Source organism: Panthera tigris, chromosome A3, assembly GCF_018350195.1.
Source record: "Panthera tigris isolate Pti1 chromosome A3, P.tigris_Pti1_mat1.1, whole genome shotgun sequence".
NCBI classification, from domain to species: Eukaryota; Metazoa; Chordata; class Mammalia; order Carnivora; family Felidae; genus Panthera; species Panthera tigris.
This window is the reverse complement of record NC_056662.1, coordinates 138,890,528-138,962,616: the sequence shown is the minus strand read 5'-3', so window position 1 is coordinate 138,962,616 and position 72,089 is coordinate 138,890,528. Positions and strand designations below refer to the sequence as shown.

At 48.4% G+C, this 72,089-nt stretch overlaps 1 long non-coding RNA gene across 2 annotated transcripts; it reads left to right on the top strand.

Annotated features, from left to right (window-relative positions):
* Nucleotides 1-20,939: 20,939 nt before the first annotated feature.
* On the top strand, nt 20,940-32,836 carry LOC122237103. Of its 2 annotated transcripts, none has more exons than XR_006215318.1 (3): nt 20,940-21,038; nt 26,572-26,698; nt 32,749-32,836. It is a non-coding gene; the product is annotated as an uncharacterized LOC122237103 (long non-coding RNA). The 2 variants fall into 2 exon arrangements; XR_006215319.1 differs by lacking the exon at nt 32,749-32,836 and adding an exon at nt 27,793-28,463.
* The last annotated feature ends 39,253 nt before the right edge of the window (nt 32,837-72,089 follow it).

Here is a 72,089-nt window from a genome sequence, read left to right as displayed (position 1 = left end):
TATTCAAGTATTTTCTTTTTTTAATTTTTTTTTATTTTTTAATATATGAAATTTATTATCAAATTGGTTTCCATACAACACCCAGTGCTCATCCCAAAAGATGCCCTCTTCAATACCCATCCCCTACCCTCCCCCCCCCCACCCCCCATCAACCCTCAGTTTGTTCTCAGTTTTTAAGATATTCAAGTATTTTCATTGGGTTGTGTTTGATCTGTAATAATTCCATATATATTATGGATACAAGTACTGTGTCGGTTAGTATCGTGAATATTTTATCTCCAACTATAGTTTGTGTTTCCCTGATGACTCACAATGTTAAGAGCTTTTTAATGTGCTCAGTGGTCATTTGTATGTCTTTTAAAAAAACACCTTATTACTGAAGTATAGTTAATATACAATGTGGTATTAGTTACAGGCGCACCACACGGGGATTGGCTAAGTCTATAGGTTACTCGGTGAGCACCAGGATAAGCGAAGTCCCCGACTGTCACCGAACAGTGTTACAGCGTTATTGGCTGTGTTTTCTATGCTGTGCTTTTCATCCTCAGGACTTACCCACCCTTCAGTTGGAAGTTTGTAGCTCTCAGTCCCCTTCACCTGTTCCTCTCTCCCCTCAGCGCCTCCCTTCTGGCAGCCACCAGCATGTTCTCTGCATTTCGATGTTTGTTTCTGGTTCTGGGGGCTTGTTTGTTTGGTTGACATGTTTGTTCAAGTCTTTTGCTCCTTTTTATTTAAATTGTCTCTTTATTGCTGAATTGCAGACTATTTTTGTCATCTGGAGGCGGTTTTTGTCACATGTACGAATATTTTCCCACTTTTTGTCTTCCCTATTGATTTTCTTAGAGTGTGTTTTGATTTGCTTAAGGTCTTTTAAACATTTCTGAGACTCACGTGAGAAGCTACAACTTTCCCTCAAAACATTGTTTTTATCAGCATCCCACACGTTTTCATATGTTGTGTATTTCTTTTTAAGTTAGATTTTCTAATTTCCTGTGTTTTCTCCTCGATACATGAGTCAGTTGGAGGCGCAGTGTTTAATTTTTATGTTTTAGGTAACTTGTTGTTAATAATATTTAATTTAATTTCTTTCATTGTGTAAAGAACATGCTGTCTATGAATTTAATCACGCCGTCTACTGAGACTTGTTTAATAGTACAGCTTACAGTGAACCTCAGTGAATGTTTCAGGCACAATTGAAAAGAATGTGTTTTCTGCATTTGTTGACTATAATATCTGATAAATATTAATTATGTCAAATTGATGGTATTGTTCAAGTTTTCTGTATCCTTAGAGATTCTTTTGTCTAATTATTCTCCCAATTACTGAAATGTGAGAGATAAAACCTCCAATTCAAGTAGATTGATATATTTATCTTTTTAATTCAATCAAGTTTTGTTTCATGTATTTTGTGATTTTGTATGAGACTCAGACATGCTTATGATTATTTTCTTAACAAATTGACTCATTAGGAAATGTCCTTCTCAGCTCTGGTGATACTTGTTTTTCTTGCAGTCTATGTACCTGCTAGTAATATACCTACTACACATCTCGATAATCAGTACCGGTAAAACATGGATCTTTCCATCCTTTTGTTTGAACGTATCTGTGTCTTTATTCAAAGTGTGCAGGTAGGGTTTGTCTCTCTGTCCATTTCACGGTCTGAGCTTCATAATTATCCTGTTTGGTTTGTGTACATATGATTTCATGATTGATGTGGCTGGGTTTGCTATCCGGCCATTTATTTTCTATGTCCTTCATCTGTCCTTTTTTTCTGTTTCTCCTTCCTTGTCTTCATTTGGTTATTCAATGGTGCTTTTTTTTTTTTTTGGCATTTTTTTGTATTTATTCTGTCTCTTATTTTTTTAATATTCCTTCTCTGTGTTATTTATTTTTCTTTTTAGAGGATCCACTAATAATTATAATATGCATACCTAAGTTATCACGTTGCATAAATATTATAACACTTTACATATAATTTTTTTAATGTTTATTCATTTTTGAGAGACAGAGAGAGACAGTGTGAGCAGGGGAGGGGCAGAGAGAGAGAGGGAGACACGGAATCCAAAGCAGGCTCCAGGTTCTGAGCTGTCAGCACAGACCCCGACTCGGGGCTCGAACTCACGAACTGTGAGATCATGACCTGGGCCGAAGGTGGCCCCTTAACTAACTGAGCCACGAAGGCACCCCATAACACTTTACATATAAAAACCTTACCTTACCCACACTCCTCTTTCTGTGCTATTGTTTTTATAGATTTTATTTCTTCATATATCATAATTCCCAGAAGATACTGTTACAATTTTTATTTTAAACATTCAGTTGCTTTTTATAAATACTAGAAAGTATGAAACAGCCATTTCTCCCCACATACTTATTTTTGGCACTCTTCAATCTTTTCTGTAGATTGATTCATTGATTCATTGATTTGAGACAGAGAGAGAGAGAGAGCTAGGGAGATAGTTGGAGGGAGAGACAGAGAATCCGAAGCTCACTGTCCACACTGTCAGTGCAGGGCCCTGGGGGGGCTGGATTCCATGAACCATGAGATCATGACCCGAGCAGAGGTCAAGAGTCAGAGGCTCAGCCAACCAAGCCCCCAGGCTCCCTGCCCGTCGATCTGATTTTTATCCCCTCCTTTAGCCTGAAGACCTGCGGGCAGGCATGGGGACGTGGCTGCTGTGGTTTGGGCCTGACCGTAGCACACGCACTCCCTGTCACCTGAAAAGGGCTTGGCGGCTGCCTTTGCTGCAGGGCTGAGGTCTGACGTCTCTACACTCAGTGGCTGCGCTGGAGGGTGGAGGGTGGGAGGGCGGCCCGGCTCCCTCGAGCGGCGGTCTCAGGCTTTGGAACGTGTACTTGGTGCTACAGATGCGGAAGGTCGGACCGCACGTGCATCGGAGGCACAGTCCCCGCAATGAGCGCCGTCCCTGTGTGGGGTGGAAGGTCCTGGGCCCGCAAGGGGGACACCAGCCCCACAGGTCTGAACCCGGGGAGGGGGTCTCAGGCACACAGGGGCCTGGGCCTGACAGATAAACACCCTCCAACGGGCAGCGGTGCGCCTCTAACGAGGGGCCCAGCCGTCCTGCGCTCCATGGGCCGTGTGCGTGAGAGTCGTGGGGAGGACGTCCGCTCCTGGTGGCGCCCAGGTCTTCCTCCCAAACCTTCTCACTCCTTGAGCCCAACGTGCCGCACAGGACTCAGGGTCTGGACTCCCAGGCCTCAGAGGCAATGTTGAATTTTTATCCTTCTCCTTAAGATCTCGCTTCCCAGCTGGCCAGTCCCCTCTGTAAGGACAGGCTCACTCCCACTGGGATTTCCGGGGAAGGGCCCGGACAGGACGGGCTGGCCGCGACAGACGGCCACGCTCTCCCTCCCTCCCTCCCGTCCTGCCCACGGCCTTCCAGCCCTGGGCCTGCCGTGCCTGAGCCCCTCTGAGGTTATGTGTGCAACAGGTGACAGTGTGACTCAAACCCTGACGATCACAGTGGCAGCCACACCAAACCGAGAGCTCCATTTGCCACATCTATCCGCTTCCCCCCGCGAGCCCTGGCTCATGAAGCCAACCTGGCAGAGCAACTTCTCAATCCTCGTCTCTCTTATTAAAAAAAAGAAAACGCTTCCACCGTGACTCCCTTTTACTGGAACACACAAGAGGTGATTAATTCAGATTAGATATTAACAAAATATTATACATTTTTTACCTTTCCTACCTCCTTTGTTTTCTTCAGCCACTATCCTCCAAAGCCCTCGGAGGTCAGAAGAAGGAAAGAAAGGAGTGAATTGTTATTTCACACGTGAAATTCTGCTGAGGCCTCACTTTGAATTTCAAAGGAACACAACCCCCACCCCCTCTGAGCTATCCCCACACACGTAATTCTACTGTTGGCCAAATTGAATTTGGAGATAGGAGCTGAGCTGGGACCAGACAACCTCAGTCTACAAACTAATTCTCAGTCGGTAAGATTTTCATGGGGTTAGACACCTGTGTTCTCCACAGGCAAGCTTTGCTTTTTGTTCTGTACCAAAAACACGGGATCGGGGATTCCCTGAGACACAACGCCTAAGCCATTAGGAGTCTAATTTCAAACTAGATTCTGTGATGTTTTCCCTGTCACAGTCGGCCGGGCTAGAGGGCTGCTTGGTGCTCGCAAATCGTCACCCAAGAGCAGGTCTTGGAGCCAGTGAGCGTGAAGGCATTTCTAAACGTCGCCTCCGGCTCCCACGCTGCCACCTTGGAGGGAACCGAGGGCCCGCCCGGTGCTCAGGTCCAGCCCAGAAGGCTGAATGGCGCCAGTGTCCCGCTAGAGGCAGGGAACCACCGCACCGGGTGGCAGGTGCCGGGCTAAACCAGCAGCCAGTCCCGCAGAGCTGTGCGCGAGGCCTCGGGAGGGGCCACGGCTGAGTGGGAGCGGGAGGCACGCAAGAGCTGGAAGATGGGCAGAGGGCGGCCGTGGTGCGGGGCTGACACGGTGGGGACAGCCGCAGCTGGCACAGACACCAAGTGTGTGCACCACATCCTGGCTGACAGCACCCGGTGAGGGCACCTGCGCACGTAAGGATGCGTTCGGGGCGGAAAGAGCCACTGGGTCACGTGTTCAGGGAAGAAGAGAAATGGGAACTACCTACTCTCTCTGTTGCTGTCACACATTTGTGTGTGTATAAACTGTTCCACGTCAGGGTTTACGCCTGAGGATTTATTCTCCAAGCGCGGAAGGGTTTGAGTCGCCCCGTGTTTGCTGCATTTTGGTAAAGCAAGAAGAGGAAGATCTGCCTCAGCCGCAGCCGCCTGGGTGATTCTTGTTGTTACGCAACAGCAGGAATGTGTTTACATTCCCTGATGATTCGTTGACCGGTTGTCTGAGAGCACCAAGCAGTGCTTACACCGCGGGCATCCCTTGTCCGTATGTCCCTGTTTTCCAGGTGAAGAAGTGGCTGTAAATGTTGTGTAACTGCCCGTATTCTTAGGAAGTGGAAGGTGGGCTTAAAAATGGAAACTGTCAAACCCCAAACCCATGACTGTGACCATGATTATTACTAAAACTCTTGGGGCGCCTGGGTGGCTCAGTCGGTTGAGCGTCCGACTTTGGCTCAGGTCACGATCTCTCAGACTGTGAGCTCGAGCCCCACATCAGGCTCTGTGCCAACAGCTCGGAGCCTGGAGCCTGCTTCGGATTCTGTGTCTCCCTCTCTCTCTGCCTTCCTCTGCTCACACTCTGTCTCTCTCTCAAAAATAAATGAACGTTAAAAAAAAAAAAAGAAGACATAATCCACCTACCATGACCTTCTGTGTCCAAATCTGCCACAGTCCACCCTCTCGGGGACCTGTGACATGCAAACAGACCCACAGGATTAGGAGGGAGATGCTACTGTCCATTAGTAGGTCTGCCTGTGCTGGTCCAGCAGAAACACCAGTCAGAGCATCTCTGTGATCTAACTCCCACCCAAGAGCCAGGAACACGCCTTCCAGTGCCATGAAAACTGCATTCAGAATGTGTGAGAAAACTTACTCAGACCCTCCTGATTCTCATTGGCACTTTTCCCTTTCTGTCCTTGAGAAGCAGAGACATGATGTCAAATTAAAAAGATCGATGAAAGATCAAAGCCAAGTCCTCAGATGAAATCCACACTAATTATTATAAGTGACACAAAGATCGTTGTTTTGACGTACTCGGTCAATGGGAAATGATTTCAGATGCGTGTAATTGAGTTGTTATTGCCTTATCTGTGGTGTTTCCAGATGATTGAGACAACTGAGCACAAGAAGAAACAAGAAGGAGCCTGGTTCCTCTGGTCGCGTTGACGAGGCCACATTGATGACGGGTCATGGGTGTAACGTGGGTCTGCTGGGTCCCCCACGGCACCTTCAAGAACAGGACAGATTGTCTTTTTAAGTTTATTTATTTATTTTGAGGGAGAGAGCGTGCACGCAATTGGGGAAGAGGCAGAGAAAGAGGGAGGGAGAGAGAACCCAAGCAGGCTCTGCACCACCAGCCAGCACCAGCTCAGAGCCCGACGCGGGGCTCAAACCCACAACCCAAGAGATCGTGACCCGAGCTGAAGTTGGTCGTTTCCGACCCCCAGGGCAGCTCTGCCCTGGGGCAGCTCTGCCTTGCAAAGATGGCCTCTTCAGACCGCTCATCACAGAATGAAATCAGTGGTGCCTTGTGAAGGGTAAACTCTCCCAGGGTCACTCGCGAAGGGAAGGCCTGCTGAGCGCCAAGGAGTCCAAGATGAAGGTGAAATCACTGCTGTTCTCACAGAATTTACACAGTTGTCGGGACTCACGTCTTGACAAGTGTCACACAACGTAGGACATGGTGGGTGCCCGCGTAAGTGCACGGAGGGCCATGGGAAATTGGGGGGGACTCTCCCTGGGGCCCGGCCAGGACAGAGGGGAGGCAGTGTCTGTGCTGAGTGCTGGGGCCGGGCCGCTGAACAGGGCCCCTCCCGCTCTGTGGGGTCAGCAATGTGCTTCTTCGGCCTTCGTTTCGTTTCCAAGCTGTGGCTAAAGTTAGTCCCCAGCTGGCAGAGACCATCCGAGCCCTACGACTGCGGATGTGTGAGAAAAGTTTCGTGCAATACAGAGTATGTAAAAAGCGCCCAGCAGATGCTAACTTAAAGAAATAGACACCCGAGGGCAGGTGATGTAAAGGGCCACTTAGTGGAAGGTCTTATCTGTGAATCGAGAGTTGGGAAATTTCTCAGTGGGCAGTAGCGAATCGGTGAGAAAAATCGTGACGAAAGATGTCAGGTCATAAAGCCCTTTTTGAGGACTGATGTGGAGCTGTGGTCAGGCGCCCGCAGCGTCTGTTTGCGACGGTCCGGTGGGAAGAGACGGTCTCGGCTGGGCTGGTGGCCGCGGGGACAAAGGAGGACAAGGTCCCGGTGAGCTGAGGGCTGCTGTCTGTGAGTGAGGGAAGGTGGCAGAGACGAGAAAGAGCTGTAGACGGAGGCTGTCACGCTCATGCTGGAAACGGCTTTTCCTTCGAGCCCCGGGGACCCCAGGAGACCCAGGTGAAGACGGGACTGCTTCTTTGGCCTCAGGTCCTCACTCCGAGTCTGGGCCAGCCGCAGCCCCTGTCAGCCGCTGGGGATCGCAGCCTGCTCCCAAGGAGTGGGGCCCAAGTGGGGCGTCCCGGCAAGTGTCCAGTGACAAATGTCCCCCCTCCGAAGGCATCGGCTGCCCACAGCGCATGTACCTCCGCTCAGCACAGCCACCTGGACTGGGTTTTCCTCCAAAACGATGGGCTGTCACCTCCTTACTGGCATCTGCTCAGAGACCTGCACAGTGTCCTCCTGCATAAGGGACACTTGCCTTCTGGAAATCTCTATCACTTGTAGGAGCAGTTACCAGATTCGAAAGCCGAGAAATACTTGGGACCCAAATGTTTACAACAGACAACCGGGTGCATGTGGGGAGGACCCTCCCCTGCTCGGACCCTGTGCCCCCCGCGCCCCCGCCCCCCAGCTGCACAGTCACGAGGAGCAGTCGGCAGGCGCGTTCCTCCTCGCCATGAGCGTTGGTGGAGACGGTGGTCGGCCCAGCCAGCGGCCGTCGGGGCTCCCGTGAGGACACCCCCACAGCCGCCCCGCCACTCGGGTCGCAGCGTCTGTCCGTCCGCCGGCTCTGTCCTCCACCGCAGCCCACGGTGGGGTCTCCGCTCCGCCGCCTACTCGCAGGATGGCAAATGTGAGCTGGTCTGTTGCTGTTCCTCCCAAACCACCTGCCAGGGCAAAGTCCACACCGCAGGAAGCCCCGTTGGCCGCACCGCCCCAGATCCAGGCGTTTCCCGACCCTCCGTCCCGAGGGCCCCTCACCGGAGTGCTCTCCCCACCTCTCCTGACGCAGACACCCCACCTCCTGCCGGATGTGGCTCAGCTGCCCCTTCTCAAAGAGGCCTCCTCCCCTGACTTAAATTACCCTCCTCCAGGCCCTTCTACAACCTCTGTCTGTAATTTCCCCCCAGCACCTTCCCGCACCCGATACACCAGGTGCTTTCATCGTGTCCCAGTATCTAACATCCCCGAGGGGAGAGATTTACAGCTTTGTGATCCCTCATCCTTAAAACAGGGCCCCGCACGTGGCAGGCTACAGATATCTGCTGCGTGGGTAGGTGACTCCGTGAACCGTTCCGTCTGACGTCAGCACCAGCCCGTTGCAGCTTTTGAGTACTTTTTGGTATCTGGTAAAACATCGCCTACGTTATTTCTTCCTTCCCCTGGAGAACCTCACTATCTTCCACGGGATTGGATCCTCCCGACAAGAGAAAGCATGACTTGTTCTCCCAAAGCAACGTAGATACTGGTGTGAAAGTAGTTAAACACGGAGGCCGTTGGGTCCTGCGCCTGGCAGCCTCTGGGAGCAAACCGAGCCCTGAAATGCCCTCCCTACAGGCTCAGAGCGAAGCCCAAGGCTGCAAGCTGCGGCCATCAGTAATGTCCTTCCTTTGCTTCAGCTCCGTGAAGGCTGTGCCAGCACTGTTCCACACCTCCATGCTGCTGTCCCCGGGGCTTTTGCTTAAATAAACTGTTAAGATTTTAATGTGCCTCAGTTTATCTTTTAATACTGGGTTTATGGAAGCTTTGGTGATTTATTGGTAAAATAAGTAAGGTATAGAAAACGTGTAAGATAACAATAGGGCAGAGAGATTTCAAAATTTAGGAGTGTGACCTAGGGGAAGAAGATTCTAGAATTCTAGCACTGTAGCGGATGAGTTGCTTTTTTAACTCACACAAGGGTGCTGGGGAGAATGGAGACGAGCGTGGTGGGGAGGCACAGAAGCAGGTGAGGAAGGGGACGGTTTGGATGGGCCCCTGCCGGAGCGGGTGTCCACCCCCGGCTGGCGCATCACCCACACCCCGCCCAGTGGCCCTGCTCAGGATTTGCAGGGAAGTGTGGAGACTGTGCCATTTTAAGAAGAAATCTGAAACGTTTTGCCAGCTTGGAGTTTAAGTCATTTCTTCCCATCGATTGTTGGGACTTCACAAGACGCAGAGCAATTCAACGGACTAACGACCTTGACCTGATCTTGGTCACAGGATGAGCCCCGAGACCTTCCCAAGGGAACGGGGGCACTCAGATCTGCCTCCAGGTCTCTCGGACTTGGGAGGAGTGTTTGTGGTCAACACGACCGCCCCAGACTCAAAGTCACGTAGCTGTGTCTGCCACGTTTCCACGGGGCCGGGATAAGAACGGTGGAATGTGTGCAGTCACAGGGAAAATGCAGCTTCTGGCTCACAGCCAACGAGAAGAGAGAGTGCAACCGGGTCTTGGTCAGCAATGGCCGTGTCGTCCTGGGTCAGCAGCAGACACGTCTCGTCTGGTCTTAGCTGGCCGTAATAGAAGCGAATTACTCCTGTGGCGTTTTTCTCCATTTCAGGGACCACGTTTCAAGGGGGAAATGTCCTCTGGAATCTGCACCGGAAGGAAGAGGGCGATGAGCATTCTCAGAACCTTCCTTACCCTCAGGAGACCCTGGAAGGAGCAGGGCTGCTTGGCCGCCAAGTGAAAGCTGGAAGGGGGGCAGAGGCGGGGGCGCGTTGCAGCTAGAAATTGTGTGCAAATCACAACGGGCATCGGCAGAACGGGATCAAACTGAAGAGCTCAGAGCTGCTCATCGGCGGCAGGACCACGGCGGGCGAGGCCAGGCGGTATCCACTCCACCCCTGCAAGTCCCCGGGAGTCACACGGAAGTTGTTCAATTCCGTACCCACTGTGTGCGTGCTGACCGCCTAAGCAAAAGTGTGGCCTGTAAAAAAGACACTTTCGAAAAATCATTAATGCCAACAGAGAAAATATGAAAAAAGATTCCCTTCTAATCATTTCCACGAGGAACCACACACACAGACATGGATGCCTCCATTCGCGTGGGTTTTACACAAGCTACCAGTGCACAGCGCATGGGAACACGCTTCCCTAAAGAGAGGCGCTCCCTGCCGCGGACTGCAGGGGTGTGGAGGAGACCGCACGGGGCTGGAAGGTGGTTCTGTGGAATGTTCATGTCTGGTAACGCAGATAATTGTAAATGTAAACGCCTATTTCAATGGCCTTACGACAGCAGCGGGTGCCTGTCTCACTTCTGCTGGCTGCACAGCAGGATCGCAGCTGAGAGACAGGTCTTCCTTCGCTCGCGTATTGGGTCAAACACCCAGGCTGCGGGCTCTCCCCGAGCCCCTCTGCCTCCCGGAGCCGAGCGCGCTGTCCTGGCGCTCTCGGCACGGATCTGCCATATGCTGAGCAATTACGTGATTCACAGGCTTTGGCTACGTCTGGGTGACCCACACGAAGCGGAGGCCAAATGTATTTTCATTCCTTTAGAAATGGAAAACAGGGCTGGCTCAAGACCACGTTCTCTGAGGCTGCAGACAACTGGATACATTTTGAGACCTAGATGCTGTGAATAAATCTATGAACAAAATCAGCATAATTGAAAGCAGATACGGTCCGAGCACCATGGCATTGTCTTACAGGCACCTCAACTTCTCCCCCTTAAGACGGATGCTTCTGCCAAACCGTGTGATGACCAAAGCGTGTCCCAAGTCTTGCCCATTTTAGCAGCTGGTCCTCGCATCAGGCACCTTCCCGGCTCCACTGGACTTTCTTCTGACTCCAGAATCACCTTGCTTACTGCCACCTCCACACAGATGCAGATTCCTTCTCTGCAGACTGCCCAACACCTTGGACTTGGCTGGCTTGGGACAGCGTTGCCACGGACACCCAGCTTTTTGGGGGAACATCCCAGGACTCTGCCCTCCGAGGCTGGCGGCCAGCTTGCACCTCTCATCCAGGGCGCGGAGCCGGTCTGGGGCAGAGCTGGCCTCCTGCAAGCATGCCGTGGCCACGCCGTCCTAGCACTTTTCCTCCAACAGCAGGAATGCAGAAAATAATTGCCGTGTTTTCTCTGTAACCAAAACAAATAATCTGTTGTTTTCAAAGTAGAGAAGAGCCTGTTCTGCTTAACAGCACTGTGGCACTTTATTTCATTTGGGATTGGTAAAAGAGGTCTGTGCTGGGGCGCCCGGGGGGCTCAGTCGGTTGAATGTCCAACTCTTGACTTTGCTTCAGGCCATGATCTCAGGGTCGTGAGATCGAGCCCGATTTGGGCCCCTCACTGAGCGTGGATCCTGCTTGGGATTCTCTGTCTCCCTCTGCCCCTCTGCCCAGCTCATGCTTGCTCTCTCCATCCCCCCCCCCCCACTCCCGCCCCAACAAAAAGCTCTGTGCTGGAGAGAAAGGGTCCTGGGATCAGCAAGCAGGGATTCGAGTCCCATTCTGCCACCGCTGCCTATGTAACAATGGGCCAGGGAGGATTAGTGCCTGGCCTCTTCCCTGTAAAATGGTAGCAGGAGTGTGAGACCCATAGTCGTTTGAGCTCCTTACGAACAGTACGTGTTCGCATATTTGTAAAGCTTAACATTGCTGTCTTTCAAAAGGTTTTATACAAAACGGTATCATGGAGAAACAAGGCCATTATTTCACACCCAGTCACTAAGAAAATGGATACTTCCAATTTCTGTTCACTATTATCAACTCTGCTCCGGAACTCTGAGCTCCCCGCAACCTGCCTGGCCTCTCCAGTCAGTGGCTGAATGTGAACTCAGCAGGCAAAAGCCATTCCGGACACAACAGACTTCTCCTCGTGCCCAAGAACCACGGTGCGGACCCCTCTGTTCTCTTTATCCTTTGCAAAATTCTGACTAAACCAGAGGGCTCTAACCCATGGCTGGCTGTGAGTCTATATTGAGTTTTATGCCAAACACTGTCTCCTGTGGGCTTTGGTGACACCACACACTCATCAATGTTCTGTGCGGAGGGGAAATGTGGGGGGTGGGAGGAGTGTGCCCAGGGAGGGAGCAGGAGTCTCTGCAGGTCTAGTGTGAGATTAAGCCAGAAACAGTGTGGCCGCATTGGCCATTTCAGGTCAAGCCGAGCCTCAGGACACTCTGGACTCCAGACCTGATCCCCAGGATCGGGCCAAGAACCATCTAATTGACCGGACTGTTTAATGAAGGAGGTCTTCAAGTTACAGCAGTTTGAAGCCTGTTTGTGATTTATTTTGCAAAACACACATCTCTTTCTCTCTGCAGCTCTGGGCCAATAGTCAACAGCTCTAATGTTTTAGGGACTGGACAACATACTTGAGAAAGCATCTCCCCAGCTTCTGAGACACGGGGACAGCCTGACATGCAGGTGGGGCCCAAGTGGACACCCTCTTTCCTTCCAGTTACTCAGCACCGCTGGTTTTGACAGAAAATCTTCTCTTGTTTGTTTTTGGTTGTGGTTTTGTATTATTTATATGTCTGCTTACTAAGGAGTCTCTTGTAAAATAAAAACTCGTTTTGGAAGTGCAAAAGAGTGTCTAAGAGTGTCTTGAGGATGGTCCAGAAAGTCAACAAGGCTGGGCTTTCCAGAGCTGGCAGGTCATTTCCTGGGAGCAAAATGGGCGTCATGTGCTGTGTGCAGATTCACAAGTTAGGGCCACAGGAGCGGCCCTGGGAGTCCAGGGTCTGTTCCGTGTGACAGGTAAGAACATCCACAGGTAGTGATAGTCGGTGTGGTCAGGGCTGCCAAGGGGAGGGCTCAGACGTCTCAGTGAGACCTTGAAGGATGGCTAGAGCTCGGCAGGTGCAGGGGGATCTAGGCACTTCAGGACTGGGCTTGCAGGTGGCTGGGAGCACTGTGAGGGAGTCTAGAGGGTGGCTGAAGCCTGGTGGGTACTGAGGGGAACTGGGGTCCAGTGTCAGCGTTTCTGTCCTGTGAGGGGACTGAAACGGCCATGTGTTCCTTTTAAGAAGATCACTCTGAGAGCAGAGAGAACAGCTGCTTTTTGCTTGTTTGTTTTATTTTCACATTTTGGTGGGGGGGCTGGCCTAGCCACACGATAGACAGGAGGCTGAGTAGGGGGTCTCAGCAGAAATACAGGCAGAAGCAATGAGCCTCACCATGTCAGTGCCAGGGGCACGGGTGGGGGACGACTTCGTCTGTCTCAATAAAAGCTGTCCAAGCATATGACTGGTGACAATAGGGGACGTCATGGGCTTCGCGAATTCACACCTCACTAAGGTGCAGAGCTTTCCAGAAACATGTGCAGTGCCACCTATGACGTCGGCATCTACCATGTGCAAATGTCCAGGAAGCTCTGGCGGGAAGGACATGGGCCTCCGCTGGAATGTGTTTTCCATCAGGGTGAAGACGATGTGGGCTTAGTCTTCCCCCCTTGCTGAGCCCCCAAGCTGCCAGCCCTCCCCAACTCAAAGGCAGGGTGGGTTGCATGTGACTGGGGTTTGTGAGGACCCCCAGCCCGGCTGGGCACTGGCCCATGCATCCTCCCCATGCCAGCTGGCAGCTCCTGTGTTTCTGCCTTCATTTCTTTGATTTGGCTAATGGCCTACTTTGGGGGGAAAAATGATATGTTAAGAGCCTGAAAGTGATCATTTACTTTTACCTTAAAAAAATTTGAGACACAGTGAAGTTGCTAGTATTTCAAGGTGAATGTTTGATAGGTAGAAATCTGCGGCCCTCTTCTAAGTTCTACATTCCCAAATTAGGGATGTCTATCTCACACATGGAGTTACATTTTCTGTTTCCCAAGTTTTCTCCAGTCAGTAAATTTAAGGTTAAATAATGTGACTTAGAGGTGTGAATATGCTTGCAATTTACTACCAACAGCTCATTAATCACAGTCTACAAAAAGCTCCCAGAGACGTCCAGACTTAACATATCTGGCTAGTCACAGGGAGTGTCCTTCTTACTTTTTTTTTCTTTTAAATTCAAAATCAAAATTTCTTGGAATGAGTGGAGCTTAATTGATTAAGTGATCCAACCAAGAAAAGAGGGCACCTGAGTGCTGAGAGTCCCCCAAGGAGGAAAGTCAGAGTGAGTGAGGAGCTTCCCTGAGGGAGCCAAGAACAGAAGCAACTCGTCATAGTGACCTAAGGACAGAGAGGGACCTGGTGCAAGACTGCTCACCAGCACTGGCACTGAGCCACCTCTGCTCGTCACTCAGCCATGTCCCTGCCACTGTGAGCTCCACAAAACAGCTCATGGGGCCATCTCAACCCTGAGATCCTGGAGCACACCACTGTTGCTATCCCAGTAAATGAAGTGCTGGGAAGAGGCACACAGGGACCACATTAATCAGGACTTGTAGGCCTTCGCTAAGAAGTTTGGACTTTATCCTGCAGACAATGAGAAGCCAGTAGAGAAAGGGAGCCCACAGGCAAATGAGATGTAACAAAACCCTGGATGCAGAATACATGGGTGTGCCAGGAGCCCGAGGAGGGGCTCTTCGAGGGGGCTGTCACAAACTTCCCGACTAGGTGCTGGCATCTGGACTGAAGCAGTGGGGTGGACATGAGAAAGAAGGCCAATCTGAAGCCTATTTCTTAATATGCAACTATTGTTGAATTGCAATTTACATGAACTAAAATGCAGAGAACCTGATTGTACCGCCTTATGAGTGTTGACAGTTGTATTCACCTGTGCAGCAACTATCCAAAACAAGAGAAGGAACTTTTATACCTGCTTGCCCCTTTGCAAGATCACAATAATTCTGGCCTCCTAAGTGAGTTGGGAAATATTCCTCCCTTCTCCATACTGTGAAAATGTTTGTGCAAGGTTGGATGATTGCTATAATTCACCAGTAAGGCTCTATGTCCTTGATTTTTTCTCTTGGGGAAGATTTTATTATATATTAAATTAGTATACATATGCTTTCATATTATCCATATCCCATCATATCAGGTTTGGTAAGCTATATTCTTCAAAAAATTTGTCCATTTCATTGAATTTGACAATGTATTTCCATAATGCAATTCATAGCATTCCCACATCTTCCTTTGAATGCACGTAGGGTCTGTAGTGGTGCCCTGTCTTTCATTTCTGATATGGGTAATACGTATTTTCTCCCTTTTTTGAAATTAGTGTTAATGGAGAATTATTAATTTTATGAGACTTTTCAAAAAAATTAACTTGACATTGTTGATTTTCTATATTTTCAATTCCACTGATTTCTTGCTCTTATTGTTACTATATATTTTTTCTAGTTATTGTTCTATTCTATTCTATTTATACTAGTTATTATGCTAGTTTTAAATTGCTCTTCATTTAGTCTCTTAAAGTAGAAGCTTAGCTGATTAACTTTAAACCTTTCATCTCTAATAATGTATATACATTTCCCTTCATTCACCGTTCTAGCTGAATCCCACATACTTTTATCGATTAGGTTCTTATAATCATTATCTTCCAAATATTTCTAATTTCCTTAAAATTTCCTTTTCATTCATTGTTCATTTAGAAGTAGGCTTCAAATTTCCAAATATTTTCAGATATCTTACTGCTAGTGATTTATAATTTAATTCCATTTTAGTCAGAATATATACTCTTTATGTTTCAATCCTTTAAACTTATTTAAACTTCGTCATGGCTCAACATATTATCTATCTTGAATAACGTTCATTTTCACTTGAAGACATATGTCTTTGGTAGTTGAGTGGAGTGTGCTCTATAAGTGAAAATTAAGTCAAGTTTGTTAATAGTATTATTCAAGCCGTCTATGCTCTTACTGAATTTTTATCTACTTATTCTCTCAATAGCTAAGAACAAGTTGTCAGAATCTTTGAATACAATTGGGGAACTACCAGTACCATCTTTTCATCTTTTAAAAATATATTTTAGTTTTTAGAACAGTTTTAGATTTACAGAAAATTTTCAAAGATAGTACAGGGTGTTTCCATATCTCCTTAACCTTATTTTATTTTATATATTAGACAGAGAGTGACAGAGGGAGTGAATGGGGGAGAGGGGCAGAGGATGAGAGAGAGAGAATCCCAAGAAGACCCCAGGCTCAGCAAAGAACCCAACATGGGGCTCAATTCCATGACCCCCAGGATCATGACCTGAGCCAAAATCAAGAGTCAGACGCTCATCCAACTGAGCCACCCAGGTGCCCCAAGTTTCCTTAATTATTAACACCTCACATTAGTGTGGTACATTTGTTATCATAATAAACCAATATTAATACATTATTATTAACAAAAGCTCATAGTTTATTCAGATTGTCTTAGTTTTTACCCGACGTCCCTTTCCTGTCCCAGGATCCCCATGTGGAACACCTCCTCTGTGTAGTCATCATGTCCTTTTGGGCTCTTCTTGAATGTGGCAACTTACCAGACTGCCCTGTTTTTTGATGGCATTGCCAATTTGGAGGAGCACTGTGTGGGATGCCTACAGCTGGAAATCATGTGATTTTATTTTCATGATAAGAGGGAGTTTGTGTTGTTGGGAGGGGACCACAAAGGCAGAGCAGCATGTTCAAGGGTGTGTGTGGTCAACCTGACTCATCACCACCGATGCTGGCCTGAGCATCTGCTAGGGGGCACTGTCAGCTCTCTCCACCGTAAACCCCCTTTCCACCGCATGCTCATTAGAAGGAAGTCACCGTGCACACCCCACACCTAAGTGGGGGGTTATGCTCCCTTCCAGTGAGACCATAGCATCTACATAAATTATTTGGAATTCTTCTGCATGGAAGATTTGTCCTCTCTTCCACTATTTATTTCTTCATTCAATCATTTACATCAGTGTGAACTTGTCAATATTTGTTGTACACTTTGAGTTATAATCCAATACTAATTTATTTATTTTCTTGCTCAAATGGTTCCAGCCTCGACCCCTGAACAGATATACACATACCCCCATCAGTGTACTGCTGCTGTTTGTTCGTATCACTGCTTCACTTCTTGGTACTATGGGATAGGGCAGAACCATCTTGTATGCTTCTTGCTCTAGTCCTAGACCAGCCATTTTTTCAGGGAGCCCAAATTTCTTTATTGGATAACAGTGTTTGAAACAAGACCTAGGTACTGGTATAAGTTGCATCTGGGATGAAGATATGATGCTGATTTATTTATATTGAGTGGGAAATATTAATCTGAAGATGAATTGATTATATTGGAGGAGTCATAAATAGCTATAAATATCCAGGGAAGTTGATAGAAATAAAATACATTAATAAAAGAAGAAAAGCACCAAGTTGATGAGACCTGAGGAAAAGGAAAAATAAGGAGGAGGGAAAAGAGCACTTTCCTGAGCTCACAAAATAAGGTAGCATGAGAGGATAGGAGGTTCAGCTGAAGGTGAAAAGATAGGACCCTACTTCTCTCTGGCTAAAGACCTTCTCCTGGGACACCTGGGTGGTGCAGCCAGTTAACTGTCCAACTTCAGTTCAGGTCATGATCTCATGGTTCATGCTGACAGTGCAGTCTGTTTGGGATTCTCTCTCTCTCTCTCTCTCTCTCTCTCTCCCCCTGTCCTGTGTGCGTGCTTTCTCTCTCTCTCTCTCTCAAAAGAAATAAACAAACTTTATTTTAAAAAATAACAAAACAAAATAAAGACCTTCTTCTCCTTGCACTGTAAGTAATTAATATGCAATTTAACATAAAGAGAAAATCGTATGCAGATGAAGTGGAACATGATGGGGTGGGGGCTAGGCCAGCTCCAGCTCAGGAGTTGGGGGCCAGCTCTGCACCAAAGCACAAAGCCATGACGGGAAAGAGGGAGTTATCTGTAAAGTGGTGGGGCTGCGCTTTCCCACTTGGAAGCTTCTCAGGTGCTGCTGACCAGGTCGACTTGTGAGGGTTGCTGTGGCAGGCATGGTAAGCAATAATGTTCGTGGATCTGCAGATCTTCCAGAGCTGCAAGTGAGCCCCGAGAAGCTGGTGAATGAATCAACAATTGATACTCCCACTTGTTTTTTGCAAAAAGTGTGTAACGAAAAAGAAATTATCTTAACCTTCGTAGGGAATGAAGCATCCAAGGTATTATTAAATCTGTCAGTGGGCACAGACAACTATGACAGGTGCTTTTTTTTTTTTTGCTATTTCAGCTCTTGAGAGAAATAACAGTGCCAGTAACGCCAGATTAGTTAAACTGTAAAATCGTGACACACACACGGTCACACGTAAGCACTGTGCTTTTTATCTTATCTTCACGCAAGGTCATAAGACAGCTTAGTAGTTTTTAATGTTTCCACTTTACAAATGAGAAAGATTCAGGTCAAGGAATTAAGAGACAGAGTCAAAGAAATAGTTTAATACGGTCAAATCTGGAACCCCAGCTCCCGCCCTCACTGACACTGAGCGCGGTTTTATTCTGACACACGATTGAGGACAGGGTGCTTTGCCTCATGTTTTCCAGCAGAAATCCATTGTTTGTTTCCAGTTTCTAGTTTTTCCCATCACACTAGCTCTGGGAGTCATTACAAAATTTAATTTTAAAAGAGACAGTCCTTGTCTCTCGGGTTCTAAGAAACTGACCATAAAAAAACAAAAACAAAAACAAAGCTGGTAGATGAGAAACTTCTGCAATTTTTTTACTTAACTGTACAGCAACAACTTAAGAGTCCTGCACATTGCAGTAACTTAATTTCCATCACTGTTGCTCTCTTACCAAATTAAAAGGTAATTTTTCTGTAAGTTCTTGACATGTGGTTTGTTGTGGACCAGACGCCAGAACCCTTGAGGCTCAGCTCACAGTATCTGCTAACACTTCCCTCTCACACGTGCTGTTCACATGCCGCAGTCGCACTAACACACGTTAGAAACAGACGTTGCAAGCAGCCCTTCGGATCTTGAGGAGAATGCTGTCGGGCTCGAAGGAGAACGCAGCCACAGGAGGCGAGGACGGAATTCCACAATCTCGCTCCCACGTCCCCCCGAGCCCTGTACCCAAACAAATGTCCTGCACGATGACATTAGCTGGATGAAGAGTCCCAGGAGGTTGGACTCACCTGGTGAGATGCCCACAGGCGTGAGTCACGTGTTGATGAGACAGAGCAGACGGGCTGTCAGAGCTGCTGAGGGGCAGCGCCCCGGGCCCACCTGGCGGAAATGGGGACAGTCCCACAGTGATCCACAGCCTGCGAAAGGTTCAGGATACATGAGAAGTCCTGTAGAAACACAATGTCAACAATTATCCAGCATGAAATGTTCTCATGACACCGGATTCAACAATCACTCCTCCTTGTTTCCTTGCTGGTCAGAGGCAAAGCCTCCTTCATAGGCGAGGGCCAGCTCCAGAGAGCAAAGCTGTGGCACGTTCCATGTGCCATGGACAGAAATATTGAGAATTCCTCTCTTAGTGAATACAGAGATTTTCCTTAACGAAAATGTGATAAGACATAAGCACCAGCACGAGGACTGAACAAATCTTGAGGAAGGCAAAAAGTATCCCCTTTACAGCAAAGGACACCTCCCCTCCCTGCACATTGTGCCTTGGAGCTCATTCCTGCCCTCTCATCAAGACCTTTGCATTTTTTTCAGTGATAGGTTTTTAAATCCAAGAGGAAAGTGTTTTCCTGTTATCTAAGGGGGCCGTGCCAAGATGAGGCCCACAGAATGCCCTGGGAGGGAGGGCCCAGCTTAGGTAGAAATGCTGCTGTTCCGCGGAGAGAAAGAGGCTCTGTGCAAACCCTGTGAGGAGTTCCATGACTCTCACGGGCTGCAGGCTGAGCCGCTGGGCTGGAAACACTTGGAGCGGCTGGACAGAGCATGTCTCGATATTCGGCTGTGGTACCAGAGAGCTCTGAGCACTGAGGGCATTTGCAAGACAAGGATCAAGAACAGGGAACCAGGAGGCGGGAGCCCAGCCCCTGAAGTTACTTGAAACAATTGCCGGTAATGAGAAACCAAAAATCATATTAGAGATTCCTGAAGTATCCAAGGAGTGGAGGGACAATAATCGGATTTTGGTTTCTGGAGCAGACACACTGGTAAACAGCCAGGGCCTTCAGTACCCACCCTCAGATATCTGCACCCTAGAAATGGAAAGAGAGCAGAAATAGTGAGAGAAACAGGAGTGGAGAGAGCACCTAATTATTCAATCCCTCCCTGATTTAAGGTGATTTATCCTTAGACCAAGTGTATACCAGAAGAAAATTTAAATTATTATAAAAAACAGTTCAGCCACAGCTTCACATTATTTATATAAAATGTCTAGCATTCATTCAAAAATGTTCATGCATATAAGAAAAGTAAATGAAAACCAAAGTTGGACCCACAGGAGATCCAGGGGTTGGAATGATCAGACATGGCTTTTAAGGTAACTATGGTATCGTGTGCCAAATTATACTGAAATAGCAGATTTGGGCAGAAAACTGGAAACTTAAAACAAAATGAAAACCCTAGTGCTGAACAGAGAAAAATGTAAATTAAAATTTCAATGCAGACATTTAACATACTGGCATTATTATTAATTCCTATTGTTAAATAACTATTTACTTCAATAGTTTAGACACAGCTAAAGAGAGACAATTAGTGAACATGAAAACACAGAATAAAGGTGGACAAAAAAATTGAAAATGACAAAAGTTTAATACATATATAAACGGTCAAAGAAAGAGAGGACAAATCAAATGAATAAGAGGAAATGTTTGATAGAACGGCTCAGATTTTTCTAAAACTTATGAGACAGCAAGTCATTGATTCAGGAAGCCCAACAACTTCAAGACAATGCAATCCAGATCCTAGCACAGCATTCCAAAAAAGCGGAAAACTGAACCAAAACCAGAATCTTAAAGTAGACAAGTGATGGGGCACCTGGGTGGCTCAGTCGGTTAAGCCTCTGACTTCGGCTCAGGTCATGATCTCTCAGTCTGTGAGTTCGAGCCCTGCGTCGGGCTCTGTGCTGACAGCTCAGAGCCTGGAGCCTGTTTCAGATTCTGTGTCTCCCTCTCTCTGACCCTCCCCCGTTCATGCTCTGTCTCTCTCTGTCTCAAAAAAAATAAATAAACGTTTAAAAAAAAAAAAAATTAAAGTAGACAAGTGAAAATATACACCACCTTCCAAGAAGGGAAAACACGGGGATTGATGGGAACCACGGAAGCAGGAAGTCCATGGGATGACGTCATCGGCGTGCAGCCGGAAGTGGGCGTGCCCTGGGTTCCGCGCCCAGAGATGGTGGCTTCAAGAATGAAAGTGAAATAAAGACTTCCAGGCAACAACAGTCACGGACCCCGGAGGATGTTTCACAGAAGATTCAGGTGAAAATAAATTCCAAGGAGAGTCCTTTAAGCAAAAGGAAAGTAAACCCAGATGGAAGCGCAAAAATACAAGACAGAAGGAATAATAATAGAAAAGTGAATCTACAGAAGTGCAGACAAACACTGCGCGGTGATGGTGTAGGTTTATATCATAATGTATGTTACAGGTTATGTATTTTTAGAAGTATATGATAGCATTAGCAAAAAAGGCCAAGATAGCAAGAAAGTCTGGTAGACAAGTTAAAGTGTTATAAGACCTTTGCATTAGTTGACAGGTATTAAATTGCTAGTTTGTATTAGATTTTAATAACTCAAGAATATGTTTAGTACTATCACCATGGAAATTATTCAGATAACAGTAAAAGGATGTATATTTAACAAGCTAACAGAAGGAAAATACTTTCCAGAGTAAGTTAAGAAAACAGAGGAAAAGGAATATAGAAGGAAAGACAAATGGAAAACAAATAAAAAGATTCAAATCTAAATATATTAAAATTGCATTAGATGTTAGTTACCTAAATTCTCCAATTTAAAGACAAAAGTTTTCAGAGGTGGTAAATAAAATAATCTGATTTTATGCAGATTCGATCCAAATAATCCCATTGTGTGTGGTTTACGAAAGACAAACCTCGACATGATTAAAAAAAAGTTTGAAAGTAAAAATGTGAAAAATACACTCCATGCAAACTAAACCTGGAGGAGCTATACTAATATCAGACAAAGTAGAAAGTAGGGGAGGCTAACCAGAGACAAAGAGCATCAAGTGATAATAAAGGCTCAACCTTCAAGAATAATATTCAATTTAAATGTGCATACCTACAATAGTATAATCTCAGGATATGAACAGAATAAGTTTCCAGAATAGCAAAAATAACGGGCACTATTACAAAAAAGGTAACAGGTGTTGGCGCGGGTGTGGAGAAAGGGGAACCCTCGTGCACTGTTGGTGGGAATGAAAACTGGGCCAGCCAGTCTGGAAAACAGTGTGGAGGTTCCTCAAAATGTTACAGACGGAACGACCGTCTAATCCAGTCATTCTACTTCCAGGTATTTACCCACAGGAAATGCAATCAGTATCACAAAGAGATCTCTGCATTTGTACGTTCACTGCAGTGTCACTCACAGCATCTAAGATAAGGAGACACCCAAACACCCATCAGTGGATAAATGGATTTTAACAATGTGGTCTATATGCTTATACACACACACACACACACACACACACACACACACACACATTCAGTGGATATGTATGTGTAAATATCACCGTTAAATGTAAACATATAAATATGTAAATATATAAATATACAGTGGAGTATTACTCAGCCATAAGAAAGAAGGAAATCCTGCCATTTGCCACAACATGGATAATGTACTCAAGAGTAAATTATGCTCAGTGAACCAAGTTAGACACAGAAAAACAGTACTATATGATTTCACTTATGTGTGAAATCTAATTGAACCTGGGGCTCCTGGGTGGCTCAGTCGATTAAGTGTCTGACTTCAGCTCAGGTCACAATCTCACAGTTCATGAGTTCAAGCCCCACATCGGGCTGTGTGCTGACAGCTCAGAGCCTGGAGCCTGCTTCGGATTCTGTGTCTCCCTCTCTCTCGGCCCCTACCCCATTCATTCTCTCTCTCTCTCTCTCTCTCTCTCTCAAAAATGAATAAACGTTAAAAGAAAACTTAAAAATTAAAAATAAATAAATAATAAAAAATAAAAAAGTTGAACTCATCAAACCAGAGAAGAAATGGATGGTTACCGGGGCTGAAGGTTGGAGAAAATAGGAAGGGCTTGGCCAGAAGAGGCACAACGCATTGGGTTAGTAAGAGAGTAAGTTCTGAGCATCTAATGTACAGCAGGTGCCTCAGTAAATGATACCCTTTTGCATCTGAAGTTCACTGAAAGAGTAGATCCTGAGCGTTCAGCCCACTGTTGCAACAAGGCAACTGTGTGAGGAGAAGGGTGTGTGAGTAGGTCGCTTGAGGAACCATTCGAGTACCAAACACCACATCATATACTTCGAGTGTACACGATTTTTGTCAGCCATACCTTAATAAAGTTGGGGCAAAGCAAAAAATAAAAATAAAGGCATGGACAAATCTTCAGTTATACTGCTTGGATTTTACATGCATCTCTCCATAACTAATAATAAAGGCAGACAAGAAATCAACAAAAAGGTGAGCGTTGCACATCCTGAGTGAAATCAATGCACATCATCACAGGAACAGAGTGAAGAAAATTATGTCAACTGATGCAGACAAAGTATTTGGCAAATATGGTGTATTCATCACTGATGACACCAGCCAAGAAGATTCACCAAACCAGGAATGAAAAAGGTCAGATGCCGAAAACCCACCGCAAAGTGACAGTGCACGAGAGTGTGTGAGCCTCCCCCCGCCCCCCGCCCCTCGGAGTTGAAGGAGACCAGAAAGCCTACTACCACACTGATATCTAAGAAGGCAGCGGAATAAAGAGGAATCAGATATTCCGAAGAATTGGAAAGGGGAAAATACATCCACCTATATGCATAGATAACCTGACTGTGTGAGTAGGAAGACCTCAGGTCTCATCGCTTCTTTCTTTTTTCTTTTAAATTTTTTTATGCTTATTTGTTTTTGAAAAAGAGAGACAGAGCACAAGCAGGGGTGGGGTGGAGAGAGAGGGGGATACGGAATCTGAAGCAGGCTCTGGGCTCCGAGCTGTCAGCGCAGAGCCCGACACAGGACTCGAACTCACGGACCGCTAGATCATGACCTGAGCCAAAGTCGGACACTTAACCGACTGAGCCACCCAGGCGCCCCTTAAAAGATTGTTTGGTTTTTTTAATTTTTTAAACGTTTATTTATTTTTGAGAGAGACAGAGACAGAATGCGAGTGGGTTAAGGGCAGAGAGAGAGGGAGACACAGAATCCGAAGCGGGCTCCAGGCTCCGAGCTGTCAGCACAGAGCCCGACATGTGGCTCAAACCCACAGACCGCGAGATCATGACCTGAGCTGAAGTCGGACACTTAACCGACTGAGTCACCCAAGCACCTTGTGAGTTGTAAGAGTTCTTTATGTATTCTAGATATGAGTCCCTTATCAGATATTTGCAAATATTTTCCCACAATTTGTGTGTTTCCTTTACTTTCTTGATGTGTCCTTTGAAACACAAAAGGTTTTTTTTAATGTTTATTTTTATTTATTTTGAGTTTTTTTTAATGTTTTTTTATTTATTTTTGAGACAGAGAGAGACAGAGCATGAGCAGGGGAGGGGCAGAGGGAGAGGGAGACACAGAATCTGAAGCAGGCTCCGGGCTCCGAGCTGTCAGCACAGAGCCTGACGCAGGACTCGAACTCACAAACCATGAGATCATGACCTGGGCCGAAGTCAGATGCCCAACCGACTTTGCCACCCAGGTGCCCCCTCATCGCTTATCTCCAACTGAAGTAAGCTCACGACTGCAGTCCTCGCCAACGGAGATGGAGCTCGACTGCAGGTGTCGTCAGCCGTGGGACAAGGCCCACAAGCCGTGTGAGACACGGAGACAGAGCTGGTGCCCGGCCGGGATGGGGGCACGGAGCAGGGGCGGGAGCCAGACCTTTGATGTCCCTTTGATGGGACATCATTCCCTTTGATGGGAATGTGCTGCGGCCTCCTCGAATACTAAAGGCAAGAAATCGTGCTTGGCTTTAAAATTTTCCGGGGCAAAATAATTGTACTTATTACCATGATCATTCAAAAACATAGAATTGAATTGCCGTGAGCAAATACAGTGTACATATTTTAGTCTGAAACAATGGAACTTAGTTTTTATAAATTGTTAGAGACTTCAAAAATTGTATTTCATTCTTTTAACAGTATTATCAAGGGCAGTGACTCACTGCTCAGGCTGGGTCAGAAGCATTCTCTAAAGAAAAGCGGGTTTTTTCCTGCATCTCATTTGCGAGGAGGCCGCCAGCTCTGCCCTCCAGCCCAGACGCCGCCGGATGGAGGACGGGGTCAAGGCAGGCCCGGGAAGGGCAGCGTTGCTCCGGGGAACAGCCCCGGCACCGTGCAGGGCAGAGCAGCGGTGTGCACGCTGGACTGGGCCTGAGGGCCACATCCTGCCTCACGTTATCACATTACAATACGACAGGAAGTTTCCAACTCTTGCTTGAAGTCTGCAGGTGAATCATCTCAATGATTCATGGAGCCTCCTCGCCTGGGTCATTCTGCCCGTTCCTGCAGGAGTCATGCCTCAATATTGATGGAAAGCCTTTCAAGTTCTGACACATCGTGTTTGTTAAGATAAGGTCATTTCCTTTTCCTAACACTTGACCTATGAAGTCTCCGCTCGGGGCTGTCGTGGTCCTCAAGCTGAAACACTAGGACCTTTTCCTGTAGGTGCGGCTCGGGTCCTGGGAGGCAGTGTTTGCCCGTGAAGATATGGAAAGCCCCGGCTTTGCCACATTCTGGCGCGGTGGTGACAAGGAAGTTAGTGTCCCCACGCCCGCTGCCCTCCGCGATACGATCGTGGCACAGTACCACCAACCTCACCCACGTGTAGGGCTGCCCCGGGGGCCACCCGAGTGTCAGCCCTGCAGGTCTCCGTGGTGAAGACGTGCTCTGTGGTGTAAATGAAGAGCCTTGTGGTGTGATTTGCCCAGTAATAAAAATAAAGCAAATGCTCCACTGGCCTCGTCTTCGAAAGGAGCTGAGGCTGCCCAGGCCACAGAGAAGGCTGCCTGTAGGGAGAGGCTCTGGGGCTGCCGGGAGTTGGGCCCCAGGGGCTAGAACGAGCCACAGCAGCTGGTTAGGGCCAAGTCAGTGTGAACAGATCCAGTGGCTCCTGCTGGCCACCTTCCCGTCTGGGACCCGTTGGTTTATCAGCAGCAGAGCTCTGTCCAGCTGGTTGGAACAGACCCAGGAACGTACTAGAAGGATGCAGTCACAGCCACCAGCAGGGGCACAGCAGGAGCAGGGAGTGCACAGCCCTCTGGCCGGTTCTGCCCTCCCCTGTCGAGCCGCAGACCTCGCTTCTGCTGTTCCCACTGCCTGTCAAGCCCCATACACAGCAGCTCCGAGGTCGAGAGAAGGGCAGGGGACACGGGTGGACTAACGGTCAGAGCTAGATGCCAGTATTTATCAGCTTCCTGATGTAGCATCTGAAATGTGGTCAGCATGGTGTGCGGCCATCCCTGCAGGAGCAGAGGTGGGAGACCCTACAAATACTCCCCTTGCTTATCGCCTCGTGATGAACGCGATGTCCAGAAACACTCTCAGAGGGTTTGACGTGAGGGCCGGGGACGCAGTTCTGAGATACGTGAAGGTTACTTTTGTGTCGGCCTCACTGGGGCTTTGAGTCGAACCCTGTTGGGGGTGTGCCTGTGAAGGTGTTTTGGAATAAGATTAACATTTAAATCGGTAGACTGAGCAAAGCAGATTACCCTCCCCTGTGCGGGTGGGCCTCATACAATCAGTTGAAGGCCTGAATAGAACACAAGGCCAGAGAATTCCTCCTGCCCGATGGCCCTGACCTGAAACATCAACTTCTCTCCTGCCTTCAGACTGGGACTAAAACCTACGTTCTTCCTGGATCTCCCGCTGAGCAGCCTTTGGGCCTGAACTACACCCTCGGCCCGCCCCGGTGTGCTGACCGAGCCCGCAGATCTGGGGACGTGCCAGGTCCTGATGGTAAGCCTCCCTCTCTCTGTACACATCCAGTCGGCTCTATTTCTCTGGAGCACCTGACGCAGGCAGATGCTGTGACTTGCAGGGAGAGGGGACGGTGAGAACGAGGCAGATCCTGACCGGGGTGCACACGGGGCCTGCAGTTGTGGCCCCACTGCCTGCTGCTGTGCAGAGGTTACGCGCAGCCGCGTGCTCCCGCGTGTCCTCCAGGCTTCGGGGCTTTAGAGGCACCCACACGTGGGCTCCGCGGCAGGTGCCGTGCAGGGGCAAAGGCAGACATGCGCTGAGCTCAGAATAAGCCTCATCTAAACAGGTGTCTATTGTTAAAGGACCCTGGGAGGCTCATGGTTTCCACAAGAGAAGTCTACGTGAAATAACGCTCACATGACACTTGGTGACACAGAGGCCTGGTGCCACTGAGAGAGCTTATCACTTAGTGTGGACAACCGCTATGGAGGTGGCTGTGTCGAGCTGTCGCCGTCCCAGTTTGGAGAGTAGCTCCAACGCCCAGGGGTGCCCACAACCCAGCCCGGCCTGCCACGGCGCGCACACTTTCTGTGTCGGGGCAGGTGTGAGAGGAGGTTTCCAGACGGGCCTGAGCCATCACTGGGATGATGGGAGCTGGGAGGTGAGTCGGGACCTGCGGACAGACCCGGAGGTTTGGTGAGTCAGCGGGTACTTCCCAGAATGTTGGGCAGAGGGAAAGTCGGGGTCGAGAAAAGCAACTGGTTGTGGTTTGGATCTCCTGGCTCTGAGCCTTCCTGTGAGCCGGCCCTGCAGGAGATCGGTGCCCGAGGCCCTGTGAGGGGCCGCAGCCAGGTGGACGGTCAAGTTGCATAAACGCCAAGACCCACAGCAAATCCCGACGGCTCTGCCTGACCGAGGCCGTGGGCGGCCAAGCGTGCGGGTCGCCCGCTCTCCCCCATCAAAGAACAAGCGCATTTGCAAACAGCCTGTTTGGAAATGGGGTGGCAGTGCTCGCCAGATTCCTCCCAGGACAGCGGGGTCCTCCTGAGACCGTGTGGGGGGCAGGGTCACGCACTCCAGGGAGGACATGGGTTGATTCAGTGTCTAACCCAAATGTATTGTCTTGCAAGATAGAGTAACATCTTCCCCCTGAAAAAGTCCTGAGAGCTCCTCGAACCACATTTCGAGGACATCTGAGTGGAGCGTCAGCAGAAGAGACGGGAGGCTGTGTGTAAACAGGTCCCACGGCTGCTTTAACGAAAATGGTGAAGTTTTAAAACGTATTGACTTGCTCTTGTTTGCTGAGAAACGAGCAGATGCACTTTCTTTCTACTGTGGCTGCACTGAGCTCACAAAGGATAAGAAATTGGATCATTTACATGATGCCAAATGACCACATCCTTCCTGGGCCCGGCGACAGCAGCACATGCTTCTGAGTCAGAGTCTGATGTTCTGATCACGCTGAGTCACCTGAGCCGTGAGCACGCTGCCCTCAAGACACAGTGCTCAGTAGACACGGTCCAAAGGGAGAGGAACTGGCCCCAGTTTTCCACAAACGCAACAGCCGCTAACGCCACACTCCTGTCTGCAGCTTGCCGACCGTTGTGGCTTTAATCCCAGGCCCTAGAAGGCTCCAACTTTCTCATGGAGACTAGTTTGACATGGGCTGTTCAGTAAGTTCGATTATCAGTTGGATGACGTAGTATTTCCCCATCACTGTCTCCTGAGGTCACTTAGAAATGACCCCAGCGAGGACAAAGACTGCTTCAATGGTGCTGTGTCCCAGTATGTAGCAAGTGTTTAAGGCTTATTTATGAATAAAGTAATGAGTGAAATGGGAGTGTCAGTGCCTTAATGGAGTCTCAAACTCGCCACTTGATCAAAATTGTCTTCCTAAGTTCTTATTCTAGTTTGGGACTCCATCTTGTGACCAGTTCATCTGCTACAATAATCCTGATTTAGCAAGCACTTATCATGATCACATTCTGTCTTTATAAAACCCCACAAAGCAGGCATTATCATTTTACTACGTTTCAATCGATGAGCTGAGGCTCCAGGAGTATAAATGATTTCAACGCAACCAATATAATTTAGTAGAGCGCAATTTTTCCGTTTGCTCTTAGCACTAGTACATTTAATATTATGTTTGAATATACTGGTAAAATCACGATGAGATAACACTGCACACCTGTCAGAACGGCCAAAATCCAGGACATGGACAGCACTCGATGCTATGTCATCTCTGGTGGAAACGCAAAGTGGTGCGGCCACCCTGGAAGACACTATGGTATTTCACACAAAAATAAACATACTCTTACCAAACTTTCCAGCAGTCGCACTCCTTGGTATCCACCCAAAGAAGTTAAAAACTTCTGTCCACACAAAACCCTACACGCAGATGTTTATAGCAGCTTTATTCATCATTGCCAAAATCTGGAAGCAGCCAAGATGCCCTTCGGTAGGTGGTAGACACATCCAGACAATGGAGTATCATTCAGCACAAAAAAGATGAGCTACCAAGCCATGCAAAGACATAGAAGGAATTGAAATGCCCATTACTAAGTGAAAGAGGTCAATTTGAAAAGACTACATACTATATGGTTCCCACTACACGATATTCAGGAAAAGGCAAAGCTACGGAGACTGTAAGAGGGTCAGGGCAGCCAGTGGGTGGGGAGGAGGAGAAAGATGGGCAGGTGGGATGCAGAGGAGCTCAACGGCAGTGACCATCCTCACTGTGACACTGTAATGGCAGACACACGCCATTGTACATTTGTCCAAACTCATAGAATGCACAAGAGTGACCCCTGATGTAAACTCTGGACTTTGGGCAATTATGATTGCCCATGTAGGTCCACGTAGGTCCATGTGTGTGTTGGGGGGGGGGGGTTGTTGGTAATGGGGAAGGCTGTGCATGTGTCAGGGCTGAAGGGTCACAGGAAATCTCTGTACCTTCCCTTCCATTTTGCCAGGAACCTAAAACTGCTTTAAAAAAAAATAAAATATTTAAAAACTGGGTCGCTGCATGAGAACAGCTTTACTTATGTAGATACACATATACTGCATGTATATGGCACATACATACATACGCAAAGATGGATAAACCTGCAGGCTAAGAAGCGAGGCCATTTGCTGAACAACAAGAACATTCCAGTATCCCTCATCCACGGCTGCCCAAGCTATACTCCTAACATCTGCTTAGAAAAAGAAAGAATGATCTATAGTTACCTTTTCCCTAAAAAATAAATCACAGTTCTCTTCAACTTTATTCCAGGGACTTGGATAAATGTTTTCAGATGCACAAGTTAACCAAGTCCAGGACCCTTGTTCTCGACTCTGTTGATTCATCATGGTGCCCATCACCAGCAACGCCCAGACTATATTTCTGTCACTCTCGTCAATGTCACATCTGCTGATGTTGAGCCTCTAAATGGAGCTTCTCACATTGTCCGGACGCCATTTTGTTCATTTGCACATTGTTTGTACACATTGTTCGCATGCAGCTGGCCACATTATTCATGTGAGCCCAGCTGGCAAGGCAAAAATATACCAAAGTTATGTTGATAAGCTATTTATTCCCTGTAACCCTGGCTAGTGAGGAGCTAAAAAGAAATTAAAGCATTACCTGAAGAGTCAACCATGGGCAAGAGGAGAGGTAGAAGCAGGCTGAGTCATCGAGGTCCTGAGGACCCGAGGGTGTTGCAGCCCCAAGGAGGGCTTGTGCGTAAATCACAGAGTCAAGGGTGCGGAACAAGCCTCCTTCCTAACTGACCCTCCAGGTGCATGATGCCCAGACAGACGAAATCTGAGAAGGCGCCAACATCCAGTGGAAGGCGGGAACCAGGATTTGTGCCCACTCAGGAACTGCCCTCAGACCCTCTTCCTCCAGAGGCCAGGAGACACGCTAGCCTCTGCAAGGGTTCGGCAGAGGCTCTCGGTTTCCCCTACTTGGCTATTCACCTCTTTTGACATCTTTGAAAAATGAACTTTCATGGTTCATACAGATTTTATTGGGGTTTTGTTTGTTTTCCTTTCATTTTCATTCTAGCTCATTTCAGTCACCAGGCACAATGAGAGTTATGGAATAGTCATCACTGACAAGGGACATTCTCCACCATGGTCTTGCTCACCTCCACAAGGTGCCGCAGAGATCTCATGCTTTCACACCCACAGTGTGGCCTTGGTGATCAGTGTTGATCTCAGGGAGGAATTAAATTATGTGATGTTTATAAGATTTTGCCTCAGGATGAGTGACATAAAGGGTACTATTGAACAAGCAAGTCCCTGCTGCTAATGAAGCTCTTTTCTCCTTTCCTTCCTTCCTTCCTTCCTTCCTTCCTTCCTTCCTCCCTCCCTCCCTCCCTCCCTTCCTCCCTCCCTTCCTTCCTTCCTTCCTTCCTTTCTTTCTTTCCTCTTTCTTTTCCAATTTTTTATCGTGGAAAAATACACATAACGTAAAATTCACTGTCTTGACCGTTTTTAGGCATATGGTTCAGTTGGTGGGAATGTAAACTGATACGACCATCATGGAAAACAGTATGGAGGTTCCTCAGAAGACTCAGAATAGAACCAGTAGATCCAGCAATTCTACTTGTGGGTTTACATCCAAAGGAAATGAGATCACTGTCCTGTAGAGACATCTGCACCCTCATGCTCAATGAGGCGTTATTCGCAGTAGCCAACACATGACAGCAGCCTACGTGTCTGCCAGGGGATGGACGGATAAACAGCAGTTAGATACAGACATACGTATACAATAAATATATACGATCGTCTGTCATGTATAAATAATATAGTATATACTTGGATATTATTCCTCTGTGTATGTATATATATGCTACTATTGACCCTTAGGAATGAAGGAAACCCTGCTGGGCACAACAGCATAAATGACCCTGGAGGACACGCGCTCAGGGAGATGAGCTGGACACAGACAGACAAATGCTGCCTGAGTCCACGCACATGAGCCCATCTTTCTGAGTTGCTCTTGTTGCGGTAAATGCACCTCCTGTTCGATGGGGACCAGAAAGAATGGCGTGCTGGGTATTTAAACTAAGTGTGCTTCTCCAGGTTTCCATCAAAGACAACCGTGTGTCCAAGTACATTAGCACTCCGAAGCAGTTCTTGTCACCAGAGCTCTGAGACCCCAATTAGGTTTTCTCAAGCTGACCAATTCCCCACCCACCCCCCAAGTCCAGAGATGCCTCCTCCCTGCCCTTCCTTCCCCTGGGGCCACCCCTCCCACCAACGTCCCAGAAAGTGCTTCCGTGTGTCTTGTAGGTGAGTCTAGTGTCTCTTCCCACTTCCATAAAGACAGAGGACCGTGGGGTTAAGATTATTTACTGACTGGCCTTTAACGTAAGACCCAAGGTCGTTAGCCTCTGACCAAACAATCGTCCCTGGATTTTCTGTCAATTATAATTTAAATAGTGACCCTTCCTTGAGGAAATGCTCTCTCCATTCGGAGGGGAGTGTAGATGCCTGTCCAGGCTGTGGGTGTCTCTTGGGAACCTCCACCCTCAGACGAGGTGCCGTGCAGGCTCAGCACCCCTGCAGTCCAGAGACCTGGAGCCACAGCCTCATGTGACGACCTCCAGCGAGCGCCCCTTGCAGGGCGGGACCTGCGTCCTCTCTGACCTTCGGCGTCTTCAGCAAGTTGTGTTCTCACGGTGGGCTGCCCTGGAGAGGGGTCTGTGCAGGGCCGCGGAGTCTTGCTACCGGGCAATTGAAGACTGACCACCGCGGGCGAGCACGTGGGGGCCTTCTGCCCGTGGAGCTGCCCTGTGTCCCAGCGCCCCGAGCTCTGGGAAGAGGGTCCAGGGCTGGGCTGGCCAACGGCTGACACTGTGCCTGGTACCCAGACCTTCTCTGCGTGGGGGGCCTGGTTTCTCGGGCAGCTGGGGCCTGGCTCCCTGTAGCTCAGGGCCCTCGGGAGCGTGTGGATCTCAGGAGGCCACAGGCTGTCCCCACGCAGGGCTCCCTGGCTCTAGGGCTCTGACCTGCCGTGTGAGGCGGGCTTCACCCACATGACTTGACCCTCGTATTTACGCTTGAGTTTTCTATTGTTTCTTCTTCTCTTTTTCCAGAAGGGGCTCCGGCTAAGCTCAGTCTCCGTGGCAACGTTTCATTTCCAAACTCCTCCTGGCTGTTCGTCCCCATCCACCTGCGCGGCCGGTCTGCATTCTCTTGTTTTCTTCTTCACTTTTTCTGCAATAGATTCTCTAATTTCAACACATATGTCTTTAAATGTTATAGTCTTATTTTTGTCCTTGTTGCTTTTTCTTTGCCTTGATACATGTTCAAAAATGTAATATGCTAGTTTCTACGAATCTCTGATGTTACCAAAAGTTCACCAAAATGCACCAAAGTACACCATTCGTCACCTCCCTTTCCAGGGGTTGCCTAAAAAATTATCACAGGTTCAGAGGCTTAAAACAACACTGACGTACTATCTGGCAGTTTCTGTGGGTCGAGTATCTAGGTGAAGCCAGGTCTGGTTTCCAAGGGCTGCAATCAGGAAGTTGGCTGGGCGTGTTCCCATGTGGAGGCCACCTGCACAAGAATCCACTCTCAGGCTCACACAGGGGCCGCCAGGTCCGTTCCTTGTGGCTGTGTGACCCAGGGCTTTTGGCTGCTTGCTGTCCGGAAGCTTTCAGAGGTCACCTGGAGTTCCAGGCTGTGTAGGAATCCCTTTTACGGTCCTCACTTCAGGAGCCAATGAGGACACTCTGGCTCCAGTCTGCTAAGATGGGTCTCAAAGAATGTCACCTAATCAAGGGAGTAACCTTAATCTCCTCCACCATCTTCTCTTGATTAGAAGTAAGTTCCTGTTTCTGCCTCCACTCAGGCATGCCCCCTGGGAGATGGAGCTTTGGGGGTTCACCCTAGGATCTGTCTGTGGTATTCATCAAAACCTCCATAAACAACATTAAAAATGAAAATTTTGGAGGCTTCTGGATGGCTGAGTCGGTTAAGCATCCAACTCTCGATCTTGGCTCAGGTCATGATCTCGCCGTTCATGGGATACAGCCCCATGTTGGGCTCTGTGCTGACAGTGTGGAGTATGCTTAGGATTCTCTCTGTCTCTGTCTCTGTCTCTCTCTCTCTCTCTCTCTGCCCCTCCCCTGCTCATGCTCTCTGTTTGAAAGAAAGAAAGAAAGAAAGAAAGAAAGAAAGAAAGAAAGAAAGACCATGTGTTAAATGCTTACTACACTTAATGCACAAATTGCTTTTTAAAAAACCAGTAATGAACAGCACAATTACCGATAACACACGCGGTGATATATGGGTGCCATTCTTACGACAGGAAGGTGGGGCGGCAGTGGTGAAGAGGGGTTCCAGCACCAGGGCGCTCACCGGGGCCTTCTGACAGCTGTACCCTGCAGGGAGTCACCTAGTCTCCTCGAGCCACAGTGTGGAAGGGCACAAGAACCCATCACTAAAGAAAGTGAATTAACTTCTGTAGAGCAGGTGGTAAAGGGTGTGGAAATCGCTCGAGTGTGATTGTTGCCGTGGCTGCAAATGTCAAGGAAAGTCTCTGAGAGCTTGAAATCTAGCTATTTTTAAGCCCAGGGATGACCAAAGCCTCCGAAATTTCTGGGATTTCCTGGGGGGATCATGTAGTCATGTCATGTCTGAGCCGGCTCCCTGCTCCTTCTGAGTTAGCTCAGGTTCTGGGAGTCCAGCTGAGGAGCAGAGTTTATTTCTACTTTCCGACACGTCACAAGTGCAGCATTCCTGTGGCGCGGATGCCTCCATCAGGGCGTGCTCCCGGACGACCCCACACCTAGTGACCTTCGTCCCAGCCTCAGAGACAAACACAAATGCATCTCCTTTTCTTAGGCTGCGCGTTTTAACTCCTGTTCTGACCTGGCTCCGGTCAGACCGCGGGTGTCTTCTGTTCCCCGATGACCGTGTGACTCTTGTCAAGGCGGGCACGCTTATCGTCATCGTTCTGTGAATACGGTGACCAGTAGAGGTGTGAGAAAGTGTGGAAATCACTGGATTTCTGGTCTGTGAGAGAGAGCGCACTATCACTAGATTTCCAAATCTAAAAATTAAAACAATAGTATGATCTTCCTTTTCCAGACAAATTGGCAAAAATAGAAGAGAATGCCAGTCCCGTGGCCAGCCCTGGAGGGAAATGGCTATCATCCTGTCCAAGATGAGGTTTTAGAAGACCGGTCTGAAAATATGTGGCAATACTATTTAAAATAAGTACAACACTTCCAGAAAAGTTTTGTGAGGAAAAAACTTTGAGACGCAAGCAAATATGTGTGTTTCAGGATGATCTTCACAGCAGAGTTTCTGAAATGAAAAGCAAAACAAAGCACCTGTAAACAAAATAACTCTCGATTAGTAGAATAGCTACATAATAAATTATGATAAACCCGCACAGGAAAATGCTGTGGACAGAAAGGTCATAACGCAAGTGCACGTACATCGATGAGCGCTGTGTGGTTGGAAATACGGATCGCTCTGTCCTACACCTGAAACGATGCAACACCCTACGTGAACCACACTGACACTAAAGTAATAATAATAGCAGTAATAATAACAATATAAAAAACCATAATACAGGGTGGCTTGGGAAAATGTGGAAAATATACTATTGAGTGGAAAATACAGTTTACAGAAGAGTAAGCACTACTGTACCTTAGTTTTGAAAAATAATGCATACAAATGGACAAAACTTGGAAGAACACACACCAAAACGTTAACAATTATTCCTGGTGGTGAGATATGGATGGTATCTCTTAGTTTTTTGTTCTCTTCATTTTCTACGAGGAACATAAATTGATTTTTTAAGAAGAACAAGTATTTTTCCTTGCAAATATAAACGCCTGCTGTGGCACTAATTATAACCCATTGCATCGATGTTCGCGACACAAGCACAAATATCAACAAAATCTAGTCTTCCCTGCAATGTCAGACTTCTCTCCTATCTTGTATGAGGAATAATAGAAAATACCACTTTGCAGGAGAGTCCCACATAACACTGACTTGCAGCTTCTTTTCACGTCTGAGTTATGTTCAGAATATCGTGTCTCTGCCGTGATCCTGGGGACTTGAGTTCGTTTTCTTGTTCTAATCGGAATTAGCTCGCACCAGTGCCTACCAGCACAGAGTTGGGGGTTTGCGGGAAGAACCTTTCACCGGCTCTGCTCACTCCTGAGGGTTTTCTGCACGGGCTCCACTCGCTGTCTTCCAGTGACCATTTCTGGAGCATTGTCACCTCCAGGACGATGCCAACTGTGGAGCTGTCAATTGAGGACTCTGGACCCGGGAGAAGAAGACAAAGAATCACGCATCGTATAATCGAAATTCACAGACAATTGGAGAGGCCGAAAAAAGGGTAAATCTGTCAGGAGCTGAGACTGGGAGGGCAAGGGGTCCTGAGAAGTCCCCAGAGGCTTGAGGCCAAGCAGGCAGCTGTGGGGAGAGACTCCAGGGCTCGAGAAGAGAGGAGCAGCCACGGGGGGACAGGTGCTGGCTTCTGCTCATGCCACTGTCCATCCGTGTCCAACCCACTGTGTGCAGACACTCAGCCTCCCGCCTCGGGGAGGCCACCGTGAGCCGGCGACACTGGCCTGAGGCCAGCCGGAGTCCCACACACAAAAGGCGATGGTGCACACACACACACACTCTCTCTCTCTCTCTCTCTTTTTTTTTTTTTTTTGGTAGAAATGATCTTCCTTCTGTGCCAAGAAAACTAGAGCGTATGGTTCTGGAAATAATCATCACCTCCACTTTTAAGTCTGGCCTTTGTCAAACCCGTTACGGTTTGCTTTCATGAGAGTATCAGAACTTTTGTATTTGATGAAAAAGGTTAAAAGAGTCACTTTTAAATGGAAGATTTTCAGTCTGCATAATATTTAGAAGTAGAGTTTTCCCTTAAACTCTGGATGGAATTTATAAAGATTATGGATGTATTTTAGGGTTAGAGAATACTCTTCATTCTTCTAAAAGAAGGAGCATTCAGAATCCCTCCTCAAGTGGCCTCGGTGTCTGTGGCTCCACGTGTCCACGTGAGGCAGACGAGCCTGCGTCCAACAGCCACAGGTGAACCTCGGAGGCCGGACATCAAGGTTGCAAGGAAAGCGGACGCTCTACCATAATTGATCCGCCATAGCCAAGTATTGATCCCGAATCTCGGCTTTTGCCCAGAACCCCACCACCTGCAAGGTTACTCAGGCCTGCTTCTGACACGCAGGTGCTGCCCAGGGACAGAAACATGCTGTAAACGCATTTAATTGGGGGAGAAAGCCTCAGAAAGCTTGCAAGTAACAAACAGTCCTACTCTCCTTTCCGCACCCTCAAGATTTCTCTTGATTTATGTTAAATTTTGCAAAATACTCAGATCTGTAAAAACTGAGTTTTTATTAAACATTTGGCAAAATGTGGATTTCTTGTGAAATTACTTGACAGGTCACCCAGATGAAAGGTTCAACTCTTTTGTGGGCTGTTTTTGTTCTGTTTTGTTTCCTTCTTGGGTATTTGACGACTCATTTGGGGGAACTGACTCTATCTCGTTCTCTCAGAGTTCTCCTGTGGAAAGTTCTTCGCTACTTGGCCCGATGGATCGGGCATGGAGAACCTTGGGGTTTGGGCGTGTTTATGAGAGCAAATGTCTCCAGCTGAGGTACCTGGGGGAAGGGGATATGGGCTGCACACACAGTGGAGGGCCCGGCCACGTGGGCTCCATGGCCAGTAGAGCCAGTGGCTGGCCTGGCCCTCAGCATCCTGCGATTTCAGGGTTGGGTGTCACCCTCTGCCCTCCCTGCCATCAGCTTCATATGCAAAGGAACAGCTTCACTCACTCTGTTTCAGGATTTTGAATTCTGTTGTAAGGCAGCTTCCTGTCTCCATTTGTCTCTGAAACGGTGCAGAGGCCCCAGATGAAAAAGTAGGAGGTTAAGGACAAACTAAACTTGGAGCCACCAGGATGCGGTGAGGTCTCAAGCCGCACCAGACCTGCACTGGCCGAGTGACTGACGGGGGACGCAACGAGCTGTCGGCAGGACGGGCTGGATGTCCACGTGGCAAGACACATCCTCCCTCTGCACCCCTACCCGAGGACACAAAGCCACTGGGAGGTCGGCCTCTCAACAGTTCCCACCTGGTGAGGGACACGTGTCCACCAGCCTAGTTAGTGTCTAGGGAGTGAGCTCACTGGACTCAGAAGGAATTTGTCTACAACGGGCCTCACATTCACACGGCACCGTCAGAAGGGCGCTGTCTAACCGATGCTTTCTTCCCTTAAAACCTCTGTTCTACTGAAAGGCCAAGGCTCTGGTATTCTGGGAGGAATACTGGATATGAGGCCCACGCATTAAGATGTTAGTGCTTGCTACCTCACCAGTATATAAAGAAACCACGACTCTGTCCTACTTATTGAAAATCTATTTCATTGTTTCCAAGCCCAGCGGCCCAACTTGCACAGTTGGGCATGTGGCCTGGACAGAGTCTGCTCTTTAATAGGTTCAAGGTTGTGCTGATGGAAATGACCTTATGCCCCACAGCCAGTGACTTATCCCTGCCTAAAGCAAAGATTAGAGTCGCGGAGGGGGCACCTGGGTGGCTCAGTCGGTTAAGCATCCGACTCGGGTCACGATCTCGCAGTTCGTGGGTTCGAGCCGCACGTCAGGCTCTGTGCTGACAGCTCAGAGCCTGGAGCCTGCTTCGGATTCTGTGTCTCCCTCTCTCCACCCCTCCCCTGCTCATGCTCTGTCTCTCAAAAATAAATCGAACATTAAAAAAAATTTTGTTTTATTTAGAATTGTCGAAATCGAGCTACTAATGATTCCAAATGGGGAGTTTATGTATTCCTCTCCCTCGAGGCAGGGACACTCTCACGTCTGCTAAGTGTTGGAGCCCCTGCGCCCTGGATCCCTGAGATGCAGGGCCCCTCTCCTGCCAGGGAAGTTTGAGCATCATCAATCCAGAGGAAGCCAAAGGTGGGGCCAGTTCTGAGTAACTGCTGAAAGCAGTTAGCCTCTCTTTCTACACTTTCTAATCTGTGTGTTTTCTTTGAAAGACGCCAAGAACGACACAGCTGCATCCTCTTATGGCATTTATGTGCATGGAAATGAGGGGGCTTTCAAAGTTTAATTATGGAACGAACTGCAGACACGTCTAAATAAGGGGAAATGAGTCTTCTAAAAAAGACCTTCGTCAAAAGCTTCTACAAATGCAAAAATCATGTTCTTGAGACATAGGAAGGCTTGGATCTGAGTCAGACAGGCAGCCTGGATGGTGCAGTTGGGACCCCCCAAGGACACAGTTGGGACCCCCCAGAGTGCAGTTGGGACCTCCCGAGGGTACAGCTGGGACCCCCTGAATGTGCAGCTGGGACCCCCAATGACACAGCTGGGAGCCCCCAAGGTTCATTTGGGACCCACCAAGTGTGCAGCTGGGATCCCCTGAGGGCATAGTTGAACCCCCCATGGGCGTAGCCGGGACCCCCAAGGACACAGCTGGGACCCCCCAAGGTGCAGTTGAGACTCCTGAGGGTGCAATTGGGACCCCCCCACCGGGTGCTCAGGTGGGACTTTCTGAGGGTGTAGTTGGGATCCCCCCAAGAGCATAGTTTGGAACCCCCAAGGGCACAGTTGGGACCCCCCAGGGCTGTAGTTGGGACCCCCTGAGGGTGTAGTTTGGACCCCCCAAGAGTATAGTTTGGACCCCCAAGGGTGCAGTTGGGGACCCCCTGAGGGCACAGTTGGGGACGTCCTGAGGGCACAGTTGGGACCCCCCGAGGGTGTAGCTTGGACCCCCTGAGGGTGTAGTTTAGACTCCTGAGGGTGCCACTAGGCTCAGCTCCTTTCTTATCGGGGTCCCTAAGTCTGGCAGCTGACTGGAGTTGGGCTTGCACACAGACCAGCAGTGTGGACTTCTGGGTTATCTCCCTTTCCGGTGTGTGGCCTTGTGTGACCCTCCTTCCAGCATGAATGGGAGGAATGAACAATGAAATGGGTTAATGGCACTTGGGAGAGTTGCCATCACTGTGGCGTCAGTGGTTTCTGGTCCCTGGTTTCTCCCAGGGAAATGCTGGGCCCTGTCATGACTTCCCTGGGCCAGAGAGGCCTGACAGCTTTCCACACATGCCACCCTCTTCGTGACTCCAGGCCCCTCCAGGGGAACACAGTCCCTGGCACCATATCCATGACCTGGGCACATGCTGGGAACACAAGGACGTAAGTTTCACCACAATAAAGGCGAATCAATAGACATGCATTTACCCACCACAGAAGGCAACATCCTAAAATATTCCCTGTGTCTCAACGTCCCACACACAGGTCACCTCTCGCCCTGGAGATCCAACACAGCACCTTGTCCACTGGCCCTCCAGGAGTGTATTCCTCATGACCCTGACGGTGGGCCCGCGGTGCCCCCGCCGTTAGCCCCTGCACCCCTCTGAGCCCCCCGGGGCGGGGAAGGTCCTTACCGGCTGTCTATCCCCAGTTTCCAGCCTCCTGTCCAACTGGTATCAGCAAATGTTTGATAAATCCAATGCACACAAACGAGGGGCTGCGTCATGCCAGGCAGCTGCTCAGGACCCCAGGCGGCAAAGCAAACTTGGCCGCCACAGAGGCACAGAGGCGACAGGTGTGAGCAGGTGTGATGTGGCCTCACTACCTTGACCTTGGGCACAGCAGAGTTCTGAACCATATGCATGAAGACGGGAGAAAGGAGGCTTTCTGCCCTCATGGATTCAGGGCCTCACGACTCCAAAGCAGTGATCCAGCCAGGCCATCCCACGCCAGACGCTGCAGGGGTGAGGGGAACCCACAGAAACACACGGACCTGGGGCGGTTCACGCACCCGAGACCAGCCAGTGGTGAAGCTCAGTGAGAGGACGTTTGCCGTAATCACAATAACCAGTAAGCGTCTCAGACAGAGATCCAGAGAACTTGGGTCCCCATGACTGGAGAGTGAGTATAGCTTTGTCTTACCTGCACATGGAACATTCCTAAATATTGTAATCCTAAGAAAACATAAAATTTTCCAAGACTAGAAAAGAAGAAAAGTCAAAGAAAACCAACATCTGATTTAAAACTTCTGCTAATGGACAATGAATGAGCATAAGAGACAAAAGGTAGGAATGAGTAAAGATTAAAGAAGAAACTGATGAGTTAGGACAAAAGAGCAGAACAATAAATCAGATATATGCCTTTTTAGATCTACAAGCTAACTAAATCAAAAAAGGAGAAAAAATAAATTAGAGATGACAAGAGAAAAATAATCATAAATCAGAAGAAAAGTTTAAAATCCCAAAGCAACACAGTGTACAACTTTATGCATATAAAACGTAAAAACTGAAAGAAATTTTAAAATTCATTTTATGAAGTTTTACAAAACTGACCACGGAATCAGAAAGCTTAAACCAATGGCCTTAAATAAAGTTAATAAAGACCTGTCCTACAGAAAGTAAAAAGCCCAATAGTTTAACCAGGGAATTCTATCAAATTTTATAAATTTGATGATCTTTTTTTAAAATGTTTATTTATTTATCTTGAGAAAGAGACGGTGTGAGCAGGGGAGAGGCAGATAGAGAGGGAGAGCTCCACACTCCACAAGCAGGCTCCACACTGTCAGCTCAGAGCCCAAGGAGGGGCTTAAACTCATGAACAGTGAGATGGTGACCTGAGCCGAGATCAAGAGTCAGACAACCAACTGAGCACCGAGGTGTCCCCATAAGTTGAATTATGTTAATGCCACCTAAATTATATTGGAGCACAGGGGAAAAAGGAAATCTTTCAAATTACCTTTTTTTTATTATTTTTTAAATTTATTTTGAGAGAGAGGGGTTGGGGAACAAGCAGGGAAGGGGCAGAGAGAGAGAGAGAGAGAGAGAGAGAATCCCAAGCAGGCTCTGCACGGTCAGCACAGAGCCAGATGTGGGGCCCGAACTCACGAACCATGAGATCATGACCTGAGCTGAAATCCAGGTCGGACACTTAACCAGATGAACCAGCCAGGTGCCCCCAAATTATCTTTATTGGGAGTAAAGCATTAATTCCAGAAACAATAGATGAAACCACACAACTGCAAGTAACTTCCATTTAGTGATAATGATGCAAAAAAAATTAAATAAATATTTACAAAAGAACCCAACAACACATTAAAAATGTGATGCTTCTTTCACATAATAACGCTGGATAGAGCCGTCCTCACATTATAGCCCGCGGCCCGAGGTCCCTGAGACACTTCCAGGGGATCCCTGAGGCCAACGCTGTTTTGCATATGATGCTTCATTTTTCCCCAGGGCTGATACTTGCACTGGGGGTACAACTAAAGCAAAAGCAGAGCCAACCACACAGAAAGGTGGGTGCCGTGCTGGGGCCTCAGTACCCATGGAAGCAGCACACGGCAGGCTCCGGCCGAAGCGTTGGCACGATCGGTTACGTATCAGAGAGCCCGAGTGTGCGTTCCACATAAACGCGCAACAAAGGTGGACCTTACGCGTTAGGATGGCTGGCCCCCTCCCCTCCACCCAGACACAGCACAACAAAACCAACACCCGGACAGAACTGTGGGCCAAAAGCCCAGTGTCTGTCAGTAACTTCTTTGCCATCATTGCTGCTTGGCACGAACTTGTGTGATTTTACTGGGGTGCTGTTGAGTCAGCACGAGGCAGCACGACGTGGTATGACTAAGTAACCAATACCCATAAGAGGATGGACTAATCCTCTTATTAGATGGATTAATCTCATTTTAATTTTAATTTAATTTTAAATGTTTTGTGATCTAAGCTTCCCTCTCCTTCCTGAGGTCACAGTTTTCACAGGAGAAGAGTTTTGTTTTGGTTTTGGTGACGTACGGTCCTCGAAGGACTCCAGGTTACAAGTGTAATCCTCCAGAAATATGTTGGTCCTTTAAGGGAATTTCTTCTCCAGTTAAACATCAAGGGGGGTTAGAGACGAGGACAACCGAGTGGTGGATGAAGTCAGACATTCTCAGCAGGTGGCTGTCTCAGAGAAAAGGCACTTCCGCTAGACGGCCGGAAGGCAGAAAGAGCTGTCTCCTGCAGCCATGCCTTCAGCAAACTTTCTTCTCACCTGGCAATTAGACCAAAAAAGAACAAAATCATGAAAAGTTAACATGCTTAGGGGAACACAGAATTTCAGAAAAAGTGTGCCAACAGGGAAATATTCCAGGGCCCCCGCGGCTGCCAGGGTGCTTCGTGCTGTCCGCAAGGTGGACCTGGTCCAGAGAGCCGATCAACGGGATGTTCTCAGGGTGGAGGACGTTTGCCCATGGTGCCCTGGGAGTTGGTTTTAGGGAATCCGAATAGTCTTTTTTTTTTTTAATGTTTTTATTTATTTTTGAGACAGAGAGAGACAGAGCATGAGTGGGGGAGGGGCAGAGAGAGAGAGAGAGAGAGAGAGGGATACACAGAATCCGAAGCAGGCTCCAGGATCCCAGCTGTCAGCACAGAGCCTGATGCAGGGCTCGAGCTCATGAGCTGTGAGATCATGACCTGAGCCGAAGTCGGTCGCTCAACTGACTGAGCCACCCAGGAGCCCTGGGAGTCCAAATAGTCTTAATCTCGTTATTAACGATGTGGAGAAGGTGGTGATGAGCCCACTGATGACATTTCAGCAGGGTTGACCAGCAGAGGGGTCTGACCACAGTGAGGGCAGCAAGGACATAAACGGTTCGGGGAAAATGCAAGCAAACTAGTTATTCAACTGTGAAATTACAAAGAACTTGCAAAAAAAGAAAATAGAAACGCATTCTTAAACAAATAGTTCTAGTTAACTTAAAAATTAATTCCTAATTTATCTTAAAAAGCTTGATCATCATCAAAGATTTAAGCATATTTACAAGGGGAAGCAAAATGTTAGCTCAATTTGTTTTCCATCCTGACCCGGAGAAAACTGAAAACTGTAGTTGGCTATCTTTTCTAAACGGCAGTGGTGTTGAGGCTGGACTGGCCCCCCTGGGGAGGTTCCTAGCCTCTGGGTTGGAACACTAGAAGGCCCCCTGGTTCTTGCTGATGCAGAGCATCCTGTTGGCCAGTCCGCAAGGACAGAGCAGGACGTTGGAGGTGGGCTTTCCCACATGCGCCTTGAGACTGACTGCGTGGCTGTCTGCACTGGTCGACACTGGGGTCCCAGCCTCGTGACTAGTAGGAGCCTATTTTGCTCTCAGTGCTTCCTAATGTGCGTGACAAATTGTATCTGCATCTCAGATCCAGCTGCTGAGGTCAGAGCCTGGACCCAGGTCAGGTCCCAGCTTTTCCACCTTCTCTGTGTGCGAGCCCGTCATCTCTCCCTCCTGCGTCTTTTCCACCTTTATAAAGAGGACATGACGGTGCCAGCCTGCAGGTCACTGTGGGGATTATCAAACCTAAAAGGCTGCTGTCCACACCCGTGCACCATGAGTTCTGTGCAAATGCTTTCGTTCCAAGAGCACACGGGCCACACCTCCTCTTCCCTGTCTGCCCAGATTCCTCACTTTCCCCTGGACACCGCCCCTCCCTGCAGACCTGCTGGGCAGCGCCTGACCCCCTAGACCTGAGCCTGCGTGTCTGTGCTGCCCACAGAGTGACCATCTGTTCCAACGAGGAAATGACGGGGGCGGCTGGTACCAGGCTAATCATGTCTGCCCCTCAGGTGGCACAGCGCGTCCACAGAGAGCCTGCTTCTTCCCCAGGGGCTGTGTTTGGTGACAGCAACGTGCAGTGCAGCTAACAGAGAAAGGCTTTCCCTGGGCCGGGGGGGGGGGGGAGGGGGGGAAGGGGGGGGCTGGTACAGCATGGAGAAGGCGGTATGAGATGGGTTTGTGATGATAACACTCCTCCTCTTTCCTTTCCAGCAAAGAAATAAGGTAACAATTATTCTGTCACTGATAGCCAAGAGAGTCTTGATTTTGACACCCTATGGAACCGCTTTTTTCCACGTTAGCAGAACAAAACTTGCGGGAGAATACAGTCTCCCAAGAATCGGTCATTAGGTAGTTTGGAGGTATTTGGGGGAGTTACTAGAAGCATTAGAAGTTTTCTGGCCACTCATTAAGGACGGGGACGAGAATGTCGTAACAGCTAAGCAGAAAAGAGAGAAAAGGACCGTCCGTAGATCCACTGGCCACGCGGCTGCCGAGAAGCCCGCCGTGAACGAGGTTGGGGGCGCCGTGGGGAGAAGCCTCCTCGGGCAGCCGGACTCCCCCACTCCCCGTGTCGCCGACCACGTTCCCCGGGCAGGGCCGCCGGTCCCCTGGAGCCCACGGGCCTGAGCACACAATCCGTTTCCCTGTGTCACCACTGCCCCTGCTCCTACTTCCGTGACAACAAAATATCATCCACTTAAAGCAAACACAGCACCGTGTATCCCCAGCACACAACAGACGCACCGCCGTGTTTCCGGTGTTTTCTCAAACCCTTCGGTACGCAGAGATTTATACTCCCGTGGCGCAAACCAGACGCAGGGAGCAGCCAGTCCCACGCCGTGAAGAGATGACAGACATTTTTTAAGCTGCGGTCACGGTTACGCAGGATTGTGGGACCCTTCCGTCATCCCATCATTCCAAACCGAAGGGCAGACATGGGCACAAGCAAAACCGTCAATGCTGCTTATGCTGACCTTATCTCCGCAAGTCTGCAGGCATGTTGGGGTGTCGCTTCCAGATCTAGTTCATGCTCATTTGCATCATGTAAGGTCTTCAGAGAGGTGTTCAGTCTTCGGGGCCCAGAGGGTGACGTGCTGGCCTTCCGTAAAGAAGTGGGGGCCCCTGGCGCTTCAGTGGCTTGGGCGTCGGACTCACGATTTTGGCTGAGGTCATGATTTCACGGTCTGGGGGATCGAGCTCCGCGTTGGGGCTGCCGACAGTGCAGAGCCTGCTTGGGATTCTCTCTCTCCCTTTCTCTCTGCCCCTCCCCTGCTCCTTCTCTCTCTTTCTCTCAAAATAAATAAACTTAAAAAACAAGGAAGTGGCACCCAGTTTGTGCAGCTTCCAGCAGCCACACCCGACTCACGGGAGGCCCTTTGAGGCCCTCGCGGCGACCATGTGGTGGCTGCGAGGGGCTTTGAGGCACGTCTGCACTGAAGCCAACATGAAATCCAAATCTTGATTCCCTTCCGAGGCTGCTCTTTATTCGAGCCGGAGCCACATTTACAAAAGGTCATTGTCTAGTCCTGACTCCACTGCCACTTATTTTTGATGTTTTAGACAAGCACAAACGAGAAGTAAGTTGGAGGAAAAATTATGATTCTTTAAACATGTTTTATAATAAGATAAGTCTTGGGTTGTATCTGATTCATTTATACGGAAATGAGTCAACTCGTCTATAAAGGTCAGATGATGTTAACTCAATAGAGAAGGTACCATTAAATACAGACAGGCGTATTTCTGATAAGAAAACGTATTTTCAAATTCATGCTAAGTCATAACTTAAAGTTAGAGATCACTGTATCTGGTGCTAATATCAAATATCCTACTGCACCTTGGGCAGTAGGAACCCCTTACACGTGACAAACATGTACAGTGTCATGTGGTAGCATCAGCATCAGGGTGGGCGTCGCCGTCCCTCCACGTACGAGGAGACCGAAGCCAGACATCTCGCAGAGCTGCTCAGACCTTGCCGCCTTGAACCCACACACGTTCCCGCACATCAACTGCCACCCGGGAATTGGCCGGTCCCGGGAACCCGGGGCTGGCGCTCAACGTGCCTCCCACCAGCCACGTTCATGGGCTCTCGCTGGAGGCTTTGTTGACCGTGTTTCATTTCTTCTCCCAGGAAAACCCCTCGGTCTACGGGGACCCTAAGCGATGAGTCATTCTCACTGTCCCCAGCCGAGCGCCATGCTGCAGGCTGGCAGTGGGCCATGTCCTCACCTGGACACAGTTCGGATAAGGTGCCCGTAGGACAAGGTACAAGGGGAGGACCAGGGCCCATGGCTGAGAAGAAAGACCCTGTCCGCGTGCAATGGCAGCTTCTAGCAGTTTCTTTGGCCAAGAGAACTCGGAGTTCGGTTGAGTCAGGTGCGGCTGTAGATAGCAGGAATCCCCAGGGATGGGTGAAGGCTAATCTTCACAGACGACACGGTTACCAGATCGCACCTGTCGCGTTTCTCCCCTGCAGGGTCCCCTTGCAGAGACGGCCCCCACTTTCCAGAGAAAGAAGTCAGGTTCTGGAGGCGTGGGGGCCCCACCTCCCACAGACCAGAGGCCAGCGCACCAAGGCTCTGTCACCTCCTCACCTGCATCTGGGTGGATGGGTCAGCACTGAGGACATGCCACCTCTGAGTCCTCAGAAAGGTGTCCAGGCTTCCGGCATTTTCTCCCGCTGGGCTGTAGCAGCAGGGCCACTCGCGCTGTGATTTCCTAGCGCAGAATTACAAGTATTTATGGTCTCCCTGCTGGCCTGGGGGGAACAGTGTAACTCCTGGGATTCAGACAGCAAACCCCCCACCAGTCCGTGACAGTCGGCTTTATTGCTTTATTTTTTTTCATTTCATTTGGTGTCTTTACATATCATCATCACAAATCCCAAATAACCCAGGAAATAGAATTGTGCTTGTACAAAAGCACAGAGAACCCTGGAAATTAAGTTTTCCCAGCACAACTAGAGTATTAATTAAATTTAGTTATTTACCAGCGAAATGCTGAAGGTCTCCTGGTGATTAGGAAGACTAACGGGTTGTCAGAGGACCCTGGTCATCATGCAGCAGTAATGCGATTATAGCTTGAGGTCCCCAATGTGTCTCCCCTGGAGCGACAGGAGGAGCTGTCCCTCACCCCTCAGCCCTGAGCTGGGCAGCGTTCCCGAGGTGGCCAGGGCGGCCGCCACTGCCAGGCCACCAGCCCACGTGTGCTCAGTGGGAGTAGGAGGCACCTTGCACATAGTGTGTCCACATTCTATTCTCGCCTCCCCACTTCCCAGACTCTCCTTCCAGAAACTTCCTCATTTCTTTTTTTTTTTTTTTTGAAGAATTTATTTTTAAGTAATCTCTTTACCCAACATGAGGCCTGAACTCACAACCTGGAGATCAAGGGTCGCAGGCCCCACACCTGAGCCAGCCGGGCGCCCCATCTCATTGTGACGCTAGCGTGCACCAGACTTCTCAAAGTAAACGTGCTGCTTCCTGCCTGACTCCTCACATCCTGTCAGCATCCCTCTGCCCTCCTGTCTCTGCGGCCACTCAAGACGGAGCCACCACGGAGCCCACCAGAGATGCTGCCGCCCCCCGCTGCCCTCCCCCGGGTGCTCACGTACTACCCGAACACGTGGTTTTATCCTGCCGCTCCCAGGTCGGCGTCCTCACCCCTCTGGAGCCACCCACCGCCCACCGTGTGCGGCCACACCAGAGCCCTCGTCCTGGGCGCAGGGGTCTCTGCCCCATTACTTCTGCCCAGGGCGCCACATGGGGGGGCTCTCCACACCACGCCATCCCCAGGCAGGTGTCAGCTCGTCAGAAGGGACTGTCTTGACCGTCCCACTGTGAGAGGCCCTCAAGTGTTTCTTGGGCTCAATGACCATTTAACATCCCTCTTGGGACAGTCATCGGTGACCTTGTCACACACGTGCTCATTTATTGGCATCTATGTGGCAATGCGGCTTAGTTTAGGAAAAAGGACAAGGAACGTCTCTTCGCCTCTGACTTCTTAGTGTGCAAAGCGGGCATCTATCCGTTTAATGCAAAGTTACCCGAGCAGAAGGCCAGATGCGCAGGTGAGACCCGGAGACAACACTGGACTCCCGCCCGCAGCCTGTGCTCAAGCAGAGCTGAGAGGAAACGGGTAGAGAGTGCTTTATTTTTCTTCATAGCTTTTAGCACCTGACAAATTAGTTATTTATTTTCATCATTTACTATGATGTTTGTTCACACTCTACCCCCTTCCCCACCGGAAGTGAGGACTTTCCTGGTTTGGGTCATAAATACTTGCTAACTCTTAGAAAACACCGAATATTTGTCAAATGAACAATAAGTTCTACCCTCTTCTATACTTCCTTTTCTTCAAATGGAACCAAGGCCGTGCTCAGATAAAGGTTTCTAATTCCAATTGACTAATTGCCGGACTTAAAAGTTTCCAACAAGTCTGCGTTCTATTAAGGGTCCCACCTGGCCACACACCTCCTGCTCCTGCAATAGGGAGGGAACCAAGGGTGGGGCTACCGCCACCAACTGTGAGTTCACAGGTAGTGGGAGACAGTGTGAGCATATATATGACATACAGTAAGATATAATTATGTATCATATATAGTATATGATTCCCTTTTCATTCTTAGAGGGAATGTGTCATATATTTATTATGTATTTTAACTTAATATTACATATTAAATGTATAATAGATACAAAACTTTATATATCACATATATTGTATATTATATGACTTCCATATATGTGTCTTAAGTTCCTTGCTAATACTTGCCAGAGTCAAGACACTAACTTGTGTGTGTGTGTGTGTGTGTGTGTGTGTGTGTGTGCGTGTGTGTAAAAATGCGTGGACTACCTTTGTGGTCAGCCCATGTGGGTCCTTATGGGAAAATTGAGCAAGCTATGTGAATCTCTGTAACATGGCGAGAAAAGAGGCCATCTGTTGAGATCAGATCCTCTAGGAAAAGGCTCTAAGCTGAGCTGCTGCGTGAGGGTTACAGGACGTGCTCCTGGAGAGACCCCGATGGGTGTCTTGAAGCCAGGAGGGGTTTGGAGCGGTCCCCACGGAGGCCGGCGGTCAGGCCTGTGTCCCCATCCGCCGTCACCGCTGAGCTCCCACGTCCACCGCAGAGCCCACCTGGGTGGCACACGGCAGCACCCGCCTCATTGCCACTGAGTCACTCAGCCATTGAGCCACGGCGCCCGTGTGCACCTGTCTCTGAGCGCGTGTTCACGTGAGCTACTTGGAAGATGGATCTGTTCGATCTTGATTATTTCACACGAAAAGACAGTTGTTTCACAGATACAATTCTAGGAACTTAACTCCGTATTCTTCAACATAAATTAACTAAGCCTGATCAAGGGTAGAGGGGACTGTGGGCATTTCTTCATAGGTGTCTACAAAACTTCGGTGTGGTGCAGCGTGGTACCTCTCAATGCTGATTTTACGTGGATTTAAATCACCTTACTCAGGACAGCATCTAGTGTAATTTCTCAAGCAAATTTCGGGTGAAGTGATCAGATGTAAGTGTAGGAAGCAGGTGTGCTTTTTTACAGATGTGACTAATGCAGACTCTTTGCTTCCTTGAACCAGCTGTTGTTCGCATGACCTGAAGCGAGGCACTTGCAGAGGACTTCAATAAAATATTAAGGGAGAAACAGAATTTCGACTTTGTCCAGCCAAAGTTCTAATTTTGTAGGGAAGGAAACAGGCTCACACGGAAAAGTGGCTTCCCAGGGAAAGAGTCCTATAGGACGTCCTCGATTTTAAGCAACATGTGCAGCCTTCCAGTAGAATAACATTGAAACTGTCTCCAAAAGTCTCACAATTGGGAGGATTTGAAATCATATGCGTGAAAGCACTCGATAACTCCGAAATCACTCTGCGTTGGCGAGATGCCCGGTGGGGTTATGGTTTTCCCACTCTGTGAGGGAGGGCAGGCATTGTACATCTCAGAAGCCTTTCTTCTGGTCTTGCTGTGATAAAGAATGTAATTTTTTGGCTTTCAGCCTGAAATGAGGGGAGAGAACAGCCCTGGCAGGCGATTGTCCCGTCTCTGACGCTTGTCACCACTTTGTCGGCTCAGGAACCTTGAGACTCCAACCAGGAAGCTGACTTAGCCAGCGGGTACTGGGAAATTAGTGAAGGAACAGTCACTGTAAGGCACACATTCTCAGGAGGGTTTCCCTCGGTGATATCTCGAGTTTTAAAATCCACCCGTTTGCATCGATTATGCTTTACTGACCCTCTGATAGAAAGTGTTTGTATTGTGCTCAGAAGCAGAATACCAAAGATTATTAAATGAAGCAAATGTTTTTGTGTTTTCTAGATAAGCGTGGAGTGTGGAAACGCTAGGGTTATGAGTGGGTCGTTCATTAAGACAGCAGAGGTCTTACTCTTAAGTCTTAAACTCCTGGTTGAGGAAATCTTGTGACATCTAACACTTCCCGTGGAGGCTGGGAGCATTTAGAAGGTAACCTCCGTCAGCACCAAGGAACAGAAGCCGTGGAGAGACCACACGTGACCCCAGATTTGTCCCACCGTGAGCTCTGAACCCGGAGAGCAGCGTGATGTACCCTGTTCAAGGCATGGTTGTTTGTAAGGTCACCTCACTTGCTCCCAGCAGAGGCTCAGCTGACCTGTTGCAGCGAGACCTGGGGTTGTTCTGGTAAAGACAGTCTGCATATACCTTCTTCCTAAAGGGTCGTCTAGTAGGAAACCATATGCGGCACAAGCAACAGTAATGCAGATCAAAGGGTGGCACCCGGTGGCTCAGTCGGTCAAGCGTCCGACTCTTGGTTTCGGCCCAAGTCATGATCTCACGGCTTGTGGGCTCGAGCCCCGCATGGGGCCTGCTTTGGATGCTGTGTCTTCTTCTCTCTGCCCCTCCCTTGCTCTCTCTCTCTCTCTCTCTCTCTCTCTGTCTCTCTTAAAAAATAAACATTAAAAAAGTCTGACTATATAAATGGTCAATACAGAAAATTTTTAAATAATGAACATTCTCCATCATGGTTCTGGAGTGAGAATGTTATGTTCTTCCAAGATTTCAAGAATTAACAGAATCTGTTCTTGGGTGGAGAATTATCCACTCCATTGTAATAACTGACAAAAGCTTGTCAAAGACACCTCACAGAAGGGCTCCACACTCCCATCCCACCGTTCGACGTACATGCAGGAATCCTAAACAGTAAACCATTTTCTATGCCTAAGATTTATTTCCTGAATGAGATGGCTTAATATCAGGAATTTGGGCGTCATGCTCTATTATGTCATTCGGGCAAGTAAGTGGATGCATTTGATTGAGTCCAAATAGAATCAAGTTTACACCCATTCCTAATTAAAAGCTGTCTTAAACAAACTGAAGAAATCATTTAATAGGCAATCCCATTAATAAATATAAACGAGACAGTGATTCCTACACTGTCTTTTATATTATTTAAAGATAGATAGTTATCTTGATCTTTAAACATGATTCTGGGGTGCCCGGATGACTCAGTAGGTTAAGCGTCCGACTTTGGCTCAGGTCATGATCTCATGGTCCCTGGGTTTGAGCCCCACGTTGGGCTCTGTGCTGACAGCTCAGAGCCTGGAGCCTGGAGCCTGTTTCGGATTCCAGGTCTCCCTCTCTGCCCCTCCCCTGCTCTCTCTCTCTCTCTCTCTCTCTCAAAGAATAAATAAACATTAAAAAAATAAAAATGAAATAAAGCATGATTCTGGAAGTTGTATCAATCTAATTAAACATGAAATAGGTGTTTTTTTATAGAACTCTCTTTCAAAATTCTTTCTATCCAGCAGATAGTCAATAGATATGTTAAATGAACAATTGAGAAGATGAAAAAGTGTATCATTTTAAATGAAATTAACTGTGTCCAACAAGTGATCCAACCTGTGGGAACAGGCGGCTGTGAGGTGGGCAGGAAGGAACCCAGTGGGGGGTGTCAGTCAGCACGGGCCGCTCCTACTGAGACGGTGACGTGACTGCCCAGGAGGCTTGTTGGGACTCCACGGGGACTCCCCTCTAGTCTGTCCAGTTGAGGGGCCTGGAGCCCCCAAAGTCAGAGAAGCCGACGAGTTCCCACCGGGCTGCAACCACAGAGCCTCTCAGAAGGTCGCACACCCCTGCGCAGCTCTTGACCGCCCCTCACCTCCGGGGTCCCCGAGGGCCTGACCCTGGAGCTGCGGTGCATCAGGGATGACAGAGCTGGAGAAGGAGTCTCATCACTGTGCCGTTCCAGGAACAGGCCACGTTCGTCTGCTGGACGGCACGTATCTGCAACGTGGCCATGCTTCCCTCGTGGCATCACTAGACCCCCGCGGAGTTCTCAGGAATACAGAATTGGCAACTCGGGGGAAAGGTGACACCACAGTGCAGTGATAGGGTGTGTAATTCAAATCAACCAACTTTGAAATGGCAAGATATAAATTTATTATTAAGATTCAATTTATGTACAAATTTTAAAATAACTCTGATCTCCCCAGGTTACAAAAACCATGCGATTTCAGTGCTTTTGGACTTTGCGTATTGTGAACATGTCCACATATCAGAAAATATATGTCTGTAGTCCACTTTGCTAATTACTGCAAAATAGAGTACGATAAGAGTGAACCGTAACTTGATAGCATGACGTTCCTGGAAGAAGAGAAACGTGAAGTTATATATGAAGGGTGTGTTTTAGTGGAAGGTTTACCCAGTATTTTATGCATCGAATAAAGTAAAAGATTTTAAAACTTTAATAATTATGAATGCTTTAGTCTGAGGCTAACTTGAAAATTCAAACTATGCCATATATTGTATCCTTCATTTGTCATAATATTTCATATGCCTGTTTTTCGTATATATGGTTATCTTGATCATTTTTTATATAGCTACCATACAACTTCTCTGTTCCCCTTAGCAGTGAAATTCCCTAAAAAATGCTTACCTCCTGCTGATGCTTTTAACACCCTTTTATGAACTATTTATGACCTGCAGAATTGTTTCAAAGTAATATTGCAATGCCTTTACACCAGCGGCACCGGGTTCACTTGGTGAAAAGCAGATGGGCTTCAACACACCCTCCTCTATTAAAAAAAAGTATTTTCCATAACAGTCAGGAAATAAAACAAATAATAAATAATAGTGACCAGAAAAGAAAAGCAGCCAGTGAAAATGCCTTTCATAGAATATTGTCTGTATAACTAAGACACCAAATTAACTTTTAATTAATAAATAACATGAGGTGCAAGAGGAAAGAAGTAACATACGAAATACTTGGTTGTGAGGAAAGGGTAGATGTGCAGTCCACGCTGGCCTGTCGCGGCGATGAGCAGGTGCACGGCGGGTCCCACTTCCCCAAATGACCCGGTGACGTCTGCTCCGCAGTCACACTGCCCACCCGTGCAGCGAGGACTCCCAATCCTCCCACAGGGATGAAAAAGCTCATTTCAGTCATTTTAATCTGGATTTTTTTTTTTTTTTTTGCGTGAAGCAACAGATATGTGAGTCCATAGGAAACATCTTAAGTATTAAGATTATTTTGGTCAAGATTATAGCGTCTTATTTCAGAATAAATCCCAGAAATTGTCATGCTGTCTGTCCATGTTGCCATTTCTTCAGGATCAATTCAGGATGCATCCAAGTGTCTCCAGCATTGATATACTTCAGCGAACACCCTTCAACAGAAAATAGGTCGAAAATTCCTCAGACAGCCTATAAAACCGCCTAAGTTTTTCACCTCCTCACACATCAGAGACAATGGCTGGGTGACATCACCTGACCCAGTGCTTAGGAGTTGCGCCCACTTTCCGGAGGGTCTGTCTGAGGCACAGACCTGGGCATCTGCCTTCCCTGGACTCTCGCTGCCTCTCGGGGAGGTTCGCGCTGACTCAGAACCGAACTTGGGCTTTTCCTCTGTCTTCACTGCTGCTCTGTCCCCACTGCCTGTTCAGAGCCACGTTTAAATGCAGTTACCTTGTAACTCGGGCTGGAGACACAAACCAGCGGCCAGAGGATGTGGGGGCCCTGGGCCCAACACAGCCTGGAAGGGGTGTCTGTACCGACTCAGCCGTGGCAGGACGGAAGGTGCACCTGCAAGGTCTCTGAAAGAAGCGGTTACCGCATTCAACGGCTATTAAAGTACAAGTCGTACGAGTGTGGAATTTGAAGCTGTGTAATCATTAAGCCAAAGCAATTGTTGAGAACTTAGATCAATGAAATATTTTTACTGGGCACATTCTATTATTACTTGAATTATCTAGAATTGCAGGCTTTAGTGGGGCGCCTGGGTGGCTCAGTCAGCGGAGCATGTGATTCTTGGCTTTAGAAACGCAATGGCTTATAATGACTTGTATTATCATGGTTTTTTTTCTTTTTAAAGGCTTATTTTTAAGTAATCTGTACACCCGACATGGGGCTGGAACCCACGACCCTGAAATCAAGAGCTGCACGCTCCAGTGACTTAGACAGCCAGGTACCCCTTATTATTATTTTTTTTTCTTTTTAATGGATATTTATTTTTGAGAGAGAAAGACAGAGCACAAGCTGGAGAGGGGCAGAGAGAGAGGGAGACACAGAATCTGAAGCAGGCTCCAAGCTCCGAGCTGTCAGCACAGAGCCCCACGTGGGTCATGTCCAGCTACAACTGTACAAAATAATATTTATATTAATAATTAACACCGTATTTATCATCAAGCCATTCTGGATGCTTTCAACAACAACAAAACATAACTAGCTCTGGTTATTAGGAATGTAATTCCCATGGAATCTTACTCTTCAAATAAAATGCAGTAAAAATCACTTCACGTATAAAGTAGCAAGTCCGAGACTCAGAAGTGGCAAAAAAGTCGTTTGTCTAAAAAAGAGATCCCATATATTGGAACAGCCCTACGTTGAAATTAAGGTGCAGAGAGATACTAGAGAATATGTAGAGAATAAACACAAACTGATGCCAATGTTAAAAATGAAGAAAGCTGTGTATTGTTTCAAAGAAAACTACAGAAAAGAATCCCTGGGTATGAAAGCTGGAGAGCTGATTCAGTTCTATGGCTCACAATGTCTGCATGAGGGTCTTACATCTTTTGTTTTTTTCAGTTAAAGAGTGGAGAACACCTTTATTGCGGAAGACGATGTAACCTACATAGACAAGAAGGCTCACAGATTTAATGGAGAGTAGGTGTCACCTGAGACCTCGGTCTCCTTCCGCAAAGAATTCATACAAGCGAACCTGTTGGCCCAGAGTTTAAAAGTTTGGGAGCCACCAGTGGGTTCAGGATCATTGAAACTGATGCACAAAATCCCCCATATTTCCTCCAAGTGGGCCGCCTATATTTTAAGGTGCTAGATTTTTCACTTCAAGTGATATATGACCAAAAGTATTGATTTCGTTTTGTTTGCTTGCTTTGCAGGAATATTGAAAGTGTAGGGAATGTCTTCTCTTCATTTTATAGAGAATGTGTGTGTGTGACAAAGAGAGACAGAGACAGAGAAGCAAGAACATTCATTTATTTAAGAGGAAAATGCTTGAAACAAATAACTTTGTTAGGAACAGAATTTGAAACTATAATAATTTGATATCTTGGAATATTGAAGAATTCAATTAAGATAACTTAGTTTCTTTAAGGAACAATACTGCCTAACTGGAAACAAAATATTATGCGTCTCTGCAAAGGATGTAATGCAATACGTTTCCATTCTTCTGTAACGGTCCCTGGCTTTTTCAGCGCTTCTCTTTTACAAATAACGTCTGTCTCCTTGGCATGTGCGTGAGGTTCCTCTGGTGCAGACGCAGGAGGAACTAACCCCGTGTGCACATCTTCGCTGAACTTGAGCTTCTCAGTCGCTGCGGGGGGTTGAGTATTTACACTTCACATCCAGGCCTGAGATCTTGCGTGACTTTAGATGCGCTGTTTCCGGTCTTGCATATTTCCAACCACCTAATGGAGGTAAAATGGCATCTCGCTGGACTTTCATTTTGCACCACCCTGGTCACTGAGGGGGTTTCCCACGTGTTTCAATATACTTACTGATCACTGGGGATTTCTCCTTAAAATAAAAACCTGGAAAATAAGGTTTATTTTTGAAGCTTAATAGTTTTTAATTATCTCTTGGTTTACAGAAATAATTAATTAACTAATTAATTAATTAATTAAAAAATAAGAAGAAGATCATATGGTTTTTCTGTTTAGTTTGGTAGTGATTTTCATTACATTAATATATTGGTAATATTAAGACCATCTAGTCCTTTCTGGGATCATCCTAAGTTTATCTTGGTATGTTGTTTCATTTTGGTGTGTGTGTGTGTGTGTGTTGTGTCTGTGTTTTGTCACAGGTGATTTGAGTAACAAAATTAACAGTCTTGACCTGACATATAATAATCCACACCCAAGAGTTGGGTATATTCTCCTCAAGCACATGTGGAACATTCAAGAACTGACCATGTACTAGGCCTTAAAACAAGTCGAAATCATTACAAAAAGTCAGTGTAAGACAATACAACTTTCTTGACCACAGCAACATTGTTAGAAATAAAAAGTAAAATATTATTTTGACATATAACAACATACATTTATAAAGTAAATTAAATGCACATATCACTCACAGATGAAAAAATAATAAAGTAAGAAGTATGTACAGATGAAAAACAAAAATACTTCATATTAAACTTTGTGAGACTGGCAAAATAGAATATAGAAGACAATTTATGGCCATAGGTACTCATAATAGAGATAATTTTTTAAAGGCTGAAAAACAGTCATTTAAGAATATAACTAAATATTTACGTCATTAAGCTAATTAAACGAGTGATTTAAAATCTACTTACAAAAATACTAGGAGGCTCAAAAGTTGTGTATGAATTACATCAATACATTAAAGTAGAGATAATCCCAAACTTTTACAAACCATTTAGAGAATAAATAAGAGGGAATATTTTTTATGCTGAATATATTTTTTTTAACGTTTTTTATTTATTTTTGAGACAAGGAGAGACAGAGCATGAACAGGGGAGGGTCAGAGAGAGGGAGACACAGAATCTGAAACAGGCTCCAAGCTCTGAGCTGTCAGCACAGAGCCCGATGCGGGGCTCGAACTCACGGACCGCGAGATCATGACCTGAGCCAAAGTCGGCCGCTTAACCGACTGAGCCACCCAGGCGCCCCGAGAGAATATTTTTTAAAGGCCCATTTTTTAATTTTTTGATGAGACTCTTAGAAGCGAATTTGACTATCTGTATCTTTTTTGTCTTCAAATGACAACCGTTTGGATCTGATCTTGTGTGCACATATTTTGATGAGAGACATGTGTGCATGTACAACCACTATGTTGTCTCATGGTTTATACTGACCCCGGGTATTCATAGTATTTTGTTTTTTATTCCTCTGGCTGCTTTTGAATTGATTGATTCATTTCCTATATTTCCCTTTATTTTAATTTTTTAATTACAAAGTTATTTATTGGCTTTCTATTTTTTTAGTAGCCATCACTGAAATGTTGACATGTGTCCAAACACTCTGGAAAGGTAGTAAGTCCTCAAGTGCTGTGTTGGTGGGAAATTGGTAAGTCCATTTAGTAAGTTATATTTTTCTAAGAACTTACTAACTTATTAAAAAGTTGTTAATATTATTTTATTTTGCTTAATCTGTGTTTATATAGTTAGACATCCTTTTTTATTCTTGATCTTGGCATTTCTGAATTGGTTTTTGCAGACCAGGCTCTGTAGAGATTTGTCAATATGAATAGTATTTTTATAGATTATTTTTTGCCTTTAGGCTTCCTGTTATGTGAGGTTTCTTTCACTAATTACCCCTCTTACTGGTATTTTTCTAACTTATTGAGAGGATGATTCAATGCTCAGCCTTCCTTCTTTTCTGATCTATTCATCTAACACTGCAGCTGACCCCCACCTCCCCCTACGCTCCTAGTGGTCCCCACATTCCACAGGTGGCACCACCAGCACCGTGCACGGGAGGCTCCAGGTCTCCAGGTGCCCCACGGTCTGTTCTGGGTGCAACAGCCAGTGATCACATGACCACCCGTTGCCCTGTGCTGCCCCTGCCCGGGACCCCAGCTCCCCTAATGCACTTGGACAGACGGTGCCTCCTGGGGACCAGGGACATCCGTTGCCTCCAAGTTCACCTAAAGCCCGCTGCCTCAGGGCTCCGGCTCTGCCCCGGACCTCCGGACGGGAGCTCCTCCTGGGGGCCTTCTGGCTCGGGCCTTCCTTATTGTCACCGTTCCCGCCGCGTCACCGTTCCCGTGTCACCATTCCCGCGTCACCGTTCCCGCCGCGTCTCAAGGAACCTCTGCGGTCACGGTCGCGCTGTTTTCCACAGCCTTGTCACATCAGAAGCTTCCTGTTTCGTTGTTTCCCCACTGACTCCCTTCCTTGAGCAGATGTGCTCGGAGAGGAGGAAACCTCTTCGTATTCGTCTGTTTCCAGCGCTTACTCGAAAGGTGCTCACAGTGTTTGCTGACTGACCAAGTGCATTAATGCGAAGGAGAGAGCGGTGTGGGTGCAGAGAATGTCGCGTGCTGTCTGCTGGGGACGAGGAGCCCGGGTCCTTGGACCGCGCTGACTCCGGCCACGACGCCCTTCAGAGCGCCGTTTCCTACCGTGTGACCCGTGAGCTGACTGTCACCTTTAAAAGGATGTTTACCAGTCACATCACCAGGCAGAGAAGAACATTACCAGGATAATACCCCAGAACGGAAAGTGTGCTCCCTCTCACCTGGGGGTCTCCAGGGCGCGATTCGGGCCCTGTGTCTGAGCTGCAGAGGTTTCCAGTCATCTGCCCAGAGCCTGAGCTGGGGACATGCCCTGAAGAGGCCACGTGTAGCGCTGTGGGCACGTCAAACGCGGGACGGGCCCGGCAGGCTTGGGGTGCCGGGAGGGATGCAAGGCTGCTGGTCTCCAGGATCGGTGAGGGGACCATTTGGCCGGGCACACGGGGCGCGTCTGTGCAGTTACTGATGTGTGTGTGTTTCTACATTTCTTCATTTTCTGCTTCAAAGGCCAATAGTTCACAAGTGAATCTTTCTTGGCCACGATTTCCCACCAACCTCCTTTACTGCCTGACTCAGGCGCCTGGTCCTCGCCTGGCTGATTGCTATTCACATACCTTTGTGAGTCAAGGAAAACTCTCTGGAGAACAGGAGTGAGCAGGGGGGATGGTGGGCGGGGGAGGGGTCCAGAGCAGGGAGCCAAGGCCTGCACCCCCCCCACAAGCCCATTCGTCCAAGGCCTGCACCCCCCCACACAAGCCAAATCGTCCAAGGCCTGTGCTCCCCCCACAAGCCCGTTCATCCAAGGCCTGTGCCACTGCCCCCCCCCCCCAGCCTGTTTGTCTGCTTCAACACCTGCTATTAATTTTAAGATCCTGGTATTTTCCTGCTAAATTTGCCTCCCTCATATTTTGCGCTGATATCCTCAAAGTATCGTAATTCTTTTCACTTATTTTAATTCAATTCTGTTGTGTGTGATTTACCTCAAGATCATATTGCCCTGCGTATTCCAAGTTTCGAGGCTTCTGGTCTGTTTCCACTAACAGTTTTAGAACCTACTGAATTATATATCGAGCCACATGCCTGTGTCCCTGTCTGTGTCATGTGAATGAGTCTGTTTTCCGGCAAACGAAGGTGTGAGGTTTGGACCAGCCTTAATTACGGGGCACTGACAGCCTGTAGCCCCAGGGCCTGCGTTCACATCTGGGGCCTGCCAGCAGCCCCCCCGCCTTGGGTCCTATTTGGGTGGAAAATACGGGGTGGGAACGTCATTCGTAAGGTTTACCCTTCAGCAAACATTCCTTACGATAAAAACAAAATACACGTTACACCCTCATTAGGGACAGTAGCAATTGCAAAGTACTGAGATTACCTATTTAAATGTAAATATCATAAAACATTAAAAGTTGATTGTGTGTGTGACTAGCACTGGAAATCTGCTATCTTACAGATCTGTCAGTGACACACTAACAGCTCTATTGTAGGTACAGTGAATTTTTAAAAATCACTTTACATTCATATATTATTTTACAATGACTAAAATTCCTTTTATACCATGAATTTTCTTTATTTTATGAATAAAATGAGCTTTAAAATCCTATTCTTCATTACTATGTGTAGCTTACTATTTAAAATGAGAATTTTAGGGGCACTTGGGTGGCTCAGTCGGTTAAGCGTCCGACTTCGGCTCAGGCCATGATTTCATGGTCTATGAGTTCGAGCCCCGCATCAGGTTCTGTGCTGACAGCTCGGAGCCTGGAGCCTGCTTCGGATTCTTTGTCTCCCTGTCTCTCTCTGCCCCTCCCCTGCTCATGCGCTCTCTCTCTCTCTCTAAAATAAATAAGCATTAAAAAATTTTAAAAAATAAAATGAGTATTTTAGCTGTAGGTGAAATATTAAGGGACTTAGAAATGATTCCTCACTCCTTTGTGTGGCCTTCACTCTGTGTGACTCATCTGTGTTTGTGGGACACCGTGTACATGTGTCATGCGTACAAGTGTATTTAGAAAAAGAACCAAAGAAGATAGTACTTTGTTTATCAGCTGGCACTAGTTGTCAAATCTTCCAACTTTTGGGGTCATTTTTTACAGTTAATGTTACAGCAAGTTACAGCAAGGATCTCACCGGTTTACAGATGAATTGCCTCAGAATGAAGAGTCTGGGAAACTCAGAAATGTAGTCAAAGCGAAACTGACTTGGCAATCCCAGCACACAGGTGCTGCGTGGCCACACTGCCCCCATGACCGCTGGGGGTGTCTCGGTGCCACAACCCCCGTCCTCTAAGTCATGATCTAGAAGCTGAGGAACGGGGGAATGGCCATCCCCAAAGGAGTGGGGACAAGAGATGTTCAGGGACTTCGGGAAATGAGGAATGTGGTACCACAGGCAGATGTCTGGAACCCTGCGTGAATGCCGATCACCCTGTGCATCTCAGCCCAGAGGCCCCGGGCGGGTGCGGGACCCGGGTTTTCCAGGCTCCCAGGGGAGGCAGGTGCCACCCACAAGGACCACAGAGATGAGGCCTCCAGACCCAGGTACCCACCCTCACATTGATCTACAACAGCTGTGACCCCTCAGAAAATACTCAGGAAACTCCGTGGCGACGTTGCCTCTCTGAGGAGTCTCAGTGCTGACTGAGTCATACCTGAGGTCCCTGCAAACTTGACCTTCATGGGGCCCTGCCACTTGGTAGGGCAAGAAGTGGTGCTAGGAGTCAATCAAATCCAACATCTCCCACTGATGACTGGATATTACGCTCCTGTGTGGGCACGTGGACCCTGGGATCTGGGTTCTCTCCCTTCCCTGTGGGAAGTTACATCCTCTGGGAAGTTCTCCCACCAGGAGCAGGGGAGGGGGTGTGCACTCGGCTGCTAAACCAGGCATGTCCAACGCAAGCCCAGTCTCTTTCCATGAGCGGTCCGTTGGCTGCCATCATTCAGAGACTTCCGAGAGCAGGTGGGACATTAGCTGAGACTGGAGGCCAGGATCATCTTAGATGCACATAAGAGAGGGGATATTATGTGGGGGAAGCTCCATGACCAAAATTTAAAGATGAGAAAGGCCACACCACATAGGTGTTGTTTGGGATGTTGGGGCCAACAAGAGTGGGAAGGTTGGGAATTGGTGAATTTGGGGAAGGAAGGAATAAACAGGAAGAGGAAATACGTGGTCAGACTTGGAGCAGTGGGTTCACGGGGTCACAGGGAAGGGCGAGAGCTGGGGCTCTGAGGACGTAGGTGGGAAGGGAGTGTTCACGGAACAGGGGAAGTTTGGGGCGGCAGAATATCCAGATAGAAAACAGAGGAGGAAGCCAGGAAAGGCTCAAGCCTGGGCCACAAGGAAATAAGAATGCGTGCTCTACAGGGTGGTTACAGACAAGGGCAGTGACAGCCTACTTGTGGTCCCCTCTGGGGAGGAGTCGCGGCTGCAACACGAGCCTGGCCGGTTTTATCGCAGAGAACCCACTTCCGATGGCACTGCCGAGCGCCTGAGGCCTCGTGCTCGGGCCCCTCATGCTCCAGAGTGACCCTGCTGGCCTCCCCCCTGTTGTCACAGACCTTCTCCCCGTCTTGGGGCTTCAGCTCAGTGTTGCCGGCTGGAGCTGGGGTCCCTTCACCTGCAGACACAAGCCAAGGAGGACTCTGAAACCACCAAATGGGGGAAGATTCACTGAATGAACCATATCACCAAGTTCAAACACACAAATCTTAGAGCAACCTTTGACAGCCAAAGAAAAGGTAAATTTAAGATAAATTAAAAAACGCTACCGTATATTGTAGGTGGCAAATCTATAGAATGCACCAACAGCCATTTGAAATGTGACTTTGTTAACTTCAAGGGGGACACTTTAGAAACTTTCCAAATCTTCCCGTTGAGGTAGTGACTGTATCCACGTGTTTCTACAGCGTGACCCCTGTGCCCCTGTCACAGTCAAACACTGGCCTGGAACGCGTGCTAAGACCAGTGCTGGCGTAGATGAAGACCCTTGTCAAGCAGTTTGAGAACCTGGTGGGCAGCAGCACTGGATTTGTCCCCAAAACCTGCAGACTCATTGGAGGATGTGTTACAAGGAGAACCTCTGGTGCCCCCTGCTGCTCTGATCTGGCAGCTCTTTGTGGCTCTTGCTTCAGAGATAGAACAAGGTTTGAAGCCTGCTGTTCACTATAAAATGGGAAAAAGCTCACGCGCGTGCTGTATAATTTACAAAGTATGGCGCACACATCAACTTGGTTGTTTCTTACACTCACCTGGAGGAAAAACAGGAAACATACAAGTATTGTGGTACCAAATAAGAAGTCAAATCCTGACTTAGTAAGGAGAGACTTCATTCAAGTGTTCTCACAGCAAGAAAGGTCCAACTATGAGAGGAGAAGGGTCCAACCATGAAGAGAGAAGGGTCCAACCACGAGGGGAGAAGGGTCCAACCACAAGGAGGGAAGATCCAACTATAGAGGAGAGAAGGGTCCAACCATGAGGGGAGAAGGTCCAATCATGAGGGGAGAAGGTCCAACCATGAGAGAAGTTCCAACCATGAGGGTAGAAAGTCCAACCATGAGAGAAGGATCCAACCATGAGGGGGAGAAGGTCCAACCATGAGGGGAGACAGGCCAACCATAAGAGAAGGGTCCAACCACGAGGGGGAGAAGATACAACCACGACAGAAGCATCCAACCACAAGGGGAGAAGGTCTAACCATGAGGGGAGATGGGCCAACTGTAAGTATCTCCATCTGGGGCACAAGAGGCCTCCTCCTTTCCGAGGAGGAGTCAACGGGTGTAAACAGTTTAGGAAGAGTGGTCTGGGTGGGGGATGAGCCTGATGGGCAGGAGTTGGGTTTGAAAGAAATGTCTTCCCTGGCAGTAGGTGTTAGAGAAATGGTACTTGCCTCCTACTGGAGCAGCCCCACCGACCCTTAGCAATACTGTTCAAGCTATTAGAATGATCAGTACGTGTCACAGAGCAAAAAAGACCCCTATCATTCACCCAGGATTTGCCCTTACTCATTATAAAAGGAGACAGTTCAGGAGATTACATCATGCCGTCTGTCAGAGTTTCCAGGTGCTTCTCCAATCCACCTTTCCTGTGCAGCTCACCGTGCCCCACACGTGACAAGCCCAGCTGTCTCTAGGGCATCTCTGCAGTGGCCCATCCCAATGGCCTCCGCTTAACTCTGAGATGGCTCTTCCACCACCAAATGTGAGAATATCATGTATCAAGTGTGCATGAGAAGCTTCCAGAAACAAAGGCAAGATCACCCCATTCCCCCTTTGGCTGCATCGTCTGAACCCTCCCACATCAAAACTAGTCATTGCTTCAGGGACCCGGTTCCCTCTTTCCCTTCGCCCTTTCCTCCCCCAACCAGGACAGGGTCAACCTTGAGGTGAGGAATCAGTTCGAGAGGCGCAGGAGGGAGACCACAGGAACTGGTGTATGTGCCAAACAGCATCTTGAGGAGGCCTGGGTGAGGCCACAGAGCATTTGCCCAACTGTTCCTTTATCTCCACAGTTGACACGTGTGTGGGAGGGGTGAAGGAGGGACGACTGCGTGCCCAGCGGCTGCAGAGTTGGGACCGGACCTCAGACATAGCTCAGAATGTGGTCAAAGGCCAACACTGGCCACACCAGGAGACAGAAGCTAAAGCAGGGACATCTTTCCCAAACCTGAGTGATGGAAACACACTTAGAGAAGGGAAGTTATCTCAGTTTACCCAAATAAATGGACCAAGTCCATTGAGCTTACTTTGTGCATTATTGGCCTAAAACACTAAAATTTTACTTCATGCGTTCCATCAGTTACTATCACTGCCAAAGACGGGCCTTTCAAACTGGTGCAGTGAAGTCAGAGATTATCATGCAAACGGAATCATAGTTTGAAAACACATCCTACTCCAGATCTTGGCTTCTGTCACTTTGCACCCAACCCAGCAGACACAGACCCAGATTTGGGGAGTGGAACTGGTACACTTTGCAGAACTCTCTCTGAGAAAAAGAACACGAAGCCGTGGACCAGAAGTACCCACGACATGGCGAGGCTCCCACGCGGGCGAGGGCCCTGAAGCCTCGGCGGCATCGGGTTGTGGGAGAGCGGTCCCTGCTGGCCGGAGAGATGCGGCAGGCCGGCCATAAAGCCCGGAGCCCTTCACTCCCACGAGCTGGGTTTCCGCTGAGGAGGTACGAAACTGAGCAGGAGGAGAGCGCTGTGTGCACACAGAGAATTAACACAGAAGCTTCCCAGGATGGGGGTCCAAACAACTCAGTCACAGGCCGCCGCTCCCATGACTCTGACTTGCAAATTCTGCTGGCACAACATCCACATCTCCCAGGATTGCCCTGAGGTCAGCCGGCTGCGAGCACAGCGGTCCCTGCAGCCTGGGGCCTGGGGGCTTGCTTCTGTGCCCACGCCCACACTGCAGAGTCCCCTCCGGCTGCATGAAGCCCAGGGCCCCTGACTCGGTCCTCAGGTGTGCTGGGTTCACTTCCCAGGATTGCTGGCCCTGCCCATGTGCTTTCAGGTGAGTGACAGCGAGCCCAGGAGCGACCCAGGCCCTGGGAAATCCTGCTGCCTTCCTATCACAATGCACCACTCACTTCTGTGGTATGGACAGAGGAAGCCGTGAGAATACCAGAGCTCTGCTCTGCCCCGCAGCTTAACATCAACACAGCAATTTCACATTTGTGTCACTATGACTGACCCCCAAAACCTGCCCTTTGGCCTTTATCTGGATTAAATCTACGCCGCCCTCCCCCGCAATCAGGTCTCACCATTGACGCCTGTGGTTGGGACTGAGCGACAGACTGAGCTTTAAAACAAGGCAGTGTTATCCAGAACCGCACGGCAGTGACCCTGAGAAAACGGGCTGGGCCTCAGGGCCATGGGGTCCACCGCCCTGGATGTGGCTGTGGCACAGTGGGGGCCGTGCACGGCAGCCAAGTGGATCCGCCTGGTTTGCAGGGTTGGGTGGGAGCTCGTTTTTACATGAGTTTTGTACAAAAGCGTGTTTAAATATTTCACTTCCAAACCTGATCTGAGAAAGAGGACTCGGTATCAGTACCTCACAGTGAACGTTGGAGTCAGTGGACTTGACTGCATTTTGTTTACAGAGGCTTGTGTTTCCACATCCCGGTTCCCTTGTTGTCAACAGTCAAAACCTAACTCACGTGCGTGTTATTTTAGGCAAGTTACCAAAACTGTGCAGATAGGAATCGATGCAGTTTCGATGGTGAAATTGGCAGAATCAATGAGCTTTTTCCCTCCACCAAACATCTCTTGAAATTCCTCGTACGCTGGCTTTTTCCTCCCCAGGACATACAGTTCAGTTGTCTTCCTTTTCTTCTTCTCCATGTGATGCGGCTTTCTGTAGCAGCTCAGGGAAGGCAGGAAGGGCGCCCTGCGTGTCCCCGCCCCGGCCAGCGTGGTACTCGATACAGTGTCGTGCAGTGTGATCACAAGATGCGTGAATGTAGAGCGGACGAGTCAATCAATGCTAAATATGTGAACAGATATTTAAAATAAAACACATTTACTTTAGATTTCCTATTCTGACACCAAAGTCCAATGGGTGGGACTTCCCCCTAGACCAAGCAATTCTCCAACACCAGCTGGGTGGCCTACAGTTCAACCCGACTCTGACACAACCTACCTGGAGAGAGTCGGGTCCCAAGGGTTCAGAGCCCAGTCCTACAAGACTCCCTCCACCTACCTTCAGACGTCAACGGACCACCTGTCCTTTTGACTGACCAGCTGTAGATTGTATAGCTTAGAGTTGCCATGACTCCCAACTTGGGTTTGGTTAATTTGCCAGCACACGTCACAGAACTTGGAGAAACACGTCACTTACTAGATTAACAATGTTAGAACACCACAGACCCAAAATGGCATCAGTCGGGTTAAGACCCCAAGTCAGTAAACAGGAGCTTAATATCTACTCTAACCGCACTTCTAACCTCTCCCAGAAATGTAAGTCTTAGTGGTCAGACAGCCATTTCCTGATCAGCACCAATGAGGCCGTCCCTCTGTCCATCACACAGGATGGATTCTCCATCCCCACCCACCCACCAAGGAAGTCAAGGTCACACGGGCCTTCTCCATCCCCCCCGAAGGAAGTCAAGGTCACACGGGCCTTCTCCATCCCCCCTGAAGGAAGACAAGGTAGCCCAGCTAATGGGGCCCCTGCCCTTCCCCCTCAGGAAAGGTGACCTAATAACTTCCTTGCCCACCCTCCTCCCCATAAGACCTTCCATTTTGTGCAAGTGCTCCCAGCCCCCTGGACCCGCCAGACGGGATGAATTCCTTGACCAAGCCAAGCGGATGCGCACATTTACCAGGCTAAGTTTTGTTTCTTTCCAGCGGGCAGATGCGAAGGACGCAGAGGGCAGGTGTGGAGAAAGGTACTTTCCACGCCCTCAGGGAACAGCTCTCTTCCCAGTGTCCTGTGTTCAGCAACAGCCTGTCCTAGTACAGAGGCTTTATTACATAGGCAGCCCCCTCCCCTCCCCTGAGCTCAGGCGGGTGGGACTCAGATCTGGAGAGGGGTCTTCCTGGCACCCAGCCCCCATCCTTACGTGTGTTGCACTGGTCACTTCATTAACATAACAAAAGACAGCTTCAACCCGGATATCACTTGGGAAATTCCAGTGGTTTTAGGAGTTTTGTGCCACAAACTAGGTGAAAACCAAATATGATTTTCTTGTTATAGATCATATCTCAATATTACACCAGTTTCCTTGCAGTTTTAAACCTAATTACAACTGAGAATTTTTGGCCACTACATATATTTTTTTAATGTACCATATATTTTTACATTCATACCATATATTAACATATGTATGAATATATTGCAAATACGGTCTTGCCAAGAGAGAAAACACAAGTATTTGCACAGATTGTGTGCATTTCGCTGTAAATATCTGAAACACGAGTGCGCACTTCCACGGCGGGCTTTAGGGCTGCATCTGGGGGGGCACCGGCACCTGGCTCCTTGCCCGAGGCCACACCCCTGCATCCAGGTGGGCTCCAGAGCGAATTCTGGCCCCTGAAACACGGGCGGAAATGGCAGGCACCTGAAGCGCCTCGAAGCCCAACAGTATTTTTCATTTTACTCATAAATTTCAAAAACATTATGGCATTTCTAGTCATGGGGCAGATTTGAGCTACAGCCTATGAGTGTGGGAGATAATTTTGTCCAAAACGTTTTGCAGAGATGGTATTCTAGTTTCTCTTTCTTTTTGCAAAGAAGTAACTTCGTCCTGAGTCATCTCCCTGCACTCATGTTAGTCTCATAAAAAGAGTTAAGTTGGACAAAAGTGAAATTCTCCAGGTTGCCTACCAACTTATCCCTTGGAAATACTAATACATAACTCAGATTTAAGCATTTAGAGCACTTTCTCTATATGAAAAATACAGCCAAATCGAATAAGAAACCTCTGCATTTATACACACAGATTTGCTAACTATAACTGTGGAATTCTTTGCAAATATAGATTTGGCAAAGAGAATTAAAAAAAAAAAGGAATCTGAGTTGACCAGGGGGCCGGGGTACTTCAGCAAATAGGTGGTCACAGATGAGCTAATAGATGTTCTTACTCAAAATTCCAATCCACCCAAGCCTCAGGGGAACCTCCAGAAACCACAGGTGATGCTAGGGTTTTGCTGATTAGGTGGGTTCGGGCCTGTGCAATTCACACTTCCTGGCAACCTTTGCCCACATCAATGAGGCAATATTTTCAAAATGACTCTGAAATGCATCTTTCATGAATTAAGTAGAACACACCTGCAGACGATTGAAGCAACACATACCTTTAGGTGCAATCTTGGGCTCTCAGAAACCACACGGTTGTTACGGCAATCAATACCGTTGTCATTCCGTTTTCCCGAAATACGGGCTTTGTGCCAAGCACATCTGCCTTGGTGGAAAGAAAATCATTCTTTTCCAACTTTCTTGCCACTCTGTTTGCCGGAACCCTCTTTTGATTTTATAGTTCGGTGCAAACCTCTTAATTTTTTTCTATGCACTTCATGCTTCCATAAAGCTTCCCAGAGAACAAATTGGAAGACTTACTAGAATTCTCCAGCAAATATTTACTGGACGTTAATCCAGGTGCCACGGGGAGGACATGGAAATGATGACAAGCCATCAGTCTTAAAATAACTCATATTTTTGTTAGTAGTTTATTTTTTGTATGATCTGGTTCCTACTTCATGGAAATTATTATCTGGTTGAGGTAGATGATAAAGCAGCATTTAAAGAGATGGTTAAAACCACAATGACGTGTAGGATCGCTTGTTAAGTGATGTCAACATGACAGGCCCCAAACAAAATGTATGCTCCCTATTATTTTCCGTGATTGTTCCAGCCACTCTGTGGCCAAGCATTACCCATCCCTCCTCCCAACAGAAACTAAGGGTCAGAGAGGTTGAGTATTTTACCAAAGTTCAAAAAACCAAACAGCCAAGAATTAGGTTAAGAATGATTGAAATTTCACTCCAGTGAAAGGACAGGAAGCGTTTTTAAAAATCAGAAACACAGGGGCACTTGAGTGGCTGAGTCGGTTAAGTGTCTGACCTGATTTTGGCTCAGGTCATGATCTCGCGGTTGGCGGGTCCAAGCTCCACATCGGGCTCTGTGCTGATGGCGAGGAGCCTGCTGGGGATTCTCTCTCTCCCTTCCTCTGCCCCCACCCCTCCCTCTCTCTCAGAATAAATAAGTAAACTTTTTTTAAAAAGTCAGAAGCAGAGAGCAGCTGGACAGCTGGGGCAGTGAGAGCCAGTTTGGAGTGAAGCATGGGGCTGCCCGAGAAGGTGGGGAAGGAAGGAAAGCCACCTGGCGGAGGTTGTCAGCGCCGAGGCCACGAGAGCCCCTGGAAGACATCCCCCACGACGGCTGTTCAGCAGGTGTCCTTCCTGAGGCCGCCGCGAGGACCCGGGTACGGTTGGAACGAAACCTGTCGCTTGGCTTTCCCAGCCTGTGCCTGGCTCCCGGGCCCTGGGACCTGCTTAGGATCCAAATAGAGGGGACTTGGAGCATCGAAGGTCAGGACCGGCATCTGCGGCTGTCGGGACGGACGGGAGGAAGCTGAGACTGCCAGCAGCGGTCCAGGCTTCCAACCTGAGGCACTTCAGAGTCACAGGACTGAGGACAATGGGCCACTCTGGTCTGTCTGCAGCAATGAAGCAGACGGCTTCCACTCTGACTTGGCCTGATGTGCTACCTTTCTTATGAATGTAAAGGTCTAAGGCCTCCAGTTTCCTTCAACGTGTCCTCCCCAATGCTGTGACATTGGTTTATGTGTCACTCAGGGATAAATGTTTGTGGAGTGCCTGGTGCTGGTGGCCGGCGGTATAGCTTGGAAGGGGAAGAGGCAGACACGGAGGGAAAGCTTGGAAGAAGGGACACGTACCCGGAAATTAGAGATAAATGTGTAGAGATGGGGACACGTTCTTGCAAAGGCACGTGACGATGTGGGGTCTCCACTGACTCACTGAAAGCCCAACGAGGCTGATTCCTGGAGAATAAGCCTAGAAAGACCCCCTGGGCCACCTTCTTCAACTTAGGATCAATTCAAGGGCAGTCAAAGGAGGGACCGCTTTCCTGGAGGGTGGAGGGAAGAGAGAGGTCCCTTGGGGGCAGATGGGACAGAGGGTGGAGAGAAACAGGCCTGCAGGGTTTGGAGGCTAACCCGCTCTGGAAGGGCACAGAGGGCCAGTGTTTAAGCAGCACTCTTGTTTTGGGTGTAAGCAGTTGGCTTGGATTTGGGGCCATGGTTTAAGAGTTAAAGCCCTGGGACAGCAGGAACTTTGGAAAAGAGGTCGCGCTGGGTCGTGTGGGGTTGACTGGACAGCCAGCGGATACGGGGTCTTGCGGCTGATGTGATGTGCCTCCTGGTGGCCGGGCCCGGGGACTCGTTCCAGAGCGAATGGCACACGGGCCGAGGGTCTGCATGTTCACAGAAACCAGAGGAGACAACGGGGCCCTGTCCCCGCAGGGCCGCCCCTCGCGCAGACCCACAGCCCTGCGGTGCCGATCACACGTCTGCCACCCGCAGTGACAGAAGTGCGACCCTGGATGGTCTGGAAGGTTGACTGAGGCCCAGACCGAGGTGAGCCTGGTCAGGCACCTCCTCCCACCCCTCGATGCAACCGCAGAGGGCGGTGGTTCCTCGCCCCCACGTGGCAGAGTCAGAGGAAACCTGGAGCTTTCTCTGTCCCTAACCATTTGGGAGACCGTCCACGTGGAGCAAGTGACCCTGGGGCCTGGGTGTGGCCAGCAGTTGGGTCTCCCAGGGCTCTGACGGTGGCCTGAACGAGCAACCGTGCTCGTGACGGATGACAAACTCTGGCCACGAGCTCCCTGGGAAGCTGTGTCTTCTAGCGACCCGTGGGTGGAGACAGACGTGGCTGAGGATGATTTCCCTGCACTGCTTATGCCGAGCGCCCCTGCCACAAGCCTCCACTCCCCGCTTTATGTGGCACCAAACCGCGGGAAAGTCGAGTACTCAAAATATCCTGTTTATTGGGTAGATGCAGTGAAATCAGTACCAGTCGTACCCAGAAATCTGGGAAGTGATCTTCTGGAATTGATTCTAAAATATTTGCAACTCAAGGGGGTGGGCGTAGTCAGACATTGCCAATAAAGTAGGGGTCAATTACAGAGCTGTAATAACCTAAATTAATGCCATATGACAGGGCGTTCAGGCCACTCAACATGCAGCAGTTTTTAAAGGAACTTGACAAATTGAACTTAAGAGTCTGTTTTCCTCTTCAGGGAATAGCTGCACAGACGTTGCTTTTCAGAGGCTGGGACAGAAGAGTCCCCAAGCTTCACTGCCTTGGGAGTGGGGAGTGAGGAAAACGGCGACTCTGGAGAGGGCAAGGGACGCCTGATCTACGCTTTCACTCTGACTGCCGGGGGAGGGGCAGATTTCCAAGGTCTCCAGCAACCACTCAGCTCACCTGGTGCGGGAGCAGACCCCTCCAGGCGGCCCTCGCCCTCGTAGTGGGAGCTGGCCGCTGAGGCCGGGCTGTCCTGCGGGAGGGGCTCACCTGCCCGGCCGACCCCATCCTGTGGTTCTGCCCTGCCCCAGACACCCCTCTCCACCACCCTGCTCTCCACAAAGGACCGGGTGATTAGCATTTACAAAAAACCCGAGTTGAACTACACAGCAGATGTTTTTTTTAATTCAGAAAAAACCTTTGGGGCACCCAGCACACGCCCGGCCAGCAGAGCACCACTGCCGAGAGCCGCGTGGGTCTTCGTGCCCCTGAGCTTGAACCCGGGCAGAGTGAGCCCCGCAGGACGAGCCTCCAGCACCGAGCGGGCCGGGCCCTCCTTCAGGCCTGATTTCCCGTTT